General features: G+C 44.5%; 1 protein-coding gene across 1 annotated transcript; it reads left to right on the top strand.

The window, feature by feature from the left end:
- The first annotated feature begins 14756 nt into the window (after positions 1 to 14756).
- On the top strand, positions 14757 to 33148 carry LOC118789178 (AF4/FMR2 family member 3-like). The gene is made up of 15 exons (XM_036545505.1): positions 14757 to 14789; positions 16134 to 16225; positions 20083 to 20134; positions 21784 to 21821; positions 22214 to 22403; positions 24210 to 26084; positions 26594 to 26718; positions 27531 to 27662; positions 30276 to 30339; positions 30834 to 30970; positions 31219 to 31290; positions 31473 to 31566; positions 31697 to 31746; positions 31837 to 32042; positions 33027 to 33148. The coding sequence occupies exons 1-15, from the start codon at positions 14757 to 14759 to the stop codon at positions 33146 to 33148; spliced, it is 3282 nt and encodes a 1093-aa protein (XP_036401398.1).
- The last annotated feature ends 26083 nt before the right edge of the window (positions 33149 to 59231 follow it).

Here is a 59231-nt window from a genome sequence, read left to right as displayed (position 1 = left end):
GGATGCATGTGGGTGTGTGTGTGTATAGATGTGTATGTGTTCATGTTAAGGGGCCAGGTGGATTTGTACTGATTTCCAACACCATTGCACTCTGTACTCGGAATAAAATGAATGTATGTGTTGATAATGTGAGTCTGTTTCAGCACCATGCAGACATTCTTTAAAGACGAAACCACACATACATTTTCTTACACATTTATTTTCTATAAGTGGATGGATTGAATTGCTCGCTCATGACCTTGTGTGGATGCTCACCAAATCCCACCCCCCCCCCCCCCCTCACCACCACCAAATAACCTCTGTTGGGAGGAAGTATGGTTCACCCAAAAGATCTGGTCCATGACCATGACACCTGTCCTTGCTGCTGTGCTGTGACATGTCCTACTCCATCTGCTATTCATCACTGCAGTGACACAGAGAGGGTGGCTGGAGGGGGGGGGAAGGAGGAGCAGTGAGCATGAGTGGGACAGAAGTTTCCATATTTTGGGATGGGGAATTGGGGTAATTTTTAGGTTTGGTTCCTTTTGTGTTGTTTCTTGTGTGCTTTGTGTACATCCACAGATTTTGTAACACAGGCTAACCTGCACAAGAGAGACTACAGAGAGAAAACCACATTCTGTGGGTTGGCAATATTTAAAGATCATGTTCAAGTGTTGTGTCATTTTTATTTTATTGTCTGTATAATTTGTATTCTTCTTATTCTCATCATTATTATTAATCCTGGTTAATTTATGATTCACAGATTTAAATTAAACACTGTAAATGCATTGAATGTTAATTGCTTTGGTCATATTGCATTCTGAACAGTCATGTCAATGAATCATATTTGAGAGGGAGGGAGTGAGAGAGAGAGGGAGAAGCACTAACAGAGGGAGAGAGAGTTAGAGCAAGAGAGGGGAACAGTCACAGCAAGAGGGAGAGATGGGAAAAGGGAGACAGTAAAGGAGAGAGGGAGGAGTGGTGGGATAAAGAATGAAAGAATAAGAGGAGTAACTGAGAAGACAGAGGGGTGGAGAGTAAGGGAAGTGAAAGAGAAAGAGAGTGAGGGAGGGGGGAGGGGTAGAAGGAGAGCCAGTCCCAATCTCTAATTACAACTGCTTAGCAGAAGAGATGAGGAAGTCTGAATAAATGACCTCCAGAGCAGCCTTGTGTCATTACCCATGATTAACTGCTGTAAACCTGGACACGCGTTACCATGGCCCACACACAACAGTAAACAACTCACTCCTGTGGCATTCACATGAAACAGAGGGTGAGGAAGTGCACGGTGTAAAGCTGGATGAAGAAAAATAATTAATTTAATAATTGGATCCTCCAGGAGTTGGAGCTGCAGTCAGAGACGTAGGCTGGAGAGCCTCTGGCTAATGCGAGTAACGTGTGAGATTGTTGTTATGCAGAAAGCCACAGGTTCCCCTTAGTGGCCATGCCAGGGGAGGGCCTGTGACTGAGCACTATAAACAGCCCTGCTCTCTGGGGCTGGATGAGTGCATTGAGACCCTGGCACTCCCCTAAGGAGAGACACAATCAACCACATTCGCCAGCTGAAACTGGATAACACCCCGAGAGCGTGTGTGCTCTGCTGAGAGGGACAGAGAGAGGGTGCGAGTGATGGAGAGATTCAGAGGCAGAGAGGAAGGTGGAGAAATACAAACAGTAGGGCTGAGGAAATAATGAAGGGGACAGAGACAGGGATAGGGGAGAGAAAGACAGGACGACTGAGAGAGAAGGGGAGGGTGAGAGGGAGTACATGACTGGTTAGAAAGAGCAAGAAGGGCACGTGACTTTACCTCAGCTCCTTTACCACAGAAACACAGCCCGCCTCCCACTCAGGGCTCCATAAGAGCACAGTACATCTTACTCAAGATGTTTTAATTTCTTTTATGTTCTTTTCGCTTCCCAGATTAAAAGGTAAAACTCTTTGAGAAAATTAAACACAGGGAAAGCCTTTGGTTGGACAGAACAGTTATATTTTCCACTGCTGAGCTCAGCGTCTGTTAGTCCTAAATATGAAAGAGTTCAGACTCCAATACTGGCCTTGTTCTCTTTGGGCTGTACTGTGCATGTCTGCATGGCCAAATCAAAATGACCCATTTCCAAGATCCATGGCAGTCAGTAGACTATGACTCAGAAAGAGAATTTTTTTTCATTAAAGCTGTAATCCACCTGGTTTCTGTGCATTCAGGTAGTTTTCCGATTATAATCAGTTTTTTAAGTGAAAACTGTATTGTGTACATTTCATAAAGGTGAATCAATAGCCTGAGGCCAGGCCCTGGCTACATATCCATCTCTTAGCCTCCTGCCAGGCAAAACATTGTGTGAAATAACCATGACTCCCCTTCCTCAACTGTACACACACATACATTCCCACACTTGTGCCAATGGGTGCCACTGTAAGGTGGCAGACATAGGTCTGAGAACAGAGGGAGTGATGCATCTCATGGCAGCCAGGAGGCCACTTCCTCCAAACAAAGGAAGTCAGTGGTAGTGAAGAGGTCAGTCATTATCAGCGTAGATAGCATACTGTCCACTCAGAAAAAAATAATCTTTGGATGGTGTGTTGCCAGCCTGGTGCCCAGGTTAATGACCTCCCAGAGTGTGTAGACAAGCTCCTGGCCAGAGATGGGGTGGATCCAGCTGCCATGGTTCACACCCTGAGTAATCACACTGGTAAGGGAGGTTTAAGGTTCTGCAGGACACAATTGCTGATCTAGTGACAAGGTTTAGGAGTCAAACCTCTAAAGGCTTTCTTCGCTGAGGAATTTTGCTGAAACTGCTTGCCCAGTGAAGTAAGATTTTATACGGAGATTTAACTACAAAGTGGTGCGGGAAAGAGGGATTTAGGGTTACAGGGTGCTGGGAATTTCAGTGCTGGGATGTTACATTGGGTTCAAAGTACAGAAAACAGACTGTCCAGATGGCAGGTGTCAGATACTCCTAATTAAAGCAGTGATGCCATCTCTAATGAAGTGCATGTTGTAAGAGGTGTCTTGATCCAATCAGGAGTGGGGATGGGGGAGGGGCTAGAAACACACAGCACAGGTAACATGTGCTCATGTTTGAATGGTGAAATATTAAAAAAATATTTTCTGAATATTTTTCTGAATTAGAGGTTTCCATGGTAAATGAGGCCTATGACATAGTTAGTATAGAGACTGAATGTAGTGAATAGAGAGGAGTACAGCCTCCTCTAGGTATAAGCTAGTCTCCATTGGGTATAAGCTGCTCAGAAAAGATACAGCCAGCAAAAGAGGAGGTGAGGTAGCCTTGTACAGGTGGGGTCTTTTTCAGGAATATGTTATTGGTCACTGGAATCCAATTCTAACAACATGCTCTACGACTATCAGAAATGTCTGTTAAGAAAGAGTCACATTGGCAATGGGTAACATTTTTGGATGCTGTAAATGGCTTTGTTTCTTGTTTCTTTTACTAATCCAGATAGAATTTGCAGTACTGATACAGTTGAGCCACAGTTTAAGGATATTAGAAAGTCAAAGCCACCATCTCTAAATCTAGGATTTTTTTTTTTTTCATTTTAGGCAAGCTAACTTGATGAGGGAAATTTTCAGCTGCCTTGACTGGATAACATATCTAGACCACAGAACTATGAATGAGAATTGGTGCAAATTCAAAGAAATGAGTCTCAAACTGCAAAATGACTTCATTCCAAAAGTAAGGAGTTCTGTCAAGAGGACATAGGTGGAAATAAATTAGAGTACATTTCATACGGGTACTATAGGAAGTACTTTTTTCTTTTTTCTTTTCAAGTGTGTAGAGGAAGCAGAGACACATAGTGTTCAAGGCCAAGCTTTACACAGTCTTAGACACACCCCAGACTATAGACAGAATGACAGCCCTAGCTGGTCTCAGTATTAAACCTGTTGTGTTCATAGTCATATGCATATGTGTAAACACTTGCGTGTGCGTACACACATTCACACACACACGCACACACATACACACACACACACATACACATACACACACACACAAACACACACACACACACACACACACACACACACACACACACAGAGATGGGTTTGTCTATGCCCTGGGTGTCTCCTTGTTAATTTTATTGACCCCTTTTCCACTTCTCCCTGCAGATAAAGATATAACAGCCTTCCAAGTATTCTTTATAGGGACTGTAAAATGCTATTTATGTGTGTGGGAGTAGAGTGAAGGACCGTCAGATGTTCAAGGTTATTAGTAGAGGGAGTAAAACCCCAGGATAATTCCTGAAGCCCCCTCTCCTACTGATACAGACCAGAAGACAAACAGTCAGGGCAGCTCTGAGATACTCTCTGTAACTTTGATCATCAATCAATGCTTCAAATCCACGCTTTACATGAAGGCTTTAAATCTGACTCCACTTTCCCTCCCATTTCCCCTGTTAGCATTCAACAAGGCCTGAAATCAACTTATTTTGTCAAAACATCACAAAAATAGGTCATTTTAAAATGTACCTGCATCTTATTTAGTGATGGGATACATGTTACACAACATCCATCAAATCAGCATCCCCCTAAGGAGAGTCTAGGGGTTAAGCGTGTAACAGGCAATGCTTCCAAGGGTGGACCCAAACCTGAAACCGTAGTAATGTGGTAGTACTTCCTGGAGTTATAGGGCACATTGTATAGAACAACGAGTAATTTTTAAAAAATATTCTTTTATTACCGATAGACTGGTGAAACATTGTGATGTTCTGGGTTTCCAATAAAGGCACTTATTGGCAAAGTTGTTTAATTGGCTGTCAACTGTAGCATGCTTCTTGATGGTGATTAAATTTCTGTCCTCAAAGCTATTAACATTTATGTGCTCTTCTGAAAAGAAAATAATGTAAGATCTTCTTGAACTACTGACAAGCATTAAAATCCAACAAAGAGAAATCATAGGTCATAACTCCAAATCCCAAATCATCCTCAATAAGCCTTTCGGTTTTGTAGGGCTACATTAATGCATTGCTTCTGTAAGATGTGATTTATACCTTCTACCTAACTTCTGCTGATACTGCAGATCTAACCGAGGTGACTTGAGTGCCGACCTCAAGATTTTCTTTCGTTTTAATGATGCTCCCGCTCACCGCGTATGTGCATCCCGTGCAGTGACACGGCGGTGCGTCGTGTATCAACAGTGTCACTACGCCACGGGCAGGACAACGATTCTCACCTCCTCCAGACACGTACTCCCACGACAGGCATGTTCACTGTGTCTCTGAAGTGAACGGCAGTGACGATCATTGTCAGTGTATCTGCCTCGGGTTCGCTCTGGGACTGTCACTTTCAGTGAGATGGACCCCGTTACTGAACACTGAGAGAGAGAAAAAAACATGCCGACAATCTTCGATTACAAACATAAACTTGTCAGCGTTTGTTTGATGGTTCGGTGCGCATCTCAGGTGAGAGGAATTTGGAAGCCTATTCGTCTTTATCAGTTGCGTTTTCATTTGCTAAAGAATGAACGGTACAATGTGAGTAGCTGTATTATAATTATTTAGACATGGAAAATTGTTTTCTGAAGAACGTGTCATTATTATACTTTTTGCCTCCATGTGTTTTTGTCTTTTTGAGCGAGGTAACTGAATATTTGAATTTTCAATAAGATAAACAGTAGCCCCTATTTCCTCCAAACCAAAGTGTTTATCCACTGTTGATGTCATGTGTGCCTTAGCTGTCCGCTTGTGATGGGCTGAAATAGCGTTATATTTATGGAGCGCCTGCGGTTAAACGGTTAAACGACTTCCTGTATAACTGGAGCCATGCGTTTCCTTTTGTTTAGTTTTATTTTGAGTCGTCTCAAAGTCTGAAAATAGAATAGGTATAGAAGCAATAGTGTAGCTGAAACTGCTGTACTGTGTTGCTATTATTAGCGAAAACTATTCTGTTCGAACTGAACAAGAAAACAGTGTTTGCAAGCTGAAACTACGAGTTCAACTATTTAAATGAAACGAAAATAACCTTATGTATATGTGCATATATGTGTATACATATATGTGAGTATGTTTGCAGTATTCAGTTATGTTATGTGAATATGAATATGAATATGAATATGAATATGAATATAGTGTACAGTGCAGAGATAGAGGGAGAGATAGTCAGAGATAGGAGAGATAGGCTTCTGGAGAGAAAAACCCTTTTTGCTTTTCAAAAAGATTTTCATTTATGGTTTTAACTCAAAGACCAAAATAATATATTTTTTATGGAATCAAAAGGGAAAACTGAAACTTTCTGAACAGATTCCCTAAGCATGGTTCAACAAATTATTCTTCCTTCAGCAGACTCCCCATTAGTTCCCACTTGTTGCAGCAGCTTTACATTCAGTGTATAGAAAGCAAACTGCAGTTTATCTGAGCAATCACCATTTTTCTTCTCATCACAGCAAGACAATCCCTGATTTCCTGTGGGTTCTGGTTAAGCTTTGTGGGTCTTGATGACAGCATGTTTAATCAAACAAAAAATTGATCTGTTGTGTTTTTTTATCTTTTGGACTGTTTGGCCCAAATAAGAAAGTAAGTTTTTGAAAGTATGCTCAGAACCTTGATGTCCAGTCATCTTAAACATGAAATGACAGGGACCTAGAGTAATCCCTCATACAGGTAAAATGAGTTCTTCTTTACATACTGTAAATGAAAGGCATCTTGTGTCACCAGCCTAGTCAAATCAAGCTAGCATGGTAGTGGTTGCAACTCATTTTGAGAGCCAGTTCTCACAGAGTAATGTCTGAGATGCTAGAGCCTCTCTATTAGGTGCTTGGTGTGCCCTCCATCTTAAATAAGGCTGCTTTAATTGTTTGCTGAAAAGGGAGAGAGGGAGAGAGAAAAGAAACATTAAGGCTGAATGGGAGAGAGGGGGTGGAAAATGATCTTCCTCCATCGCTTCGGCTGTGATTGTGTAGATATGAGTCACCTCTGATTTCAGGCTTCCAGTCATCTGAGAGATTACTCCCTGCACAGAGGGTGCACACTGTACACACAAACTAAGCTGAATGAAAGTGATGAATCTGCGCTGAGAGGAGTCACGGCCGAGGAGGAGTGCTGTTGACACTCAGACGGGAACACATAATGGCTGTTTGCTGTCTTACCCTCCAGTCAGACCGAAACACCTCTTCCAAATGGAAACATCTCAGACGAATTGAACCCTAACCTGCACCCAGATGTCCCTGTGTTCTAGTTGTGGTTTATTCTAAATGGCCTGGTCAACAGGCTCAGTTAAATAGCAGTGAGTGGACACTGTGACCGCATTGTTGTGGTGGGTTGACCTTTCAAGTCATCACCTGCACGTGGCTTCCCTTCCCAACAGTCAAGAAAACGTTGGGGAAACATTGGTGGAATGTCGGGCTGGTTTGGCATTTCACAAAGCAATTTCCAAACATAGCTTCTCTGTTAGATTTCTGGCAAGAGACATTCTCATGGTGTGCTCTTTCATCTGGGCAGGTTCAGTGCTGTCAGGTGCTCCTCAATGGAGATATGAGCAGTGCTATGTGGAGAGGAAGTGATAATTTAAGCAGGGGGACTTCAGGTTGTCTGGATTGTTACACCGTTCCCCATGCTTGGAATAAAAACACTCACAGACAATACACACTGTCACAGGAACGTAACTGGGGGGTGGGCAAGTATCGTAATGTTAGGAGGCTCATTTGTGAGTGAGTGAAGAGGTGTTGGCATCACTCCTGTTCCAGAACGGGCCTTTCAGCAGACTGGGGCAAAATCAGATGGCTGTGGCTCTGCGTTTGCTCCACTGCTCCATTTTTTCGCACGTCTGCGCAAATGTTGTGCCCTCCTTTGTGTCTTACACCTGCGCCCTACTGCAAGGTCTCTGGTTCAGGTGGCAGTGCAGCCTCAGCTAGGGGAGATGCAGACAGAAAACAGCTAACTGCTATGTGGAGAGGCATTCAGAGTTAGTGTGTGTTCATGTGTGCGGATGGATGTGTGTGACTATGTGGTTGTGTCTGTGCGCATGTGTTTGTGTGTGTGTGAGAGAGCATATACATATAGGTGTATTTTATATTTGTGTGTATATGTCTGAGAGAGAGAGAAAGACAGAGATAGGGGGAGTTTTTGCATGCATGCACATATAGGTGTGCATGTGTGAGAGAGAGAGGATGAGGGGATACTCTCATGCATGCACATAAGAGTAAGAGTGTAAGAGACAGAGAGTATATGTGTGCATGCACATTTTGGTGTGTGTAAGAGAGAGTATATGCATGCATGCACATATGGGTGCACATGCCTGTATATATATCCCCTCTCTTGCATTCTTGCACCTCTGGTTTCGAAGCCTGAGAGGAACGGCCACTGTGTTTGCTGTAACTCTGTATCTTTCAAGTGTGTCACAGTGCAAACCTCCACCCACAATAAAGGCGTTCTGGCTCCCGACCCAGCAGAACAAAACAACAAAAAAAACACACACACATATATACACACACAAAAGAGAAAGGTGAAACAGAGATGTAGGCTGTGGCACCTTCGCACAGTACCCCTGCTGCGTTTTCAATGATGCGTTTTTTTTTTTTTTTTTCCACTCGTCTCCGTTTGTCTCGTCCTTCTCAGCTCGGCCTTGCCAGCTAGCCACTGCCACATGCTTTAGGCAGGCCTGCCTTGTGTTTGGCGCGAAGCTTTGAGAACCCTGCAAGAACAGCCTGGGCTCACTCTCTGTCTCGCTTCACACAGGTCCGAGGAAGCGAGGAGACAGGCTACGCTGAGGACACGCAGAAGGTAAGAGGGATGCCTCCACTCACCTTGTTTGGGAGGTTCTGCTACCCCAGCCCAGAGCAGAGGAAGAATTGTACAACTCCAGCTGCCTTAAGAATGGCACGCTTGCAAAACACTTCCAAGAATTACTGTAAAAGGACTGAATCCTTATTGATTTTATAATGGATTAAGATCTGACATTTTAGAGAAGCAGGCAAATTGCTGCTCCTTATTCATGTTCCTGTCAGAATGTGTTTGTCTGCAAACTGTCTCCGTTGTTACCTTTGGACAATATGGGGCAGCCTGTTGTAAAAAAAAAAAAAAAAATTAACTACAGCTTAGCGATTTTATAACTCAAATTTCAAAATGAAATTCAACTTTAAATTTAGTTTTATTCATTACTTTGTATTATTACTTAGCATGGGAGGGCAGCTAAAACATACTTTGAAGTCTACATTTGTCTTTGTGAGGTTAGAGATTTGTAATCCCCTTGTAGCCAGAGGAGGGAGAGTATGTGTGTGTGTGTGTGTGTGTGTGTGAGAGAGAGAGACAGAGAGAGAGAGAGAGAAAGAGAGAGAGGGCGAGAGAGAGATAGAGAGCATGCCCACCTGGGGAGGCTTGTTGTTGAGAGAGAGCAGTGGAGAGGAGTGGAGCGAGGGATGAGATGAGATCCTCTGTGACCGAGAGAGGGGGGAGGTAACGAAGCTGTGGGATCCATGGAGGGGAAGACTCTCGCGCCAGGGGAGGAGTGTTTATGTGGGAGACAGGCAATGGAGAAGAGGAACAGAACATTTTTTGCGTAGTGTAAGGAAGGAGGGGAGTGGGGGGCATCACCAACAACCAGTGCAGAGCCCTCACCTGCTTCTGCTGATGTTCAATCTGTGGTTCCAGCGTCTCAAAAGCGCTGTGCTCTGTGGGGGTCAACCAGGCCATGGGAGCTGGGGCGGGGGGGGGGGGGGGGGGGGGGGGGGGGGGGGGGGTCAGCTTTTGTTTCAGACACCAACGCCCTTCCCTTGTGAAAGCTGAGTGAGATTGTTGTGATCAAGACGGAGAGAGTCACTTGTATGAAATGATTCACCCCCCAGCTGTCTGCTTGAGCTATTTCTGAGTGGGGAGGATAAAGGCTGTTGTAACACAAGCTTCCTGGTCAGAGCAGATTTCTGTGCGCACCATTGAATTGATGTTGATGTGTAGCCACGTGTCTGTGGCACTCGCAAAGCTTGCCTGTGCGTCTTTGCTATCTCACTTCCTGCTCTGTCCCTCCTCAGATGTGCCATGAGAAACACTTGAATCAGCAGATTGAAGACATTCTTTTTCTGAGGTGATTTTTTTTCTTCAACAGTAGCAGAAGAGCCAAGTCATGTTAAATGCTAAAGCCATGTTAAAGCAGAGCAGTGCAGGGTAATTGCTGTACATGGACAGTATAGTGATACAGTCCTTCTGGTCCTTATCCCAGTGCTGGTGCATGTGGGACACTGTGTTGTTATTTGTCATGTGTTTTCCCTTGTGTTCAGTACTGATGCCGGTGGCTCCAACAGCAGCTGAGAGCTTTCTGTGACTGGTGGTTAACAGTTATCAGTTATTAACCTAATCACAGCAGTGAAGCAGGTGACCAAAACGCCATCTTGCTAATTATACGCCTGCACTGGGGTTTATAACTTTCCAGAGTCACTCACATAAACACACACACACACACACACACACACACACAGCTGTACACACATACAAATGACCACACACACACATACACACACTCAGACGCCTGCACACATATGCACACATGCACACACATGCATGATGATGCATGTCTGATGCAAGCCTGTGCTGAAGTGCTGTGTGTTCTGTCAGGTAATGGACAATATGACAGCAAGAAAGCAAACAGATACTGTAATAAAGCTCCCTCCAATACTATCTGAAATACAGCTGTTTGGCATCTACTGTGGTGAACCACAGCACTGTTTGAAGTACAGGTCAGTTTGGCACCTACTGTGGTGAACCTGTTTGTCAAACTGCAGGATCCAGCTCAGAACAGAAAAGTCAGATCCAGTGCTGCCATGTAACACATGAAGAGAATCATTTCATAAGTGCAGTTTATCTTTGTGGTTATCAGGGCATCTCCCCCTAGCATTTGTTCAGGTAACAAAAGGCCCATTGTGCACAGACTGTATACACGCAGGGAGTACAATGGTGTGATAAAAAGAACTTATTTTTTTTAAGAATGAGTGACATGCATGTATTACAGTTCCCAGGTCAGGGGTTATCATGACCCACATCTCCACTCCTAACCCCCCCCCCCCCCACCTCCTCCCCCCAGTCCACACACAAACAGACACACTTACATACACACATACCTCCCAGCCCACTGAGGCTCCTCAGTAAGTTGTCACCTATGTGTCTAATGTCCCTGGAACCTGGGTGCTCCATATATCATAATTGCCATTCAGTCAAAACACTTTTAGACTCCCACATTTTAACTTCCTGCCCATCAAAGATGTGTGGCAGCAATGGAGAGGAAGTACAGGGCATCTCTGACCCCAGTAGTGCACATATACAGATTGGTGTGCTTGCGGACCAACAGCAAATACGCTGCTCTTCAGTGGTCACTTTATCTTTCTTCATATCAGTCCTTGTACAGGGCAAATTATTCTGCCCACGTCTCAAGCGATTTATATCTTTAAATATCATTATTTACCTTTGACAGAGTTATACAGTTAGGTTTTTATTGGGGCAATGCAGATTTATTATGATGCACGAAGGGACAACGATGTTTATTTATCCCGTTATCTGCCCATTAACAGTTGTCAAACCATGAGGAAGCAGAACTTTCCTTAAACCAATTGTCATACTGAAGCTGGTTTTGATCATTTTCCATGAATCAGCAGGTTTACTGTTAAAAGCAGCCACCAAAAGCTGGTGTGTCCAGGACCGGTGCATGCACTTCTGCCGCTGTAGGCAAAAAACAATTATGCTGCCCCTCTATTTGCAACATACCATTTACATTTACATTTATTTATTTATCAGATGCTGTTATCCAAAGCAATGTACAAAAGTGCATACAGTAAGTATAGCGACAGTATGGGGACAGGATGTGTACAGTTCCACAATGAGACAGTAGTTCTCAGCTGAGAGCAAAGTCTGTTTGAGGACGCAGTACTAGCCAATTTATACAGCTACAGGGTATAGGGCAACTAAGAAGATCCAAATTCAAAACAGCGCAATGAGTGCCAAAAACGCAGCAATTTTTAACAGCACTAATCCAGATGGGGAGCTGAAAGATGACAGCAGACAGGAGTTGGGAAGTGAGTGGTCAGGGGGGGGAGGGGTTGTGTGATAGGTCAGTCCAGGTAGAGTCTGAAGAGATGTGTTTAGACCACATCTGAGGGATTGGAGTGATGGAGCTGTCTATAGTGAAACAAGGAGTTCGTTCTACCACTGGGGAGCGATGGAGGAGAAGCGTTGTTGCCTTGCAGAGCGAGAACCTCCCGCTTTGTCTGTACGAGGAACAAGACGTCTAGTTGCTGCTGAGCGTATGGGCCGGGCAAGTGTGTAGGGCTGGATGAGGTCTTGGAGATAGGTAGGGGCTGTCCTGTTGACTGCAGAGAAGGCTAGGATCAGCGTTTTAAATCTGATCCTGGGAGATTTAAAACAAGAGGAGAGTGGAGAGTGTTGCAGTAGTTCAGGTGAGAGAGCATTGTGGCTTGGACAAGGGGCTGCATGGCGTATGTTGTCAGGAACGGACGAATCCTCCTGATGTTGCGGAGGAGGAATCGGTAGCCCCGTGATGTGCGAGCAATGTACTCCTTGAAGTCTAGGTTGTTGTTGAGTATGACGCCCAAGCTCTTTGCTGATTGAGAGGATGGTATTGTAGTGCCATTGACTGTGATGGAGAGGTCTTGCAGGGGGGAAGGGCAGTTCTGTTTTCTTGTCAGCCAGGCATGTGGAAATCCTTTCACTGACCTGGAGGGTGGAGGGAGGGAAAGAGAAAAAGAGATGGATGTCATCATCATAATAGTGATAGGAGAAACCATGTGATTTGATAACTGAGCCAAGTTAGTTGATATAAATTGAGAAAAGTAGGGGTCCCAGTACTGAACCCTGTAGTGAGAGGGGTGGGTGCAGAGGTGGAGCCTTTCCAGTAGATCTGGGAGGATCTACCAGTCAGGTAGGACTGGAACCAAGAGAGGGCAGTCCCAGAGATGCCCATCTCTGACAGCTTTGAGATTAGGATTTGGTGGTTGACTGTGTCAAAAGCAGTGGAGAGATCTAGGAGGATGAGGACAGATGACAGGTTGGAGGCTCTAGCAGTGTGGAGAGCCTCTGTCACAGCCAGGAGTGCAGTTTCTGATGAGTGGTCAGCTCTGATGGGTGACTGGTGGGGGTCCAGGAGGTTGTTCCTGAGAAGAAAAGGGTACAGTTGATTAAGTAGTGCACATTGGGGATGGGGTCCAGAAGGCAGGTTGTGGCATGGTGGTCTGAGATGAGTTGAAACACATCCAAATTGTTGAGCGGCATGAAAGAGGGCAGGTGGTTGATGCAGTTGGTTGTGGTGGTCAAGGGTGTTGTTGAGGGAGCGAGGGAGTCTTGGATGCTGGTCACCTTTTCCTCAAAGTAAACCCTGAAATCACTGGCAGAGAGGAGAGAGGGGGAGGGAGGAGGAGGAGGGGAGAGGAGGGTGGAGAAGGTGGGGAAAAGTTTTCGTAGGTTAGTTATGTTAGCATTAATTTTGCATTGGAAGAATGAAGACTTAGCTGATGTTGTTGCAGTTGTGAATGCTGTTAGCAGAGAGTGATAGGTAGCCAGGTCCACAGAGGATCTGGATTTCCTCCACTTCCTCTCGGCTGCTCGCAGCGCAGTCTTGTCTGAGCGGAAGGAGTCAGTCAGCTATGGACAGGAGGGTGACGGTCGTGATGGCTTGGAGACAGTAGGGCAGAGAGCATCTAAAGATTGAGAGAGACATGTGTTAAGGACTGATGTAGCAGACTCAGCAGGCATGATGGAGAAGGAGAGAAGGGGAGGGAGGGTAGAGAGAACAATGGAGGTGAATGCAGAGTGGAAGAGAGTGTGGAAGTCTGAAAGTGAAGGTCCCCAGTGGTGGAACGAACTCCCTGTCCCGCTACGGACAGCTCCTTCACCCCATTCCTTCAGACGGGGCCTGAAGACACACCTCATCAGACTCTACCTGAACTGACCCAGCACAAAATTGCTCCCCCCCCCAGTCAGTGTTGTTGTAAATTTCTGTGCTTTTTGAATTGTTTCTTGTTGCCACCTTTACCCTGACACTCATTGCGCTGTTTGAAGTTGTTGAAGTTTGCTGCTTGAAGGTGCATCGTATTAGTTGCCCTATACGCTGTAGTTGTACAAATCTGATAGTACTGTGTCCTCAAACAGACCTTGCTCTCAGCTGAGAACTGTCTCATTGTGGAACTGTACACATCCTGTCCCTGTACTGTCGCTATACTTACTGTATGCACTTTTGTATGTCACTTTGGATCAAAGAGTCTGCTAAATAAATAAATGTAAATGTAAATGAAGGTGGGGGGGGTCAGTAGGGGGGTTGAGGGTGGAGGGGAGAGTGAGGGAGAATGATACAAAATAGTGGTACGATACATGGAGGGGAATCCCCGTGAGGTGGGTTGTAGCACAGCTTCTGGTGAAGGTCTAGCTGGTTGCTGGCCTTGTGGGTCGCAGGTGATGGCGAGAGGTTGAAGGCGAAGGACTGGAGGAGGGAGATTACGCTGGCCATTGGGGAGGTTTCAGATTGAATGTTGAAGTCTCTCAGTTGAAGTCTCTCAGAGTCAGTGGGGTGTCATCAGGGAGGGAGCTCAGAAGAGTGTCGAGCTCATCAATGAAGAGGCTGTGGGGACCTGGAGGACGGTAAAGAACAACAATGGTGAGTTTTAGAGGATGAGATACAGATATGGCATGGAATTCAAATGAGTTAATGGAGAGAGTATGGAGGGGCAAGGGGGAGTATCTCCAGGATGGAGAGATGAGCAGGCCCGTGCCCCCTCCTCTGCCTGAGGCCCTTGGAGTGTGAGAGAAAGAGTATGAGGAGGACAGGGTGGCAGGGATGGCGGTGTTGTCCGGGGAGATCCAGGACTCAGTGAGGGCCAGGAACTGGAGTGACATGGTCTCCGCGTAAGCCGCGATGAATCCTGCCTTTTGAATCGATGACTGGCAATTCCATAGTTCACCCCCCACTGAGAGCACCTCGGAAGAGGACAGAGGAGGATAGTTCAGGTTAGCCAGGTTGTGTTTACGGGAGTTGTATCTCCTGGAACGAGAGGAAGAGTGGACAGGAATAGGAAGGTGGCACATGGTGTAATGAGTAAAGGGTCTGGTGATAGGAGAGTGAGGAGGTGAGCCAGGAAGAAGCTGATAAAATTGCTGTGAGGAAATGATGACGAGGCTGCTGTACCGGTAGCCTCTGGGTTAAACTAAATACCTGTGATGCTAATTAGCTTGATCAAACAAAGCACAAACAACTGGTTACAGCTGAGCACAGGTGATACTAATCGATGATTTACACCACAATAGAACGAAACCGGTCACTGCAAACACAAAGTTAATTACAACTACAGCTGACAAACAACTATCAACAATTATGAAAGCAATACACGCTGTGTCCTACGCGAAGATTCTGCAACGCCAACTAGATGCACACATACCAGCAACAACACACAAAGGCCAACATGCCATACACATAAAGCAAAAATCAGTAACAACACACAAACACCAATATGCCATACACATAACGCAAATAGTCTAGTGCAACGCTAGTGTGCTCAAAGTGTCAACAATATTAAAGCATGCATGACGCAATATGCGGGCATTTTGTGGATCCATATACAAATAACGCGCCAAACAGGTCTGCATAATAACTCCAATGTGCAGGTGCAGTGTGATTGACACATTCCTCAGCAATTCATATATTTTTTGAATAGTTGGCCCCAGGTTGGGCCACATTTTGCCGCCCTTGCCAAAGTGCCGCCCTAGGCAATTGCTTTGTTTGCCTATATGGACGTGCCAGCATTGGGTTTGTCATATTGTAGCATTGCACTGCCTCTCTGCACTTCATCTTACATAATATCAATTACATCAAAGGGACTGATTTACTTTAAGTAAACAAGTGAACCAAGGTTGGTTAAAAATTAAAACTATTTTTTTATTATAAAAATGGTGCTGTTTGAAGTGTGAAGTATGAAAGTGCTTGTTAAACATGCAGAAACAATCAAAATCAGAAGGAGGGTGCCTTTGAAAGACAGACAGGTTCTCTGCCTTGTGTATTCTGTATTTGTGTCTCACCGTCCATTTGAAGCCCACTGTCAGGGTGTTCTAGCAGCTTGGAAACTCATATGGAACTTTTGTTTGGAGTACACACAGAGCATTTCATTTTCCTAGAGTCCTCTGACCTCTGACCTCTAACCTCTGACCCCCTCCTCCCCAGAGCATGACCCATTCCTGGCCACCTGCACTGTCCTCCCTGCATCTCCCTGGCAGCGGGGATATCCACCGGACCTCCTACACCACAAAGGTGGCGTATGAGTCACAGGTATGCATTCTGCACGCACAATGCCACATAAGTCCTCTCAGCCTCTGTGTCTTCAGCAAACCCAGACACAAGCCTGCTGCTCAGAGTGGATTTTCTGTCTGTTTCTTATACATATATTCCTTGGCTCATAGATTGTGTACCACATCTGTGATTTCCTGTTGGATGGTTTGACCTCTCAGTGTCAGTTGGATGTGACTTCATGTATTTTCACATTTTAATTAATTTCAAGTCTGTTCTATTTCAGCATCTATATATATATATATGTTTTTATATGTGTTATGCCCCTCTTTTGTAGGAGGGGAAGAAACATACCACTCTTCACAAACAAGGTAAGCATGGATCAGTCTGTTCATTCCTGGTGGAGATGATGGAAGCTTGTATGGAACCTTAGATGTCTTTACAGCTTGGAGACTGTTTTCTTGGGTAGGCTTACATGTTCTGTAGTCATCCACTAGGGGTCCCTGTTTCTGGGTTGAACTATCCAGCCCCCATACCCTGTCAGTATGAGGAAAGTAATGGACCATTTCCATGTATCATCTAGTATTTGATGGAAAATCAGGGAATAAATCAATGAGAGCAGTGGAAGCTATTTGTCACTCCTCTGCTTGACTCTGTGTTCCTCTTCTTCCTTCTCTCTCACTTTCTTTCACAGTCAGGTGTGACGCAGAGCCAAGGATGACCGTATCACGCACAGCACCTCACAAATCGTAAGTGGGCCACGTCACCCGAGCTGCCACTGAGCACCAAAGCCCCATGCTCCATGCTGTAAATCACATCACAGAGGGAGAGCATTATAGGAACATATGACTCACACAAACATACAGAGACATGCACACACACACAGACATATAGACTGACACAAACAGACAGACAGACACACACACACACACACACACACACACACATACACCCTCTTCCTAAGGTAACCCTAAGGCAAATGTATCATGACTGAAATGACAAAAAAGCAAGTTTGGGGCGTTGGGGTAGATCTGCTCACTAGTAAATATCTGTGCTGGAAAGGGGTGCATGCAGTACACATTCTGGAGTTGGGTGTGTACATTGCAGCTTAGTCATGTACAATACATGTTCTGCGGTTGGGTGTGTACAGTGTAGCTCACTCATGTAGAATACATGTTCTGGGGTTGGATGTATACAATCCAGAGGGGAATGTATGTCTTTCTATTAGTGTTTCCTCAGAGAAGGGGGGGAAAGACAGACATTTCTTAACAGGGATGCCCTCAATTCACAATTTAAGGATTCAAAAAATTCATGGAACCCAACACTGTTCAGGAAATGGGACTCAAAGATCAAACATGTGTTTACTGAATGACAGTAGAGACAACATATGCATATATACAACATTTATACTCATTTACACTTATACACAAATCTCATTGTCCTATTCTGATTTTCTCTAATTTCACTGTGACATGAAATTCCTGCCATCTTAAACTTAACCTTTTATGTGACCTTTGACCCTTCTGCTTCCTTACACTGGTGCCTGGGTTTTGCTGGAAATGCTCTCAGTCCTCTTTCTCATGAACCGCCCTACTCTTTCAGCACTATAGCACTCTGCACTCTGTGTCAGTTTTTCTCTTTTATATGATAGCATGATAGCATAGAGTTTGCCATTTTCTCAATGATGCAGTTTATGTGGCTTCTTGTCCAGGCATTTCTAGAATTTATTACTGTAATGCACTTTGTGCCTCCTCCCGTCTCTTGAGCAATGTCCTTTACAAAGAATACAAATTCCTGCTGGGCTGTCATCTCTCCTCCTCACTTCTGTCCACTATAATTCATTGTTCAGGTCCCTTCATTGGCTTCTCATTGCTGCTCAGGTTGGTCTCAAAGCCTTTGTTCTTGCTTAGAACCCTGTTAATCGATCTGCTCCACCTTCATCTTGAATCCCTGCCCTGTCTGGTGCAGGTGCAAGCAGGACACACCTACGAACACACCTCTAAAGACAGACCCTCTTTCTGTTTACTATCTCTGTGATTTACATCCCATAAAGTGCCTTAAATTTGCTGTGCTTATATAATTTTATTTAAACATTTATTATGCAATATAGTAGAAAATCAGGATATTTAGCTAATCTGCAGATTTACTGTAATGCGCTGTAGTGCATAGAATAGAAATCAACAAGGAGGAAATAAAGGAACAAGAGGCCTTAATATTAGCAGTACATGCCTCATATGCTGCCCACCTGCAGTCAACACACATGCAAAACAGTGACTCAGCCTTAATAGAGTCATTTGGATTCCTGATAGTGGGAAGGTAGGCAGGTAGAGTAATCTCCTGACATAAAATGCTCTACTTTTGAATTTGTCGGGTGGTAAGGTGCTTCCTATAAAACACCTGCCTTTCTGCGCTGCTTGATCTTTGATGTGTTTAGGATTTGTTGACCTGGCCTTTCTAATCAATTCAGTTATTTGGCTCAGCAGGACTGGTCAGGCTCATTAGACAGTTTGGCTGGATGGAAATTGTATGGGAATATATTTGGCTTTCCAGGCTACGCATAGCAGCAGTATTGATCTAAATGTGTTTCCCAGTTTAACTTCAGGTTGTGCCTTAATGCTGGGCAGAATTCAGAAACTACATATTGAGGGGAAAACACTGTTTGCATGGCATCCCCCTCCTGCCTTATCCTCGCAGCTTTGAACGGCTGCAAAACTCGAAGGATGTCATCTTTCAGCACCCATTTGCAATGAACCACTTTAGATAGACGCGTTAGTAAATCCTAGGGTCTGTAAATGGGACAGAAGGCCCTGTGGGCTGCTGGGAGCCTATCGGTGATGATTGTGATCATACACAGTGGGTTGAGAGGGGCAATGGAGAGAATTATGGCCCTGACAGCTTTATCACCACAGCCGAAACAGCATAAAACCGGGGCTCGGCCAAAAGGGCGGGATATGTTCCCCTCCGGCAGACTTTACAAACCCGCCTTGTTTTATGGAAGTAGTACTTCATTAAGAGAGAAATGAACACAGTGTCACATTCCAGGAATAAACAGCAGCTAAACCGCAGTTTAATTTAAATGCCTGAGGGTTGTTCGCAGATATGTCTGCTTTTAAAGTTTGGACATGTTGACCGCACTGACCAGACACTTCAGCAAACCACAGATGCACTGCAGAAAGGAAGGTAAAAAGGTATGCTGCAATTCTCAAATAATTGCTTTGTCCCATAACTGGCGCTCTGCGTTTTGATGCTGCTTTGTTTGTGCAGAATCCTGATACATGCTGACCTTACATCTATGCTGTCTGTAATGTTGCACAGACTGCTTGTGATTGTTGGAGAGGCACTTCCTCGTCACACACACAAACACCTGTGATGTCATTGTACAGCAGCTATTGCTTGACTTTTTTTTTTTCTTTTGAAAAATAAAACAATGGAGCTGCTTGAAAAGAGAAGCCACATTTGCCTTTAGACCAACCTGGCTGCGTAACCAGCACTTACCAGCACAGAAGGGCATCAGATCAAAACTCAGAGGGCTGTGAACCCACACCCAGCTGCCTGCCTGTTTTGGCCCAGTGTTTTCAAACCTGTGTTCCAGAAACAGTGTATATGAGAGAAAGCTTACAGCACTAACCACCAATGCTGCTGGGTTGCACTTCGCTGAAGGAAAGAAACAGTATTGTCATTTGGAGATGAAAACTTTGCAAGGAGAGGGTGGAGTCAGTACGCCATGGTATTGTATGCCATGGGACTCTGTGGCAGAGAGCGTGAGTGCTCTTAAAAACGTGCCAGTAGGCTTGCTGTGATATGGCTGAAACATCAATCAGAAATCAGTCACTGAGATTCACCCTAGATTCACTGAGATCACTTATATCTTCTCTGTCTTTCTCAGGATGCTGGCAGATGACCTGAAGCTAAGCAGTGATGAAGAGGAGGGCACCAAGGTGAGAGAAGCCACAAGTGACAGGCGCAGGACACTGACACCCCACAGAAAACCACTCCACAGCCACTCTGGAGCCTCTCTATAGCAACACACTGACCTCACAAAGCTGAGAATCACTTACCAGGAAGCATCAGAAGATAGGATGAGGGAAGAGGTGTATTATGTCTCAATGAGGTCTGCTGAGTGAGCACCCCCTGCTGAATGGACCTCATTGGTTGTTTTTATATCTGCAGTTTCTTCAACCATCTGACACTTAACATGCATTTACTCTTCTCTGTCCCATTTGAAAAAAATTTGAACTGCCACAAATGGAATTTCCATCTTCCTGAAAGTTGGATTTGGAAAAATAAACATGGTGGCTGGAAATTGAAGCATACATGTGAGAAAGTGAGGTGGTTGGGGGAAAGGAGGTGGAGTTAAGAACATGTGACCCTTACAGCACAGACTGACCCGGGGTCAGAGTGCAGATCCTACTGGCTGCATTCGTCATCTGAAATGATCAGTTCTCTGCCTCTGTCTCGATAGTCTTGATAGTTGCTTCTGTGTGTTTTAGAGAAAAGTGTAAGAGAGAGAAGGAGGGAGACAGAGAAGAGGAGAAGGAGAGAGAGGGATCAAGAGAGAGTAGAGAGGGGGTGAGAGTGAAAAATAGAGAGGGAGGGAGAGGAGATGGAGTGAGAAAGGGAGAGGAGGGTGGGAGAGGAGAGAGGGTTGGGGGGGAGAGGAGAGGGGGAGAGAGTGTTCCTCTTGGTGTAAAAGCAGTGAGAGGCCTTTGCCAGAGTGCTGGCGGCTCCTGTAAATGAGCTCTTTGTGTTCAGGGATGAGGGCAGGACTGCCTGTCATCCTGCCGCCCCGTACACCCTCTCCTCTGGGATTCCTCTTGCCCTGCGCTCCCCAATACACTGCTAGCATTCCATACATACTGCAGGGACTGTCCTCTCACACACACACAGAAACACACTCTTACACACACACACACATACGCACACAAAAAGCACATCCACACACACAGGGACTGCCCCCTCGCACACACACAGAAACACACTCACAAACACACTCATACACACACACACACACATGTGTGTGCACACACACACAAAGCACATGCATACACACAGGGACTGCCCCCTCACACAATAATACACTCATACAAACACACACACACACACACACACATACAAACATATTCTACGTGGTCTGTACTGTATTGTTTTTATGCTCACCCTGTTCTTGGAAAGGGAGAACTTGGTCTCAACACCCTTTTTGTTGAAGGCACATGGACAATTGTGTTAAAGCTAAACCTGCAAGACTATGGAAAGACCAGGTATAAAGTCAATTACTCGGATTAGACTTGTACATGGTCAGCATGAGGTTGCCACAGTGCACAAAGTGAATAATGGCCTGTGAGTTATAAAACATGAAGACACACTGTGACCCTGTGGACACACTGGTACAAAATCTCCTGTTGAACAGGTGAACAGTGAAGAGGCACCACTTAAAGCATTACTCTTGACAATCCCACTGCAGACTGGATGTCCCAACATGCTCAGCTGCAGCACTGAACATTAAAACAATCAGGTCCAGCCTAGTGTAAACGGATGATGCCTCTTTCTTTCTCTTCCTCATTGTATTTCCTGTTTCTCTGTCTGACAGGACCTTCAGCAGTCCACTTCCTGGCGCAGTACTGACAGGTAGATATTTATCTGTTCAGAGAAAGTTATACAGCTGTATCTCCTGAACTGGAATAAGTGGGATAATTGCATTTCTCATTGCTGTGTCAGTGGGGTCACTGCTCTTAAGGGATTCTTTGCTTGTCTCAGCTGTGTTGTGTGCATCAGTTTAAGGCTGAGGATCTTGTACAGTTTGCAGTAAAGGGTGACATCATTTTCCTATGCAAGGCTGAAACCATGGCCTGTGTGTGTGTGTGTGTGTGTGACTGTGTGACTGTGCGTGAACCCGGCTGCCTGGCTGTGTACCTGTGTGTGTGCGTGTGTGTCTGTGAGTGTGTATGTGTGGAGGCAGGGCAGGACAGCCCCCGGCCCCCGGTAAGCTGAGCCGTGTGTGGTGTGGTGTTGATTGACAGCCGTGGGGGGAAGCAGCAGCAGCGCGCACATGGCAGGCAGGCGAGACATTCCAGCAGCAGCTCCTCCAGCTCCGGCTCCTCCAGCGACTCGGACAGCAGCAGCCCGCGCTCGCGAAGCTCCAGCCGAGAGACACACTCCGAGCCCGGGACTCCCACGAGTGCTCAGCCCCCAGGCTGCTCTACTGAGGGGGTACGGCAAGGCGCCTGCACACTCCTCTCCCTAAAACAGCTCTATCTGTCTCTACCCTTTTTACTCTTTCTCTCCCTTTCACTCACTTTATCCTCCTCTCTCACTGAATCACAGTTTTTGAGGGTAGCTGTGAGAGTGGTATGAGAACGTGTGATGTTTGGGGGGGGGGGGGGGGTGGCTAAGGGGTTAGGTTTACAGGGTGAAAGAGAGGGGGCTGTGCGGGGCAGGTGTGGGGGAGGGACAGGGAGGAGTTGGTTGAATTGGAATGTGTGTGAGGGTAAAGGGGGCGGGGGGTGCTGAGAAGTGGAGTTTGGGTGTCATTTCAACATGTGGAGTCCCCATGGACAGTTTGGATGGGAAGTAAGAGTGCTGGCTGTTCTGTTCGCATTCGTGATGTGATGTTTCTGTCAAAGTGCATACCACTACGTTTTAGCAGTGGCTGTCCTTCAGTTTATGGCATTGATGAACTGTGATTAATGTGTTATGATTTGACAGTATTTTTCACAATGTAGTGTTATTGAGGAGATGCAAAACTTTCACTGGGGTTTCTGCAGTGGTGTCTAGCATTTAGTCCCTATCCAGAATGAATGAAGTTGTTTGTGTTTGATGTGTGTGTGTTTGTGCTTGTGCTTGTGAGTATGTGTGTGGCAGCCATTGCTCTCATTCATTGAATGTGTGGACCCTACAGTGGGGCTATACCACCATGTGTTTTTCATATACGTGGAGCAGCCAGTGTCCTTCTCCAGGGAAGGCCTAGAAACAGCAGAGACTTCCAGGTAGAAGGGGGTTGGGGAGGAGTGCTGGAGGATACAAGAGATGTAGTGTCTTTTTGGGCAAGAGAGAGATGGGGGGGGTGGTTCTGGGTGTGTGAGTAAAAAAGGAGAAGGTTTAAATTAGAGCTGGAGGAGGAAAGCAGGCAGCAGGTCTGCATTCAAGCTGTGAGTATTATTCATTTTTTTCACTGCTCCTTCTCTCTTGGTTTCGCTGTGCCAGCACTCAGTTTATGCTAGAAAGCCATTAGGCTGTTATCGTATGTTAGCAAGATGCAGTGACAGCTTAAGACAATTTCGCACAGTTTGAGTGGTAGTTTCGGAGAGGTGCACATGTGTGGGGTGAAGGCTTACGTTTGGGTTGAAAAGAACGGATGGGCCGACCTAGCACGGAGTGAGAAACTTGGCTTCAACCAGCAGTTTAGTGATCACAGTGGAGATAAACAGTTCTCGCTGCCCTGTTTGTTTGGGCACATCACTCTGTCTTGGGAGTGCTGCCGTGAGCTCCTGGAGTTTGCAGACAAGTGAGAAAAGACACAATCAGCATGGCCTCTCACCCCCCTCCTCCTCTTCCTCTTCCTCCTCCTCCTACTGTCACTGTTGTCCTCGGTGGAAGAGGGTTGTTGGTGGATCATAAATCAGAGGACGTGCTGTGCGTGTGAGTATATGTGCATGCTGTGTGTGTGGGCGCGAATGTGAATGGCTCTTTCATTAATTACACATAAAACTACACATTTATTCATTCAATCGGGTTAGCTGTGTAAGTGCAATATATGTAATACAAAACTTATTGCCACAGCAAGTCCTAACATATGGTGTACAACAACTACTGCTACTGGTGGTTGTTTCATCCACTAAGTCCATACTGCCACGAGCTTCTATCACCACAAAGCTGTTACCACCAAGCTCTATCCACAGCGAAGGCTGCGGAAAACATGTATTCTGAGAGTTTGGTGGAGTACATTCAGGCAGCATGGTGAATTGTCTGTCTTCCTCCTTTTTGGCTCCACTAACCTGTTCTGCTTCTTCATCTCAGACAGAGCAGCCGTCCTCAACGCAGTGGCAGCTGGACAAGTGGCTGAGGAAGGTCAGGAAGAAACAGTCCTCTAGCGACCAGGAGACGAGCAGGCATGCACTGAGCATCAAGAAAGCTTCTCCCTCCAGCTCAGACTCGGACAACAGCCAGACTCCAGCGGGGTCCTGGCGAGGAGACCACAGCCCAGAGCAGACCGAGGTCCACAGCCCCTGTGACAGCCCTGTTCCCAGCCCCGGCCTAAACTGCAGCCCCAGTATTAGCCCAAGGCCTAGCCCTTTCCCCAACTCACCCATCTGCAGTCCAAGCCCTGTTCCTAGTTCCAGCCCTGTCCCCAGTCCCATACATTGTACTGAGCCAGGGCTCTACCCTTGCCATAGCCCTATTCACAGTCCTCCTGCTTTGATTAGCCCTACAACCAGCCCCACTCACAGGCTCAAAGCTAAACCCTGGGACACAGGAGTCCGGAACACCAAGGCCAGCCACAGGTCCAGTCCCAGTCCCACTTCGAGTCCCAGTCCTAGACGGAATTCTCGGCATACCTCAGGACAAAGCCCCAGACCCAGAGCAAAGCTCTGGCCCTCACCACAGATCAAGAACGAGTGCCTCCGCAGGCCTAGCCCCAGCTCCAGTCCTGGGCCCCATTCTCGGCCTAGATTGAGATCCAGCCCCACACTCAGATCCAGATCCAAGCCCCAGCCTGCCACAGTCCTCAGCTCTGGGTCCAGGCACAGATCCAGCTCCAGCCCCAGGCCTCGCCCTCAGCCTAGTTTTAGGTCGAGCTGTAGCCCTAGCCCTAGCCCTAGCCCTACACCCAGAGCCAAGCCCCAGCCTACCACAATCCTCAGCTCTGGATCCAGCCACAGATCCAGTTCCAGCCCCAGGCCTTGCCCTCGGCCTAGTTTTAGGCCGAGCCGCAGCCCTAGCCCTAGCCCTACACATAGAGCCAAGCCCAGGAGTGCCCCAGCGCCCAAACCCGAGCCACAGCAGCGGAAGCCATTGTCACAGGAGAAGGACCGTGAGTCAGACGGCCGCAGGTGGGCTCCGGTTGCTGAAAGGCAGGTAAGCAGGAGAGCAGCAAAGGAGGTGAAACTGAGGCACCGCTGGAAAAGGGGATCTGAGGAAGAGGAGGTGGAGAGGAAGCAGGAGGGAGGGAGAGAGAAGGGGCAGTGGAAGAAGAGGCCACGGGGGCCCGAGTCACTGGCTGTGCAGCCCAAACAGAGACCACACACCAACAGCCAGAGGCATCAGCAGGAGAGTGGGATCACTGTGCACAAGAAACAGAGGAAAGAGAGGAAGACTAGGGAGGCTCAAACCGTCATCACAGGCACCAAGCCCCGTCGTTCCCCTTCTCCGTCCCCAACACCTGTTGTCCCTCTCACAGACTCCTCCTCTTCCTCGGACTCCGACCAGGAGGCTAGCCCGCCCCTGACAGTCGCCAAGGTACCAGCTGACTCCACATCCAGCCAACGGCCCACTCCCAGGAGGCAGCAGAACGGGCCGGCACGGTCCCTGGCAGCTTGTCCAGGCCCGGTCCAGCCCAGCAGGAAGACTGCTGAGACCCCAGGAGGAGAGCGAGGCGGGCAAGAGCAGCAGAAACTCTATACCCTGGTCCCATTTGGCCGCAATGAGCACCACCCTGACCTTTCAAATTCGCCCTCCTCCCAACACTCTCGCTCGCAGGGCCTCAGGACCCTCCTGGTGAGGATAGACCTCACCCTCCTGACGAGGGTGCCCGGCACCACCACCAGCCTTCCACGAGATTGCTCCTCTACCTCCTCTTCATCCTGTTCTTCATCGAGGAAGGCCCAGCATACAGCTGCTATGAGGCACCTGTGCCCGTTTGATTCGGACCTTGGTGATAACAAGAAGCGCAAGGTGAGTGTACCTGTACCTTCCAATGGCTATTTGAGAAAGGAGTGGGTTGTAAAGCTCAGTAGTGCTCAGCGGCCTTTGGTAGGATGAAACAATGTGTCTATGTTAAAACACTAATGTGACCTCAGGCCTCATCAGAGCAATACAAGGAGTGAACAAACGCTTTTCCCCTTTTCTCATACTCTTGATTCTGAGGTCACAGGTGAAAGGTCCCAGGTCAGAGTATATTTGTGGATTAACTTTCAGTGCAAACTAACAGTGACCCACTCACCCTAATCTGTGGAGAAACCTTAACACACACAGAATCCTTATTGTAGTGTTTATCTGCATTTGAGGATCCCGACTCTGGGTCAATGGCAGATTAACACAGAGAATGCTTATTATAGTGTTTATCCATGCTTCAATTATAGAATCGAGACTCTGGCCTAATGGTGTGTGTGTGTGTATGTGTGCGTGTGTGTGTGCGCGCATGTGTGTCTGTGCACATGTGTGTGTTTTTATGTTTCTGTCAGTGTGAGAACGGAGGTCTGCACAGAGACAGCAAGAGGCCCCACCCTCACCCCGCTCCTTCTTCAGGTCGGGTCGCTATCACTGAGAGGGCTCCGCTGGAGGCCTACCCTGAGGTCCAACTCAATGGGTAAGACACAGCCAGCCCCCACACAACCTAACTGTGCCCAGCTGCTCTCTTGTGATCTCTCACACTGTCTGATGGACACATTTCTCACAGATACAGCTCTCACAGACATGGAGCAAACTCATTTCATTTCATTTTTTCATTCGTTTTCAGTCTGATTATGACTCAGGTTCTTTCTTTGATTTGATGCATGTGTAGCGAAGGGCGAGAGCAGTCACCCCACCCGGCCTCTACGGGGTACCAACCATGCCACTTTGACCACGACGGCAAAGAGCCAGGCTTGTTGGTATGGCAGTCAGAGCGCATACTCAACAGTAGTGACGGCACTCTGTCACACTGCCCTCCCCTTTGGGAAGCGCGCCCATGCGCACCATGGCGTCCCTCACGCATTCCCTTGCCATACTTCTCCCATCCCAGGCTGCCCCACTCACCAATGCTTCACCCATCTCTGGGGTCCCTCACACCGTGCTTCACCCATCTCTGTGGACCCACACACTGGGGTCAACCGAACATGGGGGTCCCTCATACAGCTCACACCTCCGATGGCCTCGCGGCAAGCCATCCCACTTCTGACACCATTTGTAGTGAAGGGCAAGAGCAGTCACCCCACCCAGCCTCAAACCCGGGTCTACGGGGTACCAACTGTCGCGGTCAAAGTCACATGGTTGGTACCCTGTAGACCTGGGTTCGAGGCCGGGTGGGGTGACTGCTCTCGCCTTTCGCTACAGCATGTTATGTTTAAAAAGACAACAAATTCACCATGTATTTTTCCTATTACATTTTACTCCATGTGTCCTCCCCTTCTACATGGCCAGCTACCAGGAGGGACACCCCAGCAGCAAGAGGAGGCCCCTGTCACCCCTGTCCCCTCTGTCAGACACCTTGGAGCCCCCCGAGAGCAGGGTGACCCCCCTCCCCTCCAGCAAGATGAGCTGCAAGCTGGAAAAGTACTATCCTCAGCAGGACAGGCAGAAAGACACGCCTACACACAACACACATGCTCAGGTGAGACGCATGGGACAGAGTGCCTGAGTCAGCGACACTGTATAACTGAGAGTCAGACATATAGTATAACTGAGAGAGTCAGACACTGTATAAGTGAGAGTGAGACACATACTATAGCTGGAACACAGTCAGAGACTCTGTATTTCTGAGAGACAACTGACACATAGTTTGGGTGAGACAGCTTAAGAAAAAAACTACACCCGGGAGTTGGAGACTCCTTACAAAGAACAGTACAGGAGAGAAACAGTGACAGCACACCAACAAGTTAAAGATACAATCGCAGCAGTGAATCAAAGACACAGCACATCTGTGAATCAGAGACACAGTAAACCTGAGAGTCAGTGTGTCCAAGACACAGTAAAATGTAATTTAGAGTCAGAGATACAGTGCAGGTGAGAATCAGAGGTGGGAGACAGGTGTCAGCTGTATGTTTCTAGTGTTTGTAGTTCTAACTGTGTAAGCTGATACCCTGTCACACTGATACCCTGTCACACCTCTACAGACTCTTTATATGTCCACTGAAATTCAGGTATACAGTATTCATCTCAGCTCTGTAATGTGCTCATGCTGTGAAAAAAGTAACGATGCTTATTTCTCAATATCCCATCTATGGGGATCTTCATTGCTTATAACACTTAGTGTCACCTGTTTGCCTTCAGGTGACGGCACCACAGCAGCAGGGGCTGTCTGATGCGCGCCATCTCCCTGGTCGCCCCCAAACTGTGTACGAGTCCTGGGTTAACCCCTTGAACCAGACGATGGAACAAAGAAGGACTCTGCCAAGCCATGAGATGTGGGTGTCCTGTCACCAAGGTTTCCTTTTCTACCAAGTGTTGCCAACCTGACAATTACCTTGCCAGATATAGACTCTTCTAGCACCCCAATGCTGTTTAATAACCATAGGACTGATCTAGGTCCATTCTTGACATACTTTACTAAGTGTTCAAAACTACTGGCATGAATTTTATGCTTCATGTCACAGGGCCCAAACTTATTAGAATACAGAATACAAGTTACATTGCCTGCTGCATAATTTGCAGAACCAACTGTAGTTACTTAAGCTGGCCCCACACTAGAGGAGAATTGGGCCGATTTTGGGTACGATTCGCCCTCCCGACAATCGGGCTGGTGTTCCCAAGTCGGGGCTGGTCGGAACCGATTGTCTGCCAAAATGATCCTGTAGTGTGAAGAGTTTACAGACGTAATCTTCGTGTTACCGACTTGATCGGAGTCTCCCGATTTAAAAACGTAAATATCAAACATATTGATATTTACGACTTGAAATCCTGTAGTGTGAAAGGAACAGCGATGGAATCTTGAGCAGAAACCTGCAATAGCCAATGACAGTGAGCTGACCGGGAAGCATCACCAACCCAGCAGTTAACCTTTGTACAAGCCCGGAGCGCAATAATATTAATATGGAACGGCATCTGCATGGTCAGAGAATGTATAAAAATGACTACATTTCTAATGATCACAGGTTTCACTCTCCCCTCCACCTGTGTACAAATAACAAAATAGCTTGTAGCAGTAGCTAACTCAACTCCAGCTCGAGCTGCAAAATGGATAAGCCTTGACTCAGCCATGACTTCATCCACAGTTTTCTTCTCCTTTGTTTTTTTCTATGCAAAACATAGAACACACAAGTGCAGCAAGCTGAAGCCGACGGTCCGCCTCCATTTGTTTAGAACTACTCTGAAATCACGTTTAATCACGCGAGTTTCTGTGAGATCCCAAGTCCCTGGAATCGCCACTCTGAAATCGTTTATAATCGCCAAGTGTGTGGTCCTGCGTCTTGACTGAATCGTCTGGTGTGTGTGTTCTTACGATTAAAATATTAAAAATCTGTCAAATCTGTCGTTATGTCTGTGGTCTCCCACGTTTTTAAAATCGGTTAAGATTTGAAAATCCTCTAGTGTTCACCAGAGATGCACACTAGAGGACCTTTGCACCTTATGCAAAGAGTGACTTGCTAGGCAATCTGGAGTCTTTGCCCAAGATTTGGCAACACCGTTTCCTCCCATGGTGTACAGGTTGAATACTTATTCTTCAGCATGTGAGGGAGTATGCAGGTGACTTTAAAAGAGAGAGAAGATGTGATTAGCATGATTAAATATACTAGGGTGACCATACGTCCTCTTTTTCCCAGACATGTCCTCGTTTTGGGACCTAAAACATGCGTCTCTAAATGAGGACGTGTCCGGGAAAAAGAGGATGTACGGTCACCCTAAAATATACAACATGTAGTGGAGATGTTGATAGTAAAATGGCGACTGCAGTGGTTGTGTTTAAGAGTGGAACTTCAGGTTCATAGACTGGGATTTACTCAGTAAAGACAAAATGAAGTGTCCTGGAAACTAAATCCATTCATTGAAACAGAATGTCTCTTAGAAGGTTTGTATAAATGACAAGAGCACAAGAACAAAGGCACTCAACAAAGTGGAAAAAGTTAAAAGAGTTTAAGGATTTATTTAAGAAGGGATTTATTTAGCTTGATCTGCAATCTACTTCCCCCTTCTTCTTTCCCTCTTTCGCCCTCTCTCTCCTCACTTCAGATTGCACCACGCTGAATACTACCTGCATGAAGCCAAGACCATGAAGCACCGTGCGGATGCCATGGTGAGCCAGCCATCAGGAGACGGTCTATAAATGTGCCCCGTGTGCCACCAGATATTTGTCACAGACAGGAACATTGATGACTGGATATGCTGTGTTTGTTTATTCTGCATTGGAGTACTGCCTGTCATACATAACTGAGAAACCAGTGTAAACACAATGCAGTCAGTGTGCTGGTTAGAGTAAATGTAATTATTCAAATCACTAACCAGCTGAGGTAAATGACAGACAGTCAAAGTACTGGTTATGGCTTATTATGATTGTTCAATTGTAACACAATCAATACCAAAGGTACTCATGCAAGCAACCCTTTGATAACAGTATGTTGATAACAGTACTAGGTTTGTTGATGACACGTAATCACAAACTGTTTCTATGATGGAATGATATTTGTGCTGCAGCGTTTTGTGTATCTAATGTTTCCTCCTGGAGTAAACACAGATGTAGGCCTTTCCATCACCCCTCCTCCCCCTGTCTCCGCTCCTCTTCCTGTGCAGGTGGATAAGTTTGGGAAGGCAGTGAACTATGTTGATGCTGCTCTGTCCTTCATGGAGTGTGGGAAGGCCATGGAGGAGGGGCCACTGGAGGCCAAGTCTCCATACACCATGTATGCTGAAACTGTGGAGCTGATCAGGTGAAACACACTTACACACTCACACACAGACTCACACACAAACACACACACAGTCACTCATTCAGATCCACACACACACTCAGAGACACACACACAATCACTCACTCAGACCCACACGCACATACACACACAAACACACACATACACACACAGACAGAGTCACTCACACACACTGGTACACACACACACACACACACACACACACACACATATTAACACACATACTGACACACGTCTGTCTGTGTCAGGTATGCCATGAGGCTAAAGAGTCACTCAGGACCCGGAGCCAGCCCAGAGGACAAGCAGCTAGCTGTGCTGTGGTGAGTGTGTCACTTCCTGTTCTGTTTCTAACCTCCTCCTCATTTCTCCATCTCTCGGTAATTCAATCCCCTCAGCTATAAACAGATGTACTTTGTGTGGGTGCTTTACCATAATAATGAACTGCCTGTCGCCCATCTTTCCCTTTCTTGACCTTTTGTGTGTGTGTGTGCATGTTTTCCAGTTTCCGATGCCTGGCCCTTCTATACTGGCGGATGTTCAGACTGAAGAAGGACCATGCCATTAAGTACTCAAAAGCTCTTCTCGACTACTTCAAGGTTCAAATTATTATGATATAGCCAAGGGCAATTCCAGAAAATAGTCAATTTGAACTGTAGAAAGAGCCATTCAGGGAGAGGGAGAGAGAAACTGTATTGTTTTTAATTGTGTCCTCCTGTTCCCTAACAGAGCTCGCCCAAAGCCTCACACCCATCAGCTTCTTGGAGTGCCAGTGCAAAGTAAGTGCAACTCCAATACCTCTGGCATTCAAGGATGAAACTGAACACAAAATCTGAGTCACTGTGTTTGTTTATCTCCTCTTCTGGCAGGAACACAGGGTCCCAGTCCTCGATGTCTCCCTCACCCTCCTCTGTTGGCTCGCAGGGGTCCCACGGTGGAAGCTCTGGCTCTCCCTTCATCAGCATTCCCCAGCGCATCCACCAGATGGCAGCAAATCACCTAAACATCACCAACAGTGTGCTGTACAGCTATGAATACTGGGAGGTGGCCGACAGCCTGGCTAAAGAGAACAAAGGTTCGAAAGACTGAGGGTCATTCAGGAAGTGGAGGGAAAACAAAACAAAAATCACCTTATTAAGGAATTGCTCAGGGTGTTCGCTGTCTCACAAACAGCAAATTTAACTCCAGTTTAGGCTGGAGCTTTAGTATCAATGAAGCACAGTATGTCTGTTCAGTGTTGTCTTTTTACCATCTTAAAATAATAATGTTAATAATGACACTAATAAGACTAAAACTGATTTGGTTGTGGCGTTGTCTTGTTACTTGACCAAATGGTAGAGGTGTGAACCCAATATACCTGAACAATACTGATACATTGCTTGAGGTCTTAATGTTAACTGTTGTCATAGAAACACGTTTCTAGCTTTCCAAGGAGTGGTACTGCTGCAGTGAATGTGGAAATAAGTTATAACTTTGCCTACGTTTCCAAGCCTAGAGAAACTATACCCAACTAGCCTTGTGTCATTTTATGGGATCTATGTGTGATCCCATCAGCCAGACATGAAGAAAGAGTAGAGAAGGAAAAGAGCTGCTTTCAGTTTGCTGTGCTGCTGAGGTTTTGCATCCGGAAGCTGCCATTGATATTGATACTGCATTAGCCATTCATGCCAATAATTGCTGGATTTTAATGAAAGTTGGACAACTTTAGACCACAAACAATCAATCTTGTTCTCTAATTAAATGCCCTGTCATCATCCTTAATAGCTGATGCTCACATAGCAAAAGCATACTGAACTGTTGGGTAGTGGGGAAAGCACTAGAGTTTGAAGGGTCATGTGCTTCAGTTCCAGGTGGGACACCCCAGCATCTGCTTCAGGTGTTTACATAAATATCTGGTCATGGTACAAATACAAATACAGCATTTACCTTAGTGAGCTCAAATATGATAAGTGCATAAAACTTTGGGCTTTACCTGGGGGACTCTATGTCCATAATGTTCTAAGAAATGCGCTTGCAATCTTCTTATTAACCTAGACATCATTTCCATCTGTCTCTGCAGAATTCTTTAATTACCTGAACAACCTGATGGGACCCCTCACCCTCCACAGCAGTATGGCTCATATTGTACAGTACACCAGACAGGGCCTGCAGTGGATTCGGATCAGTGCTAACTTGTCTTAGCAGCCAGCTGTCCTCTGCCCCTTGTCCAACTCCTAGCCCCTGCCACTGTCTACTGAGGGTTTTCAGACTGACAGACTGGGCCACAGAGAGGCCATTTGGCCAGACACTGTACCAGGGATGCTCTCTAGGGGTTTTTCAAATATGTTGTTGTCCAGGAATCTTGTGCGTAATACTGGGAGTGGATCAAAAAAGGGCAGAAGCATTTCTATGATGTCACAGTGCCACTGTGTGAACATTTCACAGTTCACATAGTTGCATTGCTAAAAAAAAAACAGCCTTGGATTCTTCAGTTCTCAGCTCTTTGTCACGAGATATGGCAAATAAAGCAGAAATGAGAAGCCACCTCTGGATTGTGCAGTTCATGGAATGTCTGCTGCCAGAAACAGCACGGAGATATCTAAGCTTTGTCATCTTGTGCCTCCTGGACTTCCAAGTCTCATGCCATTTTGCCAAATGTGCTACACTTTTTTCCACAACTCATGCTGAGAGTGTTGTACAGATACAACAATACTGTGGAGATACATCTGTGAAGACTCTTACAGTTTTTCTGTAATGTTGTAATGTGTTGTCTGGATATCTAGTGACCAAGAAAGGCCAAAAAGCAAGAGTGAAAATGAAAATGGTCGCTGAACACACTGTGTAGTGCTCTCAGTCTTCCTGGGATATTGTGCATGACTGGAAGTAACTACTATCAGTCAAGAAGGATTGTATCAGATGGGCTGAAGCATCTTGGATAATTTTCTTTGATTCTGATTTTTGATTTCTTAGATTTTTTCGTTGACCACCTCCCCTCTCCAGTATGTTGTTACCATGTTATCACAGTCTTAGTACCTCCTCACCTGGTGACTCACTGCCTGCACCATTCTGGAGTAAATGAAGGATTTTACGTATAAAACATCATGTCCAAAGTGAAACAAATGGCCATAAGATAACTATTCTCCCTTTGTAATTGCACTACCTGGATGTGAGGTAGATAAAGTAGTACTGAACTTTGTTGAGATGAACTATGCAACATTTGAAATGAAATATTATTTACAGGGCCCCCTAGTGGATGGAGGAATAAAGCAATGGTCTTCCTTCCCTTCGTTATGCACCTCTAAAAACAGGCGTGGTCCACATACACTTTGTATTCCCTCAGCATTTTGTGTATTTTTTGAGTGATAGATTTCCCTTCCAATGCGCAGTGCATTCATTGTCACAGTGATCAGTAATGAAACATGATTTTTGAACCCAATGTGTAGAGTGTTAGGGGGACTTTCCCTCATAACGGAAGCATTTGAAGTTTTTCAATATTTTCACCTTTTTATATGTGTGCTTGTGCAATATGTATGACTTATTTTTGAAGGCAATTTAATTTTTGAAACCAAAAAAGTTATGTGTAGTTTTAGTATTTTTTCCTTTAAATGTTTTTGGTGTAGAGTATCTGTCCATCTATGCAAATATTTATGAAGTAGTTGTTTAGGTTTTAAAACTTCTGTTTGTACCATGTTTTTCTCCATTTCATCACATGTCCATAAATGACTAGCAAAATATTTATTTGAAATAAACTAATTGCAATTTAGTTTACTGTAGACTATTTATACAAACTTTAAGCCCATAGCTGTACCATCTGCTCCCATTGTAGTGACCTATGGAAATCACCATGAATGTGTGTATACTGCCACCTAGTGGTCAGAGTAAATGACAAGTTGTGAAGCTGACATCTCATTAACATTGGGTTCTGATTGTGATTTTGAGTTACATCTGGTCCAATTCAATTCAGCAGTTTAGTATGTCTGTGGTGATTACATCAGTTTCAGTGATGCTCTGATTTTAAGAATTCTGAAGAAATAAAAAGGTAACTTGGAATCGATGGAAGAGTATGCAGTTGTATAACAGATAACTTTCCTTAACTGATGTTTTCTCTGAGGCTGTTTTTGCTTGTTGTGCAGGCATAGAAAACATGCTAATGTAAATAAAGGTCACCCATTAGCAGCTGAATCCTCTTTGACCTAGTGTACCTCACATGAAATAATTCTATTTACAAAATGGCCTTCAGCCAAAAACCCCTACCTGTCTAATGCAATGAAAACTATGCTATGTTACCAGGTGTCTTTTTTATTTAAGTTATTTAATGTGAAAGCCAGGTAACTGCACCACACCAGACATAAAAGGGAAAAATGGGTGATCCTCATATGTTCAAGCTTAGTATTCATATGGAACAGGCTCAGGACCTCTATCTATTTAAGCATAAGAACATTTATCTAGTGTCCTGATAAGATAATTTTGTCTCACTTGATTGAACTTCAACACCCACTACAGCTGCAGTTAATGGTTTGATTAACCTCAAGCTGTACCTGTGTTAGAGGACCACTGGTTACTACAAGTTTAAAGGAAGAACGCTAATGCCATTCTTGTCATGTCTTGTCATGAACAAGGTCTGCATTGTTCCTGAGTCTTTGACAGGGACTTGCCATTATGGTAACAGACAGGTTTTCAGGTTTTAATAAAGAAACATAAAATGCAGCTGCATCTGATTGTAAATTGTGAACTTTTCTTGTGTGCCCATTTGTTTGAATTTCTAAACTTTTGCTGCAGTTGATCACCCTCCTCTCTGAAGAAATCTAGGAAGGATCCCAATAGTTCTCTAGAAGGATCCCCACCCTCTTTAGGGCATGTTATGTTTGTTTTTCTTTTTTTTTTAATTTACACATAATGTATCGTTAATTTTTGAGCAACCTTTTTAATTGCTAGTTTTATCTGTAAAATTCCATGTTGTATAAAAAGCCAATCTATATAGTTTTTAAGGTAGATTCAAAATGTTACATTTTGTTAACTTTTGAGTGTGAACGATCCATAAGATGTGTGCAATTGTTGTAAAAATATCATTTATATGGATTGTAATTTGGCATTGTACTCTGGTTGCCTGAATGTTGTATACATATAATTTGTATTTCTGTAGTGATTATTTATGATATAGCAATAATAGGAAATGCACATACAGTGACATCTGTGGCATATTATGTCACAATTCCTTGAGAAACTCTTTGCATCTTCCACTGAAGGAGAGACAAACAAGGACATGTTTTGCTTCCCTCATGTGTCTCCTACAGAATTGCAATTAACCATAAAGAGGTGACCGTTTATCGATCGCGGGTCATGGAGCACGTGAGGATGTAAGAATGGAGGAAGGGATACAATTTAGCACTATTAGGATGCAGCCCTATTTTTAGCAGTTTCCATGTTACATTGCCCTGCAACATTGCATTCTGGGTAAAATGCCACACAATTCACCAGAGCCTTACTCTGTTTTTTTTTTAATAAAAATCTGTCAGCTTTGTTGTCAAGTATGTCGACTTTATTTTGTGACAAAAACACTATAGACTGTGAAAAACAAAAATAATTGAACCTAGGTCATAAAATTATATCTAAGTGAACACATCTGTCTTGAATAGTGTGAAGTTAGAAGAAAACAGGTGATACATGACATTAATACTTAATGGTCTTTCCTTATATCATGTCCTGATTTTTATGTGTTGTTTCACAGATTCTATCAGTCTATATGTAAAAACATGCACATTCTTGTCTTGCCAAACTGATTTAGTGCTAATGGCTTTCACTACATTTCTGCCTAAGATCTCCTGATGGGATCACCAACACTGTGTATGTTGCTAATATGTGGTAGGAAGAAATGTGGATAGCTTTATGAATAGTTCTTTGTCTGGCTGTGATTATTACAGAGTAAGGCCTACTGTGAGAGCTTAGCAGTATGCTGTTGGCACTTTTCATCTTCCAGTGAAATCAGCGCCGTGCTGTTGGTGTGAAACAAAGCGGGAGTGTAAACAGTGAACGTGTTACAGTGAACTGCACTCTTCCTGCATCACTGGTGTCTCTGCCAGTGTTCTCTGTTTGCCTGTCAGTCTCTCTCTGAGGCTAAGCATCAGTGTTGCAGATGTGATAAGCAATTCAGCTGTTCACATAACCTATCTGCCATCACTCTTTTGATTTAAGGCCTTCTCTGTCTCTTTCTCATCATCCTGGAGCTTTTGTGCTTCTCTCTCTCTCTCCCTCTCGCTCTCTCTCTGTTGGGCTAGGCTCTGCCTACAAATGTGTCATCAACCAATGGGAAGACAGCTACAAACCCAGGCTTCACCATCAGCAAGGTGGAACCATAGCAACAGAATAACAGAGCAGCCAATGGTGTGAGGGGCTCACTGTCTGACAAATGCAATGAAACTCAGCATAAATGAGCTGCAGAATGAAGGCACCCACTCTACATACAAAGTCATCTTCTGGTCTCTACCCCTACATTTCCTGATGAAACGAAGGCTCCATGCTTCCTACAACAATGTGATTGAACACTTTAATCTTCTACACTGTGACATGCTAGTTGACTTGTTGCTCCTCTCATCTGATCTGAGGGTGAAGACGTCATCTGTGGTGCTCCGTATTCAGGACTTCATTAGTAATCTCATCCAGACCCAAATATCTCCGTTACTGATGTAGCTGTTAATGTTCTTGTAGAGAGGCACCAAGATATGATTGTAGCATATTGCTAAAAATGTTTCCCTCCATATTTATTCATATTCCCTGATTAAATTAGAACAAAAAAACATGTTATAAATGAAAAACATACATATTGGATATTTTCTTCTGCTCACAAAATTCTTTAATCTTAACAGCATCTCTCACAGCAAGTGCAGCTTGTTCACAAATAACTATTTTTAATCCAGAAAGGATGAAGATGACAGCACACCTATAAGTGATTGTTAAAACTAAATCTGACAGAACAGTTTTACACCAACATTCTGTTTGTTGGTATACAAGCAGGTAAAACAGGAGATATTCCTCAGCAGATTTATCATGATTTTCAAGGTCAGAGCGCTCTCTGAAGATGGTAGCTACATGGTCATTCACCTCCACAAGTTGTACAATGACCACAAAGAAATTCATAAAAACCTAAATCTACTACTTTCCACTGTAGTGTACATTATTACAAAATATAAGGCTACTGCCAGGAAGAGGATGTCTATCTTTCCACCCTGAGCCGTGAGACAAGTGGTGCAGGAGGTAGCTATAAATGCAAAGACAGCAATATAAAGAGTCTGAAAGACCCATTCAAAGTCCAGTTAAAGCATCCATGAGTACTACCTTCATGGCTAGGTTTAAAGGAGACAGCTGTACATACAAAGGAAGGCAATACAAAGAGTCTAAAAGAACCGGTCAAAGTTGCATTCATAAGTGTTGCTTTTATGGCCAGGTTGCAAGAAAGAAGCTTCTTCTGATGGTAAGTCACAAAATTATACAATCTGAATTTGAGCTACATCTGAATAACAATTGAAGCATGTGTCATGGTCAGATGAAATGAGAATGTGAAGATTTTGGATATGCTAATCATCTTTATGTTAGGGATTAAAATATGGAGTTTATGTTGAGGAAGAACCCATATTCCACTGTAAAATATTGTGGGGTGTCATTATGTTTGGAGTTATTTTGCATCTTAACCCTAGTTAGAGGAAGCTATAAACTACAACATACAAGGACAATTTAGCCAAAAGAAATGGTTCCCTTAGTTAAGAACTTCAAACTTTGCTGAAAATGGGCATTCCAGCATATAAATGGTCCAATGTATGATCCAGATGTAAAAGGAAATGTTTATTACCGAGCAAATATACACTATATGGACAAAAGTATTTGGACGCCTGACCATTACACTGTAATGACATTGTATTCAAATACATATACTTTAATATGGAGTTGGTCCCCCTTTTGCAGCTATAACAGTATATAATATAGTCCTTGCTTTGTGCACTGGGGCACAGTCATGTTGGAATAGAAAAGGGCCTTCCCCAAATTGTTACCACAAAGTTGGAAGCATAGCATTGTCCAAAATGTCTTGGTATGCTGAAGCATTAAGATTGCCCTTCACTGGAGATAAGGGGCCTAGCCCAAACCCTGAAAAACAGGTGTGGCCAAATACTTTTGTCCATATAGTGTATGTCTTCAAATGACCTCAACCTCGAGAAGTCAATCCAATCTAACAGCTCTGGGTTTAAATTAAAGAAAGCAATTAACAAACAAAAAAATCTGAAGAACCTAGATCAATTCTGCCAGGGGGGATTGTTTTTATTTTTTTTTTTTTAATAAAATTCATTATATGGGAGCAATATGATTTTGCTCTGTGCAATGCCCCTATGTTCCTGGATTTATCTGTCCAACAGACAGCTGCCTTTCTCATAGATGAATATGACAAGACAGCATAACAGACATTTACAGAAGATATACTTCCAGCCCAGACAACATCCCTGTCAAATGTTAAGCATGGGAAAAATACCAAGAAATTCTCATATTCTTACACTAAGTCATAAGGGCTGGAATCAAGATTTGAAATTGGCCACCACTGTGGCAGCAGTTTCTTTAAAACTGATTTGTCTGTTCATTTCTTGCCATTGCTTTGCAGCTTTGGAGGACACCGCTGATGTTTCCTGGCTCGTGTGTGTGTGTGTTTAATGTACCTACACTAATGTCTTTATTTGCCTTCATATCAGCTTTAATAAGGTAGTAACTTTTAGTATTGCTCAGATTTAAGTCCATTCCACGTACTGTTATCCAGGGGTTTGAGTAAGTCATTAGCAGTTGTGCCTTTATTTCTGATGGAGGTATTATAACAGTGACAAAGGCTTGGTAGACCTCTTACTCCTGAGGATCCTGTCATGCTGGCAAACAGCATTACTCACATTTAAACAACTTTAAAATGCCCTTTACTGAATTTTCTTTGAAAAAGATCTTCACCTCTGCAAAGCATTTTTAAATTAAAACCATTCATTAGGAAATTATTCATTCTTGTCAGTTGTCCTAAACAGTGATTCTCAATATTTTATCCAGGTTACCATGGTGTTTATGTGATTACTTACATGAAAGCTAACTGCTATCAGCTAAATTTTTGAAAAATATGAACTAGATGCTTTTCCTGCTCCGCCTCTGAATTTAATTAAGAATGTATACTGATCACGTCTGAGGGCACTATCACCCAAAACATTTTACAGACAACCTGGATCTTTAGTCAATCTGATTATCAATTTAATCGATCTCGCTATATGTTGAATAAAAATACAAGTACATTAGGTAGAACATAATTATTATAATTAGTATCAGGATAATGAGGATGTTGGTAATGCATGCATTAAGTGTAAAAATGATCCAATAATCAATATATAAATAATCAACCTTTCCGATATAATCTTTTTTTACCGTACATACATGCTTAAAAACATACTGTGCCAGAGCGATTGTACTGTAGGCTATAGGTGGAAGTCTGAATAGAAAATACATTTTCATTCTGAGTGCGACTTGAGAATGTGACAGACAAATACCAGTAGGCTGGTTGCCTTGGAAACCAGTCGGCAACCTTATTGACACAGTTGGTTAATTCATCAAAGTGACAGATTTGAAAAAACGGAATAAGGACAGTTTTAGGATAGTTTCCTATTCAAGAGGAAGTCTGGCTTCACGATATGATTTTGCTTAGCCAATTATAACTATTGTTAATGCAGTGCACATTCTCAGGTCATATACGTAAAACTGAGACAATTACTTATGCGTATTTTATTCCATAAAACACTCTAAAATGTTTTTTTTATGGAATATCCGGCGGACGAACCATTGGCTGAAGCTGTACTGTACATTCGATGCCCACCCTTGCAGGACATATTTATGAATGAGTCGCTCCACACTCTAAAGAAGAGGGGTTTTTGTTTTTTGCAATTTATTTTTGGCATGTAGCCGGTGGTGTTCCAGCGGGGTGTACGACTGCCACGGTGGAAGTTCCGCGCGTGAGACGATTATCTAACTCCCGTCGCCGGGCAAGCGGGGACAAAGGAAGTTCGTGACGTCACTGTCTGTGGCGGCGGGCTCTGGTGCAACTGCAGTCCATTGAGTATTCATGTTTCATTAAGAGGCACTGCCTTCAACGTATACAGAATGCACTTTCACGTGTGGAAATTCGTTTTGAGCCGCAAAACAATGGTGTTTAGAAATCCTGTTCATTTCAAAATGAATAATGATCAATTAGTACAGTAACGTGGTTTCAACTTCGCAATTACATTCCGTACATAGGCCTACTTGGTAAGAACGAAAAAGTGCAAAAGAACTACTTTTTTCAATATATTTTGTGGCGAACATCACCAAGCTCATTGAAGTCCCAAATGCGTGCAAATCTCACATGTCATATAAGGTTAAGGTAAGTCTGAAACGTGGCACGTACGCCGGAGTCTTGGGCGCTCACTCACAAATTCCCTATTGTTCGAGAACGCGAACATGGATGGCTGCACAGCCGGATAATGCAGAGCCAAACGGGCCGGTCGCGCTGTTGTGAAATTGTAATCAGAGCTCCAGTATTTACCTATCCGCAGTCAGGCTAAGCTACGGGCTCTGCTCCGAAGCCTTCCCCCTCTGGGCCAGTGTTTGCTTGCCATGCGTCAGAATGCGTCACAACGTACCAGGGTTTTTGAGGACACCGAGCTGAACTAACAAGAGGCTGCAGACAGTATCGTGAAAGAGGAGCCTCTGCTTTTGCGTATCCGAAATGTTTTTTCTCTGTTAATCGTCAAATAAAACCTTCTAAGCCAGTTAAAGTTCAAGTTACCAACTCATTTATCAACCACAGTCGTAGTGGTTTTTATTTGTTGTTTGCAATGGGAGCATATTGGGAGGACATTTTGTTTTGTTTCTGTTGCCTAAAAGTGCGCTCTCACAGATTGCTGCTATAAGCAACCGTATTACTCCGCCGAGTAAACAGAATGAGCCTAGAGACATTTCATTGCAGTATTTCAGCTCAACGCTGGAAGGGAATAGAAGGTGACGGCTCGCCAGTCGGTAGCTCAGTCAATGAATGCTGTTAGAGTGCGTGCGCGTAAAGCAAGGGGGGAGGGGCAGGCAGTGAGGGAGGGTTTACCAGATAAACACACGTCAATCACAGTGCTGCGTCAAGTGCAGTGGAGCTGATTTGCCACAAGGGGGCGTTATGAAACCATCCGCCGAGTGTAAGGCTATCACTATGTGAACCGGCAGGGAGGAGTGTCCGTGGAGGAAAACAACGAGAGGAGGAGTCGGGAGAGAGAGCAGGCGGCGAGAAATGGAGAAAGAGAGAGAGAGGGGTGATCGTAAGTGATCACTGGTCGGATTCTTGGAGAGTCGCGAGGACATGTCAAAATTGGAGGACCCTTTGAAGGCAAGACACCAAAAATAAACCCTTGAACTGGAGAATATCACAAACGGTATGACAAAAACAAGAAGCTCATCCACGGAGACTGTAATGAGCATATTGATTTGAGCGAAAAAAAAAAACATACAAATAAAGAACAGAGAAAGGAAGAAAGAGAAGGTGAGGTCTGATCTCCATATATATATTTTTTCTAGTGTAAACACAACACTATCAACATGCACATATCGGTGCAGTCTACTACAATTATGTAACAGTTTTAAAATGCACACCCTCTGCTTCGTTCTCTTTTAGCAGGGCGCAGTAACATACGCGGAAAGCGGTGGTGCATGATTTGGAGTCGTATGACATTTGTTGTGGTTGTCCAAGTAATTTGCTCAGGGTCGCGGGCTTGACTTGTCCGCCAGTCTCATTCGGGTCTAGATGTACGCTTTTAGGCCGGTCTTTTGGGTCGGTCTCCAGTCTCGCTCACTACAGTAGGTCGAATCACATGGGACTATATTAACAGACACAACATGTTATAGCCGTGCACTGACGAGAGAACGAATCGTTGACAGCGCTTCCAGTTTCAGCTGTTAGTTGTTCGCATTTATTAGTTTTTTTAAGCGCGTGGAGTTTGCGGGTCGCTAGGTTGAGAGATAAAGTAGATAGAGACTGAAACAGAAACGCGTGCGTCTGGGCTACTAGCTATTGCACGCGCGCGCGGTTCCTGAATCACAGCGGAGGACGTGCAGAGAAAATGACTGAGCAGTTCGCGTACGTGTCCGGGGGTAGCTTTCTGCCTGCTTTGTGCATAAACAGATGAAGCGGGAAGGTGGGGGTTGACTCGTTTCCCCAGCGTAATTCCTTGAGCCCGAGCGGTTCCGTCTTCCGTCTGACCCAGACGACCTCAGTCGCCTGTTTGTCAGAATGTAGCTGGCTTCGCTAGCAAGCTAAGATGTTGCAGTTTTCCTCACATCATTAGGGGAGGTTGTCACTTCCATAACTTCCATAATTTTAATTGCGCAATTGTGGTGGCACAGGGAATTTTTTTTATTGCTGGTGGAAAACAGGAGAGGGGATTTGCGAAATAGGCTACGGTGTTTGTGGGATATGATTACACATTACACTTGGCTAGTGATTTACCCATACACGTAGCTGTTGAAATAACCTATTATGATAGTTCTACACTTTGTGAACGTGAAAGACAGTTTAACAGTGTTACAACGTAATGCATTTGTGACGATTACAAATTGTCCAGACATTGTATCATATTGTGAAGCAGTTATCTTAGTTTTCGAGCAAATTATGTCATCAATCCCAGAGCGCCTACACAATTATTGTTATAATTGTGAATACCTGACAAATGCCTATATGGCATTTTAAACGGATGGCTACTTGCATTACACGAAACTCTTCCCTGAGTATTGTATAAGGGTCTGAGAACCGTCCTGTTTTTTGTAGTTCTCCTTGCACGTGCTTGCTTCTGCAGCTTGCTTCTAACCTCGGTTTGCAGCGAGCACGCTGCAGCTGGGCTTCCTAAAAGCAACAGGAATGTGGCGATCAATCGTCTTGACCGCACTGCCTTTAAGGTCTCATTTGATACACAGGGATGTGTGTAAAAGTTTAGACAAGCTACAGAGCATATTTTTATCAGTTAAGCATTACGTGATCTGGTGGGGTATGTTGAAATTTACTTTTTTAACAACCATTGTGCAGTGTGCAAATAGGCTAATGTGCAATACAGGCAAACCTGGCTGGTATCTCCAGAATGAGTACAAGCACTAAAGCAAACACAGAGGCAAGACCCTTTACAACAGAGTTTCCTACAATAGCATCAGTCCCACTCAATTCTGGGTGCAGCTGACACCTTTCTTCCGTTGGGTGATTCCCGCTCTGTGGTACCGTCTCTCTGGTTTCTGCGTTGCCTCTGTGTCTCCCCCAGCCCTCAGGTGGGCCTCACACTGCCCTGACAGTTTAATTGGTTCCCCCTCAAAGTACAGAGGGGCCGAGCAGACGGAAGTGTAATCTTCAAAACAAGAGAGAGCAAGGGGAGGTAGTGCCAGGTCCAAGATTTAGGGGAGAGCCAAGTGGAGTGGTGTTGAAAGAGAGAGGAGGGGGAGTTGCCTGCCTTTTTTGTGCAGGTGCCACCCAAGAAAGAAACCGTGGGGCGCTGTGCCTTCAGGCAGGAGAAGAGTGTTGTCCATGGACAAGCTGCAGGGGTGCTGGGAGAATGGCAGGGCTCTTTTCAGGCAGGGGGGTAGGGACACTGTCTCACCTCAGCCCCTCCAGAGATCCTTTCATGGTTGAGCAAGGGGAGGAGAAGGCTGTGGCACAGAGCATGCCGTACCAGGTTCTGACTCCAGCGGCCATGGGTGAATAACTCAGCGTAGATTTGCGTTTCATTAAAAAAAAAAAAACGTGGGCTTGGTGTCTCACGTAATTAAGAACACAAGAATCACTGCTGTAGTCCTGTAGCATACCTTTATCCTTTTACTTTGTTTTTTTCTTTTTACTGAAGACAGACCACAATGGCATTTTGCCTTCTTGCAGCAACATGCGTAGAGGGAAACTGAGTTATACATGTTTGACTTCCATCATCCCAAGTACCACAGTGCTTATATAAACATAGGAAAAAAGACTCTTGGCAGTGTTTTGGAGCTCCATAATTGGCCATTCTGTGTGAAACCTGGTCACCACGCACAAGATTTGAAATTACAGTGGATATAAGTCTACACACCCTTATGAAATTGTAGGTTTTTGAAATGTAAACACAGAAATAACAACAATGTAAATGTCAGACTCTTCCATCTGTAATGTGATCTTCCAACAAACAAAAATCCAGAGAAAAAAACAAATAGTTAATTATTAGGAACATTTTAAATAAAAAAAAAACTACAACACCCTGGTTACATAAGTCTGCACACCCTTTCATAATGGGGGCTCTAGCTGTGTTCAAAGTCAACCAGTCACATTCAAAGTCATGCCTGTAGGTAAATAGCATACACCTGCCATCAATGAAAGTGATTCTGATTAAACATCAGATTAAAGTCAGCTGTTGGTGTAGGTTTTGCTGGAATGTTTGGGGTTGCATCCTACTGGGAGAGCCATAGTCTGCAAAGAGTTGCCAAAGAAACTGTGATAGCTAATTGTTGAAAAGTACCAATGAGGAATGGAATATAAAAGAATATCGAAGGCACTGGATGTAACATAGAGCACTGTCCAAACCATCATCAATAAGTGGAGAAAATTTTGCACCACAGAGACATTGCAAAGATCAGGACAACCCTCCACAGTTGATGAGAGGACGAGGAGAAAACTTATCAGGGAAGCTACCAAGAGGCCAACAGCAACACTGAAGGAGCAACAGGAAATTCTGGCAGGTACCGGTCACTCCTTGCATGTGACCACCATCTCGTATTCTACACGTCTGGGCTGTGGGGTAGGGTGGCAAGATGGAAACCCTTTCTTACAAAAAGGAACATCCAAGCCTGTCTAAATTATGCCAAAAGATTCATTCAGTTACCCCAAATCATGTGGGAAAATGTGTTATGGTCTGACAAGACAAAGGTTGAACTTTTTGGTTGAACTTGGCACAAAACCTGCTGGCCTCTGTCAGAAAGCTGAAGGTGAAGAGGAATTTCACATTCCAACATGACAGTGACCCAAAGCACACATCCAAGTTGACCAAGGCATGGCTTCACAAAAGGAAAATCAAGGTCTTGGAATGGCCCAGCCAGAGCCCAGACCTCAATCCCATGAAAAAACTGTGGAATGACCTAAAGAGAGCTGTACACGGGAGATCCCCTCACAATTTGAAGGAACCTGAACTTTTTTGCAAAATAGAGTGGGATAAAATTCCAAAGTCTAGATGTGCAAAGTTAGTAGAGACTTATTCACAAAGACTTGCTGCTGTAATAAATGCAAAAGGTGCTTCCACAAAGTATTAGTTGGGTGGGGTGTACAGACTTATGTAATCAGGGTGTTGTAGTTTTTTATTTAGATTGTTCCTAATAATTATTATTTTTTTTTTTCCCTCTGGTTTTTTGTTTGTTGGAAGATCACGTTACAGATGGGAAAAAGTCTGACATTTACATTATTTCTGTCTTTACATTTCAAAAACCTGCAATTTCATAAGTGTGTGTTTACTTTTTACATCCACTGTACCTGTATTTTTCAGCTACCTCTGTAACAAATATTTCCACCTTCGCTAATACAGTAAAGTGGTTTCTGCTAAAGCCATGCAGTTAGCCTCAGTTTACATCAAAGTGGTTCTTAGTAAATTTCTGGAGAAATACTGACATTTTGTCTGAAGCTGGTATCAGTAGGGTTTTCAAGAGGCTTGTTAAGGTTTGTGCATACTGTATTTTGAAATTTAGAAAAACAAAAACGTTTCCATCTGACACAACGAGTTAGGTCCAAATTGGGGCTGGTCTGAGGATCCTTTGTTGGGGGCAGAATGTATCTGAGTCTTCTGACTTGACACATTTTACACTATTACCATTGCAGGGGAATACAGGTAACTGCCAAAATAAGGGGAAGGCCAACATCAAGTGTCCTAATAGAGCATTGAGCCACCATGACAGCCATGTCATGACATTTTCATGCTCATCAAAACCCTCAGTGACCAGTCATTCCCTTCCAGCATTGTCATCCTGGAAGAGACTGGAGAGAAATGCTTCACCATAGGATAAAGATGATCACTCAGATTTTTTATTTAAAAATTAATTTTAAAATTAAACCAAGCCAGGAGGATGCACTCCACATCATAACAGAGCTGCCAGAACCCTTTGCCATGGGAAACAAGCACCTGGGCCTGTAGGTTGCTTTTGCCATGTGCCACACATGCACTTGTTGAGAGCAGGGTAAAGGATGACTTATCTGACCATATGACTTTTTTTTTCCTCTACTCAGTAAACCACTGCCTGTGTTCTTTGCACCATTCAACTTGCAAACATGCATTTTTAGGTGTAATAAAGGGTTTGCACTGAAGCCTGGCTAGAATACCCTTCTCTATGATGTTCTCTATCATTCAAATTTGCTGGTAAGTTTTGCCTTGCATCTCGAACACATCACAGTCGAGGAGTATGCACTTTCGACCAGAGTTGTTCCTAGTTGAAGTCTTTCCCTCAAATGTCCATCACCTTAGCCACAGTTCCTTGTGAAACATTAGTAAGTTGAGAGTAAGTCTTAAACGCTGAAGCTGCAGCTACGTGTGCCCCAACAATCATTCTTTTAAAGTCACCAAGATCGCTTCCTCTAGCTGTGGTAGCCAGTATAATGGGAAACTGGGCCTAATTGCCTTTGTTGGCCCAAGCCCTTTGCATGGTGATGCTCCTAACCGATAAGAACAGAACAGTATAGTTGTGACAGCCTCGAGTCTCTTTGTAGTGTGGTTTTCGATTGAAGCTTGCATTTCTTTTGCTAAACTGTTGCATCATGTAGTTCATTAGAGATTTTAATTTGTGTTGATTCATCTAAACACATCCTTCAGTGTGTTGAGGAACTCTGGCTCACTCAGTCTCTCTAGTGGCAGACTACATGCGAGTTGATCGATACTCAGCATGTTGGTGAGAAAACCGCCCACATGCTCAATGAATTTATCCAGCCGATAGACTTTAAAGATTGAGCTATGGTGCGTTTTGAGGTCAGTAATATCCCATGTGGCCAGTCTGCCTGTCTCTAGTGTAGTGAAATAATCCTCAGCTGTCAGTGCACATTGTGGCCCCTGCTATACTATCTCCATATAGATTGCGCCAATGATGCGGTGTATGTAAAATGAATGCCTGGCGACAACAGTTATTGTAATCCACCTTTTAGAAATGAAAGGGATTTCTTTTTGTCTTGGGATTTTCTTGTCTTTTGCACACACAGAACTCTTACACACAACTTTATCCCAATACAGCTACTATGTGTGGAAAATCTCACTTGTTCACACTGTTCTTTCTGTTGTGGGTCACAGAAGAGGTCCTATCACAGGAAATAGCCAGACTTACTGTCTGGGATTGCTTTTATCATACTTCTGTCAGTCATTGACTGTAGACACAGCTAACCCTAAACCAGACAGCCATTCTTGGTTGATGTAGCCAATTAGCCACTCCCTGGTGGACCTCATAGCCCTGTCAAAAAGCATGGATTACACGTGTGATCGCACAGTTGAGGGCAGTTTGTGTTTCTGCAGAATATGTGGTGGTGTTTCTGCTTCTGGTTCTGTTCAGGTCGCAGGTAAAGTGGAATGGAAGGAGGCAGAACATGGAAAGCAGAACTACTACCCATTTTCTTCTCTCCACTCCATTGCGCTGTTTGTTTTGCATGGGATGTGTAAACTCTGGAGTTTGCAAGCTGTTTGTGTGACTACATTTTGCCAAGAATCAAAACACTTGAGTGTCATTCATATTCATTTTCATTGTTGCTCCAGGCTTTGACATTATTAGCAAGTGGCAGTGATTGTTGTGCTCACATCCCCATAAGTGCATATACATATGCTATATGAACACGTGATGGCAGTGACATTTAAATTTCTTTTGCTAAACTGTTGCTTTGAGCATGTTGTTAGAGACTTTAATTTGCATCAGTTCATCAGTTCATATGTGCTTTAGTGTGTAATAACACTGCTTTGTGCTTATTCTGACAGACCACTACCAAGGCTTAAAGGCTGATATTTTGAACTCTAGTTAAATTCTGTCAGAATCTGATACAGGCACATGTGAGACTGCTACATTTGCATGGAAGGACCTGTGGCTTTCACAACATCTGTTTCCATCGCGACTGCAGACGCTTCTCACAGATTGTCCCAGCCCATGTCTGAAGTGTGTGGTGGAGAGTGTTGTTCTCACTGTCACCAGTCGTTCTCTGGGCTGCCACCCAATGTTTCCACCCGACAAGCTGCTCATAAAGGCACAAAAACTCACTCATTCAGCATTTTGACTCTCAAACTTGTCTCAGTGAGTAGAATTTAGGTAATTGATGCTGTCCAGCTACTTCTCGTAATTTCTCTTCTCTCGATTTCTGTGCATGGATACTTCAGTGTGCTCTAGTGTAAGCTGTGCGCCTTTTGCTCTCTACTCTGGGACTGTGTTCTCTCTCATGCCTTATAATAGTGTTTCCCATGTGTGGTTCTTGTAGCACATTGTATGCTGCTCTTAGTCCACCTCAGCGCTTCTTTGTAGGTTTGAATAAACTGGGTACTGAGTGCTGAGTTTGAATCCATTTGCCACATGTCTGCTGTTAGTCATTTGTGAATGAATTGCTTTATTGGAATGGCATTTGTGCCAACAGAAAGATACAAGTAGAGGCATTTTGTCAACTTCTGCTCATTTGCGCCCCTCCAAATGAATTGTAAACTTGTAAATGCCAGCTAGTTTAGGGACTTTGTAAATTTAATTTCACCTCTGATTGTTCTTAAAGACAGCTGCTCCAGATTTATTTATGGGGTGGATATTCGGGTGTTTAAAGAAAACCCTTGAACATATCTCTTTATCAGGGCCCAAACTGACATCCAGAAACTTCACAAAGGATTACCAACCAACTGACTGCAAAAGGGTTTGGTACATGCTGGTATATGGCTCAACTGGTCAGTCAAATAATCACACAGATGTGGCTGGAATGAAGGTCATAAATAGATTGTGCCCCCAGATCCCGTGCTGAGAGGCCCTGCTTTATGGGCTGTGTTAGGTGCCTTGCGCTCTGTGGATGGGTCTGACAGCACCATCAGTCTCACAGGGTAAATGTGCTCAGTGCACCACTGTCCAGGTCAGTGTCACTGATTCATTGAGGTGCGTGTGGGTGCCATACCTCAGTGTAGACACACACTCTCAGTGACAGGGTAGGAGCGATGGCTGTTTGTTTAGGGGCAGTAATGTTAATGCTGCGTGTTTTTTCAAAGCATAAAGAAGAGGCCCTCAGACCGTCTGAGTTTAAGCATTTTACAGCGCCGTGTGTCAGAATAAGACATAGGTGAGATGAGGGTTTTTCGTTCACCTTGTTTGCGGGCCTGTGATGCTGAGGCAGCCGTGGTTGTCTGCATGCATATGCAAATGTGCACTCCCACAAGAGGCCAATGCCACGCCTGTGATGTGAATAGGAACGCTTCTTGATGTACTGTGCGGAACAAATCCAGGAACAATGTTTGGGATGAAAAGAAAAACAAGGCAATTTAAAGTTTGTCAAATCAAGTTCCCCATCATTATTTGTCCTTCAGGTACACTCCTACCTGTCTGTTGTTCTTTTTGCTCTTGCAAAATGCTGTTCTCGGCCTGAATGTGAGGAAGGGAGTGATTTCTGGTCATTCTTGGTGCCTCTTGGGAATTTGGTTTGTTGGTAGCTTTTGGAGTCCAATGTTTGCATGCAGGATGTGACTACCAGCTTGAAAATGATTCCAGGAGATTGGTCATAGTTGTCAGTTTTGTGGGATGATTACATAGAGGGGTTGGGGCCTCTGGCACAGAAGGAGTGTCAGTCATCACAGTGAAGTTCTTCTCGGTCTCTTTTGATCATGTAATGGTGTGGACTGTTGGCCATAGATCGCCATGGATTTAGGCCAAAGACCATTGGTTTCCCTTTACCCTCACTATGCATGAACTAACTCAAATGTATGCTACATTCAGCTGATGGACCCTCTAACTGGTCTCAGTGATAGGAATTTAGGGGGTTGGCCCTCGCATTGTTAAATGCGCAGTACACCTGTTTACACATCTACTTTGAGAATCACTTCTAGTGCCTCAAATGGAAACAGCCATAGTTGGCTGCTGGTGTGTCATGCAGAGTGTGAGGTCCAGTGTGTTTGTGAGCAGGGATTGGCTGCTGGTGCTCTCCTTGAGTTGGGGCCATAAGAACACTGTGGTCTGAAACTCTAGCAGTCCAAGAGGATCCAGCCAAAGGCGTGACAGGGGGAGTAGGGGGGTGGTGAAGGAAGCCCACAGTTATTAAAGCTTGTGACATTCTCCTGCATCAGCTCGGTGGCATCCAGAGGGAGGGAAGTCAGGGACTTTTAAAAGGAGGAATAAGTTGTACATTGATTTCCAGTATGCTGTCTTTCTCTCTCCCCTCTCTCTCTGTTTCTCTCTCTCATGCACAAGGTCTTAGTGAGTGTGATGGAATATGTGTCTGAGAGAGTGGGTGTGTTTGTGTGAGAGAGTGTGTGTGCAGAGTGTGCATTTTGCATTTTGAACAGTGATTCAGCTTCAGTGACCCTAGCTTCCTCTCTCTGCTGTCCATCAGAGTGGATCTGATTGCTTTCTGAAGGGATGGCATGGTGTAGATCTTGGTGCTCTATATGTTTGTGCAGGGTAATCATGCTCAGTGTAATCTTGCAGGGAGATACAAGCAGACTGAAGCAGGCTGGACTTGAATGGAAATTCAAAGGGAATGGTAGTTGATGTGCTTACCTGGAATGGCAAACCTATAAACGTGCAGTGACTTGTTCATGCCGGAGAGGTTTAATGGGGAACTTGTCATGTTTGTGACTACAGGAGGGCTGCTTAAGGGCAGACTGAATGCTGCCCGTGTGGTCTGTCGTGACGTGACACACAGCCTGAGCTGGTCTGGAGCTGCAAGCAAGTCTCGAAGTTCCTCAGCACTGAAGTGTACTTGAGCTTGTGGTTGGACTGAAGGATTAAATCGCAGGCAGATGTTGCTGTCAGTGCTCTTTTCACCGTCGCACTGAGGCGCCTTTTGTCTGCTGCTTCCTTCTGCGGTCCTGCTCGAGGGAAATGGCACACTGCCCGAAAAACTAAACAAAATCAAAGCTTTCACAGTTCTGAAGTTGATAGGCAGAAACCTGTCGCAGTTGCCTCTCCTCGCTCTCCCATTTCCCCCTCCCTGTGGCACATGCCAGCATGTGACTGGCACAGCAGGTCACGGCCACTCCACCCTGACATGGCAGGGGTTACAGAGGACGGGGGGGGGGGGGGTATTTGGCAAGTCTCCAGCCTGCTCGGAGTGGAGCTTTAATTCAGGTATCGCCCTCGAGCCTTTGCTTTCATCTAGAACGGTACTGGTGGATTACACTCTGGAACTTATTAACTGTTTTTATGAGCTCTCTGTGCTGAGGCATTATGGGTAAACAGTCCTCAGCTCGGAGCCCAGTGGCTGCAGCCCCTGCCGGCATGTGACCGCTGTGAACCCTGCTCAAAACCCCAGTGACGGTGCTGTTGGCCTGGAGCCCGGCTGCTCGAGTCTGCCGCGGGGGCAGCAAGACCAGCTCCATTCAGGCTGGGGCTGCACAATGAAGCGATTAGAGAGGAGAGGGGGAGACATGGGCCGATCTGGTTATAAACTCAGCTCTCAGGCTGCGAGGGAGAAAGAGAGCGAGATGTTTCCGGAATGTTCCTCACTCTTCTGCGGGTCATTTCCGATGTTCTGACCCAGTCCACTGCTCTCAAAAAATTCCTTTCACCACGCTGTTCAGACTGAAGAAATTATTAATAGCTTATGTTTAATATACACTCCTATTCAAGTGGGAGTGACAAGTTTACTTCCCTCTGTAACACCCTTAGAGAGTCTTGCAGGCCCTAGCAGTCGCTTCCTGGAAGGGTCGCTCATCTCCTTCACGTCCCTTCTCAGCCCTTGCCCCCAGTGGTAGAATGAGTTATCACACAACTGTCAGAACTCTGAGTCACTTTCCTGTTTCTGGCACAGACTCAAAACCTACGGAGTCAGACTACGTCTACATCTTGACATGTGAACTCTGACCCCTAACCCTCTTACTACTGTGGTAGTAGTATATCTCCTTGTTCAGATAGTTGTAAAACTGATTATGATTGAAGCATAGAAGAGAAACGTCTGGGGACAGTTCAGGCTTTTGCAGTGGGAAAAGCTCAGTTGTTAATGTATCATGATCATACAAACTTTGTAGCTGGAAGCTGGTGGCAGTAGTTTAAAATTGTACACTCTATGACAATACTTACTCCCCTTGTGGCAACATTTCCCACAATGGCACTGTATTTCAAGAGTGGCACTAATGATTCTGTATCTGTGTCTGATTTTCTCACTCTATTTAATACACTTCTTTTAGGTTGTTCTGGATAAGAGTTTCTGCCAAATTAATCAATGGAATTGTCAACATAGAGAATTTTAGTCTTAGTACAACTAAACAAAGTCTGGGCATAACCATCCAGCAGTGTCCTGCTGGAACCAAACCAGGTCTGCCTGGCAAGGCTGAGTTGCTTTTCCATTGCTGTACTGGGCCCATAGAACACTGCCAAAAAGGTGCAAGAAAATGGGTGGGTTTTTTGAGGGTATTGAATGCTAAGAGGACTTGCATTTAGAAGCTGGTGGAGATGGATAGGGAATCTGACCACTGGAGTTAAACTGGGAGGTGGATCAGTCAGGAAGTAGAGCTTTTGTTTGATTTTTAGAACCAGCCAGGAGAGCAATGCACAAAGGTCTGGAATAGCAGCCAGTAGAGAGACATTTGTGAAAGAAACAGATTCCTCTCAAGTTGTCAGTAGTCACGTCATAGTTTTGTGGGCTCAGAGGGGGTCAGCATGACACCCTCAGATGATAAGTTCCTGGACCAGAGGTAAACTTAACAGGGAAATTCTCCAGTAAGTTGGACACCGCTGCTGACATGTTATGTGCAGCACAAGTGTTTACCCTTGTGTGTTTGTTCATCTCTGAATGTGATGACTGAAAAGTCACAGAGAGATCTGGATGAATCATGATGAAATGATTGCGTGTGGAACAAGGACAAGAGCACAAGTTATTAGGGCTGCTGCAGCAGCTTTTAGTTGTGTTGGAGGTCTGCACTCACCAAGTGTCACTCTAGTGTAAACATTGTGATGTCTGTTGGTCTAATGCAGCTGGGATGCTTTCCTGTGTTCATTCACTTCCTGCAATAGAGTGGCATCTGCACTGGCTAGTGTTGGTCTGTAAGCACCAATGCATCTCCCTCACTTTAGCCCCTGCATAGCTCTGTAACCCTCCTCCTCTAATCCTGCAATTGTAGTTCGAGGCCCGCAGTGTGTTGCTGGAGTAAAGCTTTGTCTCCACTGGGCTGCCTATGGCCAGTCTTAACTAGACTGGACAGATGCATTTGGTCAGATGATTTAGGTAACCGTCGCCATTGTAAATTTGAGTTTATCTTAAATGGGTGGGGTTTGCATTACTCAGCAGTGAGGAGGTGGTTCTTCACTTGTGTGTGCCGTTATCTGGTCAGGGAGGTATTGTATTGTCTTAATTACTGTATAATGGTACTGCATTTAGACTGTAATAGTAAATGTTTGGATATAGAGCCAAGTTTGTGTAGCTGTGCTTAGCTGTTTGCACAAACACTAATGTTGTTGCTGTTATGCACCACGGTTTACTGATAATCATTCATTATATACAAGTGTACATATAATGATTACTTCATTCTGCTTGTTCCACAGCTAATTTACATGCAGCCAGTGTAATTCAGCATTGTTGCTGTTCAACTGTATCTTTGACCATTACTTTCCATTATAAATAGTATTTAATTGAAATTGAATGAATTGGGCTTGTATATTAACATGGAAGGTGATATGGCCATTTTCTCTGGAATCAAGTATTTAAACTAGTGCAGTGTAATCCAGAATTTATCAGTATTGTGATACATTTGTGTGAATAATCCATAATATGTGAGTGTCAACTTGCATGGCATTCAGTGAGTATGTCATTCACTTTTAATTTGTTGTCACTGACACGCCCCCTGGACAAGTTTGTTTGAGGAATTAAAACTGTCTGGGTTGGCAAAAATACAGGCAGGTTTGGACAGATTTGAGTGATTGTGAGATTGCAGATCACAGGGTGGGTGGGGGGTGGGGATCTTCCATTTAAAGTGTTTTATTTATTTATTTACTGTTTACAGCAATAAAAGTAGCTATTCTTAACAGCATTGCAGAAATATTATAATTAAGAGCTGAGAAAGTATCATAAATTGACAACTGTTTATTTATTGGAAGGCAACATATTCCATTCTCTTATTAGGTCATATAGATTATGAAGAAACTGAAACCAATATAATAGCCTATGCTCGGCTAAAGAGCAGTTTAGCAAATATTTTATCCTTCCTGTGGAATAAAAGCTAAATGTGCTCAACACTGTGCAATATGTTTCAAAGCATAAGAAAGCATAAGAAACTATTATAGCCTATATAAGTCAATAAAAATCAATTCTATTAGACGGAACAAAATACGGGGCCTTTCTAAATTTAGGTCTAATACAAATTTAGACAATATAAAACGGCAACAAAGAAAGGCTATAGCCAAATACTGTATAAAGCATTCCTCAACATTTACATGTTTTTACAACCTGCCACGGCAACAATTCTTTAGCTTAGCCTACTTCTTAAGTATTGTCGGCAAGTTTTTCTTTATAAATATAAGCAAGTTTTTCTTTCTAGATATATCTCTGCATTTTTGTAAGTCAGCCTGTTCCTCTTCTCATCTACAACATTTGCTGCTGTGCTTAAAAGTCACTTGCTATCTACACTTGTACACGGCACACAGAGGTAGGCTCGTGCTGCTTCTGCGAGTGTGGGGAAGCGGCTTTTATTGTCCTGCCAGGAAGCAAGCAGCTGTCCACTTCGTGGGATAAGTGGCTCTGACAAGTAGAGGTTCATCTGCGATGCGGTTTGGTTGCTTGTGTTGCCGCCACCATGTTCCACATCTTCATCCAGTAATTCAACATACATAGCCTGCAAAGAGCCATCTCGTGGTACTTTCTCTGGGGGCTCGGAGCCGCTTGCCTCCGAACTGTTCTCATCATACTGCCGTTCTGGGCCAGGGCCTGAATGGGCGGCCAGGATACCCAAAAGCAGAATACGTAGCTGTGGCTTGAGTGCGTCTGGGAAATATTGGTCTTTATACCTTTTTATTAACAAAAAAGAAAACATTAGGTCTATTTTATGCATTTTTGTAGGTTAGGCTATTCCACAACTCTTACAAGTGTTTCTGCCTATTTTTAAAGCAAAATTAGATGAATTTTAAGAAAATGACACTTACGCTATATGGACAAAAATATTTGGCCACACCTGTTTTTCAGGGTTTGGGTTAGGCCCCTTATCTCCAGTGAAGGGCAATCTTAATGCTTCAGCATACCAAGACATTTTGGACAATGCTATGCTTCCAACTTTGTGGCAACAATTTGGAGAAGGCCCTTTTCTATTCCAACTTGACTGTTCCCCAGTGCACAAAGCAAGGACTATAAAGACATGGTTTGATGAGTTCGGTGTGGAAGAACTTGACTGGCCCGCACAGAGCCCTGACCTCAACCCCATCCAGCACCTTTGGGATGAACTGGAACGGAGATTGCGAGCCAGGCCTTCTCGTCCAACATCAGTGCCTGACCTCATAAATGCTCTACAGAATGAATGGGCACAAATTCCCACAGAAACACTCCAAAATCTTGTGGAAAGCCTTCCAAGAAGAGTGGAAGCTGTTATAGCTGCAAAAGGGGGACCAACTCCATATGAAAGTATATGTATTTGAATACAATGTCATTACAGTGTAATGGTCAGGCGTCCGAATACTTTTGTCCATATAGCGTATAGCATTCCTTTTACCAATAGCCTACTTATTTTTTATCAGTCATTTGGCTTACATAACAGAAAAATTTACGTAGTAGGTCTATTCATTTTCTCACCTCAGATCGAGAATTGTAGCAACTGCATACAGGCGCTCAGATCCAATGTCACTGAATCGCTTCTGGATTGCTTTCAACAAAGCGGCCTTTTCACGCCTTGGTCTGTCTGCTGTTTTCTCAAGGAGACCCGTAAGAGCTCTAATGGATGGTATAACATCTGCAGCCGATGCAGTTGATGAGCTGATCTGTTGCGTGAACTCTTTGAATGGTGCAAGCAGGGAAATCATATTTTGATTAATTTCCACTGACTGCCAGAGAAAGTTGAAGGCAAGTTATAGTCGGCTGCATAAGCAGATAGTGCCCATTTATGTTCTAGTAGACTCTAACACATACAAAGTACTATTCCACCTAGCAGATACATCTTGCTATAGTCGGCTGGCCCAGTTGTTGCTGAATACTTTGGAGTGGGGAGTATGCTAACAGGGAATGTTCAAAATGACCAACCATCTGTCTCCCTGAAGCTATTATATCAGAGATGCTTCATTGTGACAATACTCCCTTGCCCACAACGAGCTGGAGTGTATGCGCCATACAGGGTAGGCTGGATAAATTTGCATCTTTCATGGCCTTTGCCATGTTCTTAGCGTTATCCCTTAGAATAGCGTGTAGCCTTAGAATAGCGTGTAGCCTCAGGATTCCCCAGGATCGGAACATGTCACTGAATGTGACAGCCAGAGCCCCCGCTGTGTGTGACCCTCTGAATTCTTGACAATGAAGAACAAAGTTGTGTTGCTTGAAGTTTTGATCAATAAAGTGCGTGGTTAAGCTTAACAGGGACATGGGACATGCACTCGAACTCCAGATGTCACTTGTAAAACTAATTGATGTGACATTGTCCTTAAAAATGCTGTCAGTGTGTGTATACACTGTTTGGTATAACTGTGGCAGGCATATGTCCGTGAAATATTTACAACCTGGAACGATATAGCGTGGATCCAAGTAGGTAAGTCGTTGGAACCCTTCATCTTCCACTACATTAAAAGGCTGCTGATCCAGTTCAGTGAATTCCATTATCTTTGCTGATATTTCTTTTGACTTCTTACTGTCACTGCTATAGGGTTCCTGCCATTTAAATGTCTCCCTAAATGACAAATGAGTGACAGACAACTAGGTTGCTAAAGGGTTAACTCACTTTACTGACTTTGCGCTGACTTGCCTTTCATACTCACCGTATTCTTTGACATGACAAATTCTGAAATGTCTAATGAGGTTCATGGTATTAAAATGTCGCTGTTGCGTTCCACCACGAGGGATTTCGGCTTCACACACATTGCATATAGCGATTTTATTGTCTTTTTGGGCACCTTGTAGAACTGCCAGGCCGGTGAAGTCATTTTAGCGAGCTTTTCTTGCCATGCCACGCACAGAGAAATGTTTTGCATATCTGATCAGCTCTTCTGATCGGCCTTTATAGAGAGCTTTGATGAAACTATTTAGAATGAATATTGGCCGAAAATGATCGGCGGCTGATCAATCAGAGCATCCCTACCTTTCGGGCATGAGCCCTGATCCTTACTGCTACATTGAGTCTATTTCAGTATAGAGGGAGAGAATGCCCTCTGACAAAGCCTGCTCTTCAGAGCACAGAGAGGAAATGGACAATCGGAGAGAGATGGGTTGTGCTTCAGAATAGAAGAGTGAAACGCACTGAGAGAGATGTCATCGTGGCCCGGGGGAGGTTCAGACGGAACTCTTGCTGTTCTCCTGCCCCACTTGGCTCCTGATTAGAAAGCTGCACTGACTCGATTTCATGACCTGCCTGATGAAAAGCAGCAGCTTTCTGGGAGAAGATGCTGACACTTCAATATGAAGCAGGCTGCAACATCAACACACAACAGACAACAGGCATCTGAACCAGGAGGCTGTTATATTATTTGTATTATTTGGAAATGAGGAGAGGAAAGGGATTGTTTGATTTTTGTTGGAAAGAGAAAGAGAGAAGAAGAGTGGGAGGGAAAGAGCGAGGGAGGGATTGAGAGAGTGTGTCAACTAGGGGAGAGAGAGGGTGAAGTGTCTTGTAGAATAGAACAGTGCTGGTGTCAGGACTGCTTTTCCGCTTGTGTCAGAAGGAAAGGGGGGCTTGTTCAGTCTGAGCTGTGACCATAGCTCTTGCAGACCTCAGTAAGGTGCGTCCAGCTCTAATGAGCCCCTGAGCACCAGGATGCCCCTCCTTGCCAGTCCTTGGGCAGACCAGGACTTGGCTCAGACTCAGACCCAGACCCGGACTGACTACTTGCTGAGGTCATGTTAACTGGTCCTTCAGAGCAATGAAGGAGTTACAGTAGCAACCCTGTGACCTTTCAT

The sequence above is a fragment of the Megalops cyprinoides genome, chromosome 14, assembly GCF_013368585.1.
Source record: "Megalops cyprinoides isolate fMegCyp1 chromosome 14, fMegCyp1.pri, whole genome shotgun sequence".
Classification (NCBI taxonomy): domain Eukaryota; kingdom Metazoa; phylum Chordata; class Actinopteri; order Elopiformes; family Megalopidae; genus Megalops; species Megalops cyprinoides.
Note: the sequence above shows the minus strand (reverse complement) of the source record. Positions and strands in the feature narration are given on the sequence as shown.

Bases quoted from the DNA above. Each gene is read 5' to 3' on its own strand.
- LOC118789178 (XM_036545505.1), top strand. From the start codon at position 14,757: ATGGCGGTGTTGTCCGGGGAGATCCAGGACTCA. The intron at 20,135-21,783 runs GTGAGAGAAGCC...TCTGTCTGACAG, and splicing joins ATGAAGAGGAGGGCACCAAG to GACCTTCAGCAGTCCACTTC. The intron at 21,822-22,213 runs GTAGATATTTAT...GTTGATTGACAG, and splicing joins TCCTGGCGCAGTACTGACAG to CCGTGGGGGGAAGCAGCAGC.